We start from the raw sequence: 72,089 nt of genomic DNA, 5'->3' as shown, positions 1-72,089 counted from the left end.
GGTTTCATTTCTTTTGAAACAGAGTGGAAATTGCATGATAAAATCCTGTCTGCCTGCAGTCACCACTAGGGGGAGCAAGCTGCATCTTGTACAGGTCTCACTAGGGGGCGCTCACTGCATGAAGATGTATTATTCTTACCTGTCCTATAGATCAGTGAAAATGGACAAAAATAAGTTCTGTCTGTTTACCTGAAAATGATCTGCCAAAAAACGGTGCACACCCATTCATTCTCAATGTTTTTCACTGTCATGTGAACAAGACCTAAGACCCCATGCACACAGCCAAGTGTACTGTCCGAGGGGCTTCCAATGCTCCATTCTGTGGATTATGGAGCTTGTCCTATGCAGCTTTGTGACAATGGGGCAGAATGGGGTACTTGGCTGTCATCCGAATGCCTTCTGCTACTCAATCCGACCCCCTTCAGCATGCACACTCGGTAAATCCGACCCCCTTCGGCATGCACACTCGGTAAATCCGACCCCCTTCGGCATGCACACTCGGTAAATCCGACCCCCTTCGGCATGCACACTCGGTAAATCCGACCCCCTTCGGCATGCACACTCGGTAAATCCGACCCCCTTCGGCATGCACACTCGGTAAATCCGACCCCCTTCGGCATGCACACTCGGTAAATCCGACCCCCTTCGGCATGCACACTCGGTAAATCCGACCCCCTTCGGCATGCACACTCGGTAAATCCGACCCCCTTCGGCATGCACACTCGGTAAATCCGACCCCCTTCGGCATGCACACTCGGTAAATCCGACCCCCTTCGGCATGCACACTCGGTAAATCCGATCCCATTCGGCATGCACACTCGGTAAATCCGATCCCATTCGGCATGCACACTCGGTAAATCCGACACACTCGGAGCAAAGGGGGCGTGGTGGAGCAAAGGGGGCGGGGCTTAGCACCGTTCGCAGGCAGAGAGCAGGCACTGAGAGGACTTGCTCTCTGCCTGAGCGTGAGGGGAGGCTGCTGGAGCAGCGCTGCTCCAGTGGCCTCCCCAAACCACCGCTCGGTGCTAAGCCAGTCCAGGACAGCTTGTCCTGGACTGGCTTAGGTAATCAAAAATGCCGCCCTCCCTGGGGTCCTGACATAGCGCCGCCTGTAGCGCTCGCTTCAGGTCACCTCATGGGATGTGCGGTGCTGCCTTCGGCATACACACTCGGTAAATCCGACCCCCTTCGGCATGCACACTCGGTAAATCCGACCCCCTTCGGCATGCACACTCAGTAAATCCGACCCCCTTCGGCATGCACACTCGGTAAATCCGACCCCCTTCGGCATGCACACTCGGTAAATCCGACCCCCTTCGGCATGCACACTCGGTAAATCCGACCCCCTTCAGCATGCACACTCAGTAAATCCGACCCCCTTCGGCATGCACACTCGGTAAATCCGACCCCCTTCGGCATGCACACTCGGTAAATCCGATCCCATTCGGCATGCACACTCGGTAAATCCGACACACTCGGAGCAAAGGGGGCGTGGTGGAGCAAAGGGGGCGGGGCTTAGCACCGTTCGCAGGCAGAGAGCAGGCACTGAGAGGACTTGCTCTCTGCCTGAGCGTGAGGGGAGGCTGCTGGAGCAGCGCTGCTCCAGTGGCCTCCCCAAACCACCGCTCGGTGCTAAGCCAGTCCAGGACAGCTTGTCCTGGACTGGCTTAGGTAATCAAAAATGCCGCCCTCCCTGGGGTCCTGACATAGCGCCGCCTGTAGCGCTCGCTTCAGGTCACCTCATGGGATGTGCGGTGCTGCCTTCGGCATACACACTCGGTAAATCCGACCCCCTTCGGCATGCACACTCGGTAAATCCGACCCCCTTCGGCATGCACACTCAGTAAATCCGACCCCCTTCGGCATGCACACTCGGTAAATCCGACCCCCTTCGGCATGCACACTCGGTAAATCCGACCCCCTTCGGCATGCACACTCGGTAAATCCGACCCCCTTCAGCATGCACACTCAGTAAATCCGACCCCCTTCGGCATGCACACTCGGTAAATCCGACCCCCTTCGGCATGCACACTCGGTAAATCCGATCCCATTCGGCATGCACACTCGGTAAATCCGACACACTCGGAGCAAAGGGGGCGTGGTGGAGCAAAGGGGGCGGGGCTTAGCACCGTTCGCAGGCAGAGAGCAGGCACTGAGAGGACTTGCTCTCTGCCTGAGCGTGAGGGGAGGCTGCTGGAGCAGCGCTGCTCCAGTGGCCTCCCCAAACCACCGCTCGGTGCTAAGCCAGTCCAGGACAGCTTGTCCTGGACTGGCTTAGGTAATCAAAAATGCCGCCCTCCCTGGGGTCCTGACATAGCGCCGCCTGTAGCGCTCGCTTCAGGTCACCTCATGGGATGTGCGGTGCTGCCTTCGGCATACACACTCGGTAAATCCGACCCCCTTCGGCATGCACACTCGGTAAATCCGGCCCCCTTCGGCATGCACACTCGGTAAATCCGGCCCCCTTCAGCATGCACACTCGGCCTAAGGCTGCAAGAAAATAAACTTTGAAAAAAAAAATGGACGCAACATCTCTTTGTGTTCTTCCACATGAGAAGTGTAAGGCGCCCCCGAGGGCCGATGCTGCACGGTTGCAGAACACATTGCATCTGTTTATCAGTATTCGTGTATATCAGGCCTTATTCACACATGTGATTCAGCAGCATGACAGTCTATGGGTGTATTCACATGTCCTATCCCTGTGCTCATGGCCATATAAGTGACAGCTGCTAAAAACGAATCAGTGGGTTGGGTAAAAAGACAGACCGATGTAATTCATCCGAAAATGGATGTCATGTGACAGATGCGAAATGGCCCTCAAAACCGACATCAATATCCGTTTTCCAGGCTATTACATCCATCAGACGTGGCAGCATCATGTGAATAAGGCCTTAGTGTCAGTAGTTTCAGTCAGAACGCCATTAGCAGCGCCACACCTTTCTGCAGGATGTGTCCGGTATTACACCTGTCCTGAGCAGAGCTGTAATACCAGATCCACCTCACAGACAGGTGTGGCGCTGTTCATGAATAAGGCAGCCATGTGTGTGACATGCCCTAGGCAGGGTAATAGCGCGCTGCAATGTTGGGGCAGATTCTGGCATTGCTTTTACTGCAGTTACAACAACAGGATTCTGAGATTTAGAATAGGAGATCATTCACACCCAGCAGTCAGTTCTAGGGACATCTCCTTGGATCTCTTTCTGTTCCTGGATGACGGTCATTGTGGCTGCCATTGCAGTAACTACAGAAGCCGTCACCCAGCTTTCCCACACATACCTAGTTGTGTAGTAATGTAATGATGTCTCTGCTTAGGAGAGCTGTTGTATGGCGGAGCTGAAATGGCAGCCATACTGGTTGTCACCCAACTTTCCAAGAAGCAGCTGGACGGCGCTTCTCCCCCTCAGGAGGATTATTAATCACATGTAGCCATTATATAGCAGGTATAGATAGAGCCCTGAAGCGTCTGCGCGTATAGATGGTGGTCCGCCGGTGTTTGCGTCTGCGCTGGGGCTGGCCATGGTTCGTGGCGCGCCCCGTGTAGGCAGATTTACTGGGCTCGGTGTTGGCAAACATCACGCCGGGTTATTTTGTAACTTTCAGTAAGAAATGACACAACGGCCGCTTCTCTGCCGGGTGAAATAAAAGATTGTAAGGCTACAAACAGCCCCCTTACTGCCACCTGCTACTCCCTGCCCTCACCCCCCCTCCCCGGCCCCTCCACCGAGACACAAAACAAAACAAAAAGCAACAACAAAAGACCCCCAAAATCTTAAAGAAGCCATTCATCAGAGCCACAAAAGAGGGGACGTAATACGTTATTATAATTAGTCTTGGGTGGTACAAGTTGCTGTGTTAACCCCTTCGCTGCCTGGACCCCGGCTGCAGCGCTCAGTGACACTATATCCTGTGCACACAGTGCATTGTACAGATTGCCGCTGATTCCTGAGGTGTGCGCACCACTATCGTCACTCCTCAGACCACAGGTCATCGGACATTACAATGGCAGGGCTCTATGGTGACACAGACAGGACAAAAAAGTTGTGCAACACACCTAGATCAAACTGACACGCATGACAGAGGATCACATGACATTGTCTATAGGAAGATGTATTGCAGTGTGACAGTGCACCCCTCCCCCCACAATATACTCTATATGGAGTAAACTATGTGCCCCCCACAATATCTCTTATACACACACAATGAAAGGCTGGACTTCAGCCGGTATATGAAGCGTTTTTTATTAATGAACATGTGACCAGACATGCCCGGTTGTGGTTGTGGCGCTGCAGGTACCAAGATGTCGGCTTCCTATCCCTCGCTGCGCCATGTGAAAGGAGAAACGAAGAAGAGAAAGCCAGCCATATTTCTTCACTGCTGTAGGTCAGCTTTAAAGGGGCAGGGCGCTGTGGATGACACTGTTACACAAGGTCACATACACACAGCTTTACTCCAGGTCTCCATAACAACCAATCATAGGTATTTCACTCATATCCAAACTGAGGTACACATGATCATATGACGCTTATGGACCAATGGAAATTTGCAGGTTCTTCAGTCTTGACATACATCCGACTCTTGGCGTTGCACCTGTTGATGTAAGGCTGGCTTACAGCTGCTCGGCCATGGTAGCCCATGCCATGAAGCTCCCGGCAGGCACAGGTTTTATGCTGATGCTAATTCCAGAGGAGGCTTCGGACTCTGCAGTTATGGGGTCAGCAAAGTGTTATAGTGCAGAAAAACACTGCTCCTCAGTACTCAGTGGCGCCCCCACTCTGTATCCTCATGTTGCCTGTTTGCATTTCTTGGCTGAATTGCTTCCACTTCTCAATAATCCTGCTCACAGGTGAGGGTGAAATATCTGGGATGGCGACATTTCCAGCACTCCTATTACAGGACCAGGCTAGGATTCAGTGAGCACCAGAGAACCCGCCATACTGTCACTAATGTTAGTAAAGGCAACTGCAGGGCGAGGGGCTGGATTATATATACACGGGGGTACTGCAGGGCGAGGGGCTGGATTATATATACACGGGGGTACTGCAGGGTGAGGGGCTTGATTATATATACACCGGGGGTACTGCAGGGCGAGGGGCTTTATTATATACACCAGGGGTACTGCAGGGCGAGGGGCTGGATTATATATACATTAGGGGTACTGCAGGGCGAGGGGCTGGATTATATATACATTAGGGGTACTGCAGGGCGAGGGGCTTTATTATATACACCAGGGGTACTGCAGGGCGAGGGGCTTTATTATATACACCAGGGGTACTGCAGGGCGAGGGGCTGGATTATATATACACGGGGGTACTGCAGGGTGAGGGTCTGGATTATATATACACCAGGGGTACTGCAGGGCGAGGGGCTGGATTATATATACATCAGGGGTACTGCAGGGCGAGGGGCTGGATTATATATACACCAGGGGTACTGCAGGGCGAGGGGCTTTATTATATACACCAGGGGTAGTGCAGGGCGAGGGGCTGGATTATATATACACCAGGGGTAGTGCAGGGCGAGGGGCTGGATTATATATACACGGGGGTACTGCAGGGCGAGGGTCTGGATTATATATACACCAGGGGTACTGCAGGGCGAGGGGCTGGATTATATATACATCAGGGGTACTGCAGGGCGAGGGGCTGGATTATATATACACCAGGGGTAGTGCAGGGCGAGGGGCTGGATTATATATACACGGGGGTACTGCAGGGCGAGGGTCTGGATTATATATACACCAGGGGTACTGCAGGGCGAGGGGCTGGATTATATATACATCAGGGGTACTGCAGGGCGAGGGGCTGGATTATATATACACCAGGGGTACTGCAGGGCGAGGGGCTGGATTATATATACATCAGGGGTACTGCAGGGCGAGGGGCTGGATTATATATACACCAGGGGTAGTGCAGGGCGAGGGGCTTTATTATATACACCAGGGGTAGTGCAGGGCGAGGGGCTGGATTATATATACATCAGGGGTAGTGCAGGGCGAGGGGCTGGATTATATATACACCAGGGTACTGCAGGGCGAGGGGCTGGATTATATATACACCAGGGTACTGCAGGGCGAGGGGCTGGATTATATATACACCAGGGTACTGCAGGGCGAGGGGCTGGATTATATATACACCAGGGGTGCTGCAGGGCGAGGGGCTGGATTATATATACACCAGGGTACTGCAGGGCGAGGGGCTGGATTATATATACACCGGGGTACTGCAGGGCGAGGGGCTGGATTATATATACACCAGGGTACTGCAGGGCGAGGGGCTGGATTATATATACACCAGGGTACTGCAGGGCGAGGGGCTGGATTATATATACACCAGGGGTGCTGCAGGGTGAGGGGCTGGATTATATATACACCAGGGTACTGCAGGGCGAGGGGCTGGATTATATATACACCAGGGGTGCTGCAGGGTGAGGGGCTGGATTATATATACACCGGGGTACTGCAGGGCGAGGGGCTGGATTATATATACACCAGGGGTACTGCAGGGTGAGGGGCTGGATTATATATACACCGGGGTACTGCAGGGTGAGGGGCTGGATTATATATACACCGGGGTACTGCAGGGCGAGGGGCTGGATTATATATACACCAGGGTACTGCAGGGCGAGGGGCTGGATTATATATACACCGGGGGTACTGCAGGGCGAGGGGCTTTATTATATATACACCGGGGTACTGCAGGGTGAGGGGCTGGATTATATATACACCAGGGGTAGTGCAGGGCGAGGGGCTGGATTATATATACACCAGGGGTACTGCAGGGTGAGGGGCTGGATTATATATACACCGGGGTACTGCAGGGCGAGGGGCTTTATTATATATACACCGGGGTACTGCAGGGTGAGGGGCTGGATTATATATACACCAGGGGTAGTGCAGGGCGAGGGGCTGGATTATATATACACCGGGGTACTGCAGGGCGAGGGGCTGGATTATATATACACCAGGGGTAGTGCAGGGCGAGGGGCTGGATTATATATACACCAGGGTACTGCAGGGCGAGGGGCTGGATTATATATACACCAGGGGTGCTGCAGGGTGAGGGGCTGGATTATATATACACCAGGGGTACTGCAGGGTGAGGGGCTTTATTATATATACACCAGGGGTACTACAGGGCGAGGGTCTGGATTATATATACACTGGGGTAGTGCAGGGTGAGGGGCTGGATTATATATACACCAGGGGTACTGCAGGACGAGGGGCTTTATTATATACACCGGGGTACTGCAGGGTGAGGGGCTGGATTATATATACACCGGGGTACTGCAGGGTGAGGGGCTGGATTATATATACACCAGGGGTACTGCAGGGTGAGGGGCTGGATTATATATACACCGGGGTACTGCAGGGTGAGGGGCTGGATTATATATACACCAGGGTACTGCAGGGTGAGGGGCTGGATTATATATACACCAGGGTACTGCAGGGTGAGGGGCTGGATTATATATACACCAGGGTACTGCAGGGTGAGGGGCTGGATTATATATACACCGGGGTACTGCAGGGTGAGGGGCTGGATTATATATACACCAGGGGTGCTGCAGGGTGAGGGGCTGGATTATATATACACCGGGGTACTGCAGGGTGAGGGGCTTTATTATATACACCAGGGTACTGCAGGGTGAGGGGCTGGATTATATATACACCAGGGTACTGCAGGGTGAGGGGCTGGATTATATATACACCGGGGTACTGCAGGGTGAGGGGCTGGATTATATATACACCGGGGTACTGCAGGGCGAGGGGCTGGATTATATATACACCAGGGTACTGCAGGGTGAGGGGCTGGATTATATATACACCAGGGGTGCTGCAGGGTGAGGGGCTGGATTATATATACACCAGGGGTGCTGCAGGGTGAGGGGCTGGATTATATATACACCAGGGGTACTGCAGGGTGAGGGGCTTTATTATATATACACCAGGGGTACTGCAGGGCGAGGGTCTGGATTATATATACACTGGGGTAGTGCAGGGTGAGGGGCTGGATTATATATACACCAGGGGTACTGCAGGACGAGGGGCTTTATTATATACACCGGGGTACTGCAGGGTGAGGGGCTGGATTATATATACACCGGGGTACTGCAGGGTGAGGGGCTGGATTATATATACACCAGGGGTACTGCAGGGTGAGGGGCTGGATTATATATACACCGGGGTACTGCAGGGTGAGGGGCTGGATTATATATACACCAGGGGTACTGCAGGGTGAGGGGCTGGATTATATATACACCAGGGGTACTGCAGGGTGAGGGGCTGGATTATATATACACCAGGGTACTGCAGGGTGAGGGGCTGGATTATATATACACCGGGGTACTGCAGGGCGAGGGGCTGGATTATATATACACCAGGGTACTGCAGGGTGAGGGGCTGGATTATATATACACCAGGGTACTGCAGGGTGAGGGGCTGGATTATATATACACCGGGGTACTGCAGGGTGAGGGGCTGGATTATATATACACCAGGGGTAGTGCAGGGCGAGGGGCTGGATTATATATACACCAGGGGTAGTGCAGGGCGAGGGGCTGGATTATATATACACCAGGGGTACTGCAGGGTGAGGGGCTTGATTATATATACACCGGGGTACTGCAGGGTGAGGGGCTGGATTATATATACACCGGGGTACTGCAGGGCGAGGGGCTGGATTATATATACACCAGGGGTACTGCAGGGCGAGGGGCTGGATTATATATACACCAGGGTACTGCAGGGTGAGGGGCTGGATTATATATACACCAGGGGTAGTGCAGGGCGAGGGGCTGGATTATATATACACCAGGGGTAGTGCAGGGTGAGGGGCTGGATTATATATACACCAGGGGTACTGCAGGGTGAGGGGCTGGATTATATATACACCGGGGTACTGCAGGGCGAGGGGCTGGATTATATATACACCAGGGTACTGCAGGGTGAGGGGCTTGATTATATATACACCGAGGTACTGCAGGGCGAGGGGCTGGATTATATATACACCAGGGGTACTGCAGGGTGAGGGGCTTGATTATATATACACCGAGGTACTGCAGGGCGAGGGGCTGGATTATATATACACCAGGGTACTGCAGGGTGAGGGGCTGGATTATATATACACCGAGGTACTGCAGGGCGAGGGGCTGGATTATATATACACCAGGGGTACTGCAGGGCGAGGGGCTGGATTATATATACACCAGGGGTACTGCAGGGCGAGGGGCTGGATTATATATACACCAGGGGTACTGCAGGGCGAGGGGCTGGATTATATATACACCGAGGTACTGCAGGGCGAGGGGCTGGATTATATATACACCGAGGTACTGCAGGGTGAGGGGCTTGATTATATATACACCGGGGTACTGCAGGGCGAGGGGCTGGATTATATATACACCAGGGTACTGCAGGGCGAGGGGCTGGATTATATATACACCAGGGTACTGCAGGGTGAGGGGCTTTATTATATATACACCAGGGTACTGCAGGGTGAGGGGCTTTATTATATACACCAGGTGCAATGGGGCAAAATGATACCCCTGATTTCAGTGATGAAGATCTGGGCACTAACATGTCTCTCCATATTGAGTTTATGCAACTGCCGTATATTATTAAAGAGGGGCCCCACACCAAACACCTGGTCATGTGATGGTTACAAAGAACACAAACAGAAACCCGTCATCTGACAATAGTCTAAGTAGCAGCCCAGCCTTAAAGGGGTTGTCTAGGAATTACAGCTTTTTGCCAGTATACCAGGGAAGGTGAAAAATAAAAACAAATAACAAGCCCCCATACTCCTCTGTCCCTGGCTCTCCGGTGTCCAGTGCAGCGGCGCCCGGGGATTTGTTCCAGCAGAAGTCCTTGCCGCATGTGACCAGTCAGTGGCCTAAGGAAAGGACCTGTCACTCACTTGCATCACCTGGGTTGGTTCCTTTCCTATGGCTGCTGCGGTGGGAAATCCTACTAGAACAAGCGCCGATGAGCCGCTGGAGCGGATGGCCGGGGACATTTGAGGATATACACAGTATATATATTTTTTTGTTTCTTTTCCTTTTTTTCACCTTCACCAGCCTCCTGGCAAAAAGCTGTCGTTCCTGGACAACCCCTTTAAGGTCTCCAGTCTTCTGTAAATGACAGTTTTGCGCTTTTCAGTGTCTCTGTGACTGTCAGGAGAATCCAGAGGATGAAACCTCCCAATCTATCAGATGTACTAGACTGATACAGTGTAACGTAAAGTATCCGGACAGGACAGACCAGTGATGTGTCTAGACTGGATACGCTGCGCTCTATAAGGACACTCGGCCATTAATAAATCTGCGCAGAAATCCAGAGACGAGTCCATGAGGAGAGTTCACCTGAGGACAAACCCATTATCCCGTCCATACGACTAAACACAACTTATCAGTCACACATGTCGTCGTCCATACGGGGGTTTCGGTGCGTTCCTCACACATCTATTGTACATTGCATCGTTTTCAATCAGTGTTATAGAAATAAATACATTGTCAATTCTTCATGTAGTTTCCATTCATAAACAACATGGCAGACTAGCCGCAAGCCAAGGAGACACAGTATAAAACAGAAACCACATCAATCTGCAAATACTGAATTTTTCTGACATGTATTTCACCTTCTGTGAACGTGCCCTTAAAGGAACAGGAAACCATTAAAATCCCCACAATTATCCTTTGCTGAGTGCTGGTGAGAAAGGCAGAACTTGAAGCTCCTGGGCCCCAATTCATGATCTGTAATGGGGCCCCCACTTAACGTGTGCACTTATACTGTAAAGAAGCTTATGGGCCCCCTGGGGCTCCAGGGCCTGGTAGTGATTGCTACCTCTGCACCCCCTATAGCTAGGGCTCTGGCCATTGGCTGGCATGCACTGAAGTCAATCCTGGGGTAGGGCGCACATACGTTACATGTAACATCAGGTCCTGGCACTACACAAAAACCAGCTATAATGCGCCCCAAGTCAGTGAGGTCCCCCTGGGGTGTAGCTGTAAGGGGTGCAGAGGTAGCAGTCACTACTCTGGCCTCAATGGATGGCCCCAAAGGTCTCTCTGAAAATATACCACTTTTCTAAGGGTAGGGGCCCCATTACAGATCCTACATTGGGGCCCAGGGGCTTCAGGATACCCCTGTGACACCGCCTGATGTTGGATGATACATGTGCTGCATATTTACACACTTCTGTCTAATGTTTCGATTGGTTAAGCCTGTCTCAACAATTTTGCATTATGTTGGCGCCTCTCAAGACACACCTCTTTCTGCCTAGGCCACACCCCCTTGTAAAACGATAACTAAAAAGGGTCAAAAGACGTAATAAATGTAGCGCACATCAGGTATACTCAATCACATTAAGTCTGGTTCAATCTGTAAAACCACGAACCCCACAAACCATTGTGAAAAACCCATGCCGCAGACACACTGTGATATCCAAAACCGTGGTAGAAATCGCAGCATCTTATTTATACCCACGGAAACAGCGGCAGTTCCCTCATACATATAATGGGAGCAGAACGTCTACAGAGGAAACTTCTTTCTGTGAAAAGTGCTGCAGAAAACCAACGATGCGTTGCTGCCAAGGTTTTTCCTGCATCACTTTCATTGCTGCGGCCGGCTACAGGGAGCCTTAGCCTAAAACGTTGGCGCTCTCCCTGTGTCCCCATTCATTAAAGACACAGATCCAAACCCTGCACATCATCTGATATATACATCATGCTTGTTCTGGGCTGCTGATACAAATAAGGCTCTGATTTACTATCCTTGTTCACACTGGATGAGGGGCAACATAACAATGGGAAACTCCATTTTGGAGTTTTTACTAAGGGTTAATGGTCCAAGCAAAGTTAGTAAACTTCATAGCGCCCCTACCTTGTGACGCAGGAGCAGATCTGGAAACATGAACTGGACTCTCACCTATAGGAAGAAATCGAAGATAAGTAAAAGTGTCGTCACGTTGGTTCTGGTGACACAAGCTCTGCCCCCATTACAGCTCCCATTTTTTAGAGACTGATTCCTTTCCACTTTGCATCCTCATATTTGGGTGCACCCCCTTTATGTGCTCTCATTTGCCTGTATTTTTTTTTTACAGAAAATTGGCCCTCTGGCCATCAGAGCCGGTGGTCAGTGGAGAGGCTGAACCTTGTAACCCATAATTATGGCTATTACTGACCTACTGACCGCCACACACTCCTGGCAGACACATGGGTGGGGGGTCTGTGGGTTACACCACTGTCTGCAAACCTGCGGACACTACAGCCAGGGGCCACAGCAGTGACGTCAGTGAGGCGTGGTCAGGGTGAAGCCTCGCTATCCTGCTGGCGACCATTTACTCTGTTAGTTACTGGCAGATTAGCCATTTTAATGCCATATCTCTCTCCAGTCACATCTGATTATTATGCTGGAAGCCATATACAGCATTTCGCTTCATTGTGCACTACATCTTACAGCACAGCCATGCTCAGAACCAACAGGTGGCAGCAGTGAGATGTGTAACCAGATCTAATATGTTACCAGAAGATTGGCAGCTGCAGCTCTGGATGGGACTGGTGTAGAAAGTAAGATCACCAAAACTGTTCAAAGCAATACTGTTAGGGTCTGTTCACACAAAGCTTATTGCAGGTGGATTTTGACGCGGAATTTGCCTGCAAAAAAAGGCTGTCATTCATTTCAATGGCAGCCGCTCGCTTTTTTTCCCTCGCTAGTGACATGTCCTCTCTTCTCGCAAATTCCGTGGCACAAGACTCACTCCCGATAGGCCCATTCATCTGAGCCTGCATCGGCATCCTGTGGCGGCTAGCCACGTGGAGAGTTCACATGGCGGAAAAGGTTACTGCTGTGTGAACATACCCTTACTGAAGATAATATAGAAGGCGTCATTCACTTAGTAGATGCAATGTGATGTAGCAGGCCGCGCTCTTACATAGGGATCAAAAAAAATAAAAATCTCTGGCTGATAAATGTTCTAATGATTTATCAGATGCCGCAGATCTGAGACCTATAAAGACACAGCAACGGATCCATTTGTGATTGTTATTTCCATAGACCCCCCATATGTGAAGTTTTCTTTGCATTGTCATCCATTAAATAGATCCTCTAAATATGAACACAGCCTAATGTACTTTCAACCTAAAAGTCATGTTTAGTAGTGACCCCCCCCCCCAGGCAGTTATAGGGTCTAGAGCAAGACAATTGGGGCAAGTAGTGAAGTCTGCTTGTGATCAGACTAGTAACGATATGATACAGCCGTGTATCTAATCCTATTGTGTGTGGTACCATCTGCAGAGTCTTGTATCTAATCCTATTGTGTGTGGTACCATCTGCGGAGTCTTGTATCTAATCCTATTGTGTGTGGTACCATCTGCGGTGTCTTGTATCTAATCCTATCGTGTGTGGTACATCTGCGGTGTCTTGTATCTAATCCTATCGTGTGTGGTACCATCTGCGGAGTCTTGTATCTAATCCTATCATGCGTGGTACCATCTGCGGAGTCTTGTATCTAATCCTATCATGCGTGGTACCATCTGCGGAGTCCTGTATCTAATCCTATCGTGTGTGGTACCATCTGCGGAGTCCTGTATCTAATCCTATCGTGTGTGGTACCATCTGTGGAGTCCTGTATCTAATCCTATCGTGTGTGGTACCATCTGTGGTGTCTTGTATCTAATCCTATCGTGTGTGGTACCATCTGCGGAGTCCTGTATCTAATCCTATCGTGTGTGGTACATCTGTGGTGTCTTGTATCTAATCCTATCGTGTGTGGTACATCTGTGGTGTCTTGTATCCAATCCTATCGTGTGTGGTACCATCTGTGGTGTCTTGTATCCAATCCTATCATGTGTGGTACCATCTGCGGTGTCTTGTATCTAATCCTATCGTGTGTGGTACCATCTGCGGAGTCTTGTATCTAATCCTATCATGCGTGGTACCATCTGCGGAGTCTTGTATCTAATCCTATCATGCGTGGTACCATCTGCGGAGTCCTGTATCTAATCCTATCGTGTGTGGTACCATCTGCGGAGTCCTGTATCTAATCCTATCGTGTGTGGTACCATCTGTGGAGTCCTGTATCTAATCCTATCGTGTGTGGTACCATCTGTGGTGTCTTGTATCTAATCCTATCGTGTGTGGTACCATCTGCGGAGTCCTGTATCTAATCCTATCGTGTGTGGTACATCTGTGGTGTCTTGTATCTAATCCTATCGTGTGTGGTACATCTGTGGTGTCTTGTATCCAATCCTATCGTGTGTGGTACCATCTGTGGTGTCTTGTATCCAATCCTATCGTGTGTGGTACCATCTGCGGTGTCTTGTATCTAATCCTATCGTGTGTGGTACCATCTGCGGAGTCTTGTATCCAATCCTATCGTGTGTGGTACCATCTGTGGTGTCTTGTATCTAATCCTATCGTGTGTGGTACCATCTGCGGTGTCTTGTATCTAATCCTATCGTGTGTGGTACCATCTGTGGTGTCTTGTATCTAATCCTATCGTGTGTGGTACCATCTGTGGTGTCTTGTATCCAATCCTATCATGTGTGGTACCATCTGTGGTGTCTTGTATCTAATCCTATCGTGTGTGGTACCATCTGCGGAGTCCTGTATCTAATCCTATCGTGTGTGTTACCATCTGTGGTGTCTTGTATCCAATCCTATCATGTGTGGTACCATCTGCGGAGTCTTGTATCCAATCCTATCGTGTGTGGTACCATCTGTGGTGTCTTGTATGTAATCCTATCATGTGTGGTACCATCTGTGGAGTCCTGTATCTAATCCTATCGTGTGTGGTACCATCTGTGGTGTCTTGTATCTAATCCTACCGTGTGTGGTACCATCTGTGGTGTCTTGTATCTAATCCTACCGTGTGTGGTACCATCTGTGGTGTCTTGTATCTAATCCTATCGTGTGTGGTACCATCTGTGGTGTCTTGTATCTAATCCTACCGTGTGTGGTACCATCTGTGGTGTCTTGTATCCAATCATATCGTGTGTGGTACCATCTGCGGAGTCTTGTATCCAATCCTATCGTGTGTGGTACCATCTGCGGAGTCTTGTATCCAATCCTATCGTGTGTGGTACCATCTGCGGTGTCTTGTATACAATCCTACTGCATGTAATACCCTGTGATTTACTGTATATAACATACCAGCACCTTCCCCATCAGGTTAGTGATTTTCATAATAAAATAGTTTGCCTTCTTCACCTCCTTCCTCAATTTGGTATGATCCGGTTTTCCTGCTCAATTCCCCTTTGTTACATTTATTCTAAATTTTCACCCAATTTTTCGGTTCAGTTTGTGTGGGTTACTCTGCTGTGGACATGAGGGGGTTAATGGAGTCTCCCCGGGTTTGCAGCCTTCTGTAAATAAGCTGTTCCCGTCTCCTGGTGTCTTTGGTATATTTGTCTTTCTATCATTTTGGATCTGTGTAAATAAATGCCCCCTCCTCCCCCTGCTCTATGGTTGGGTGCAAACTACCCAGAGTGGCCCCATGTGAGGCCTGCAGCCTTCACGGGCCATGTGGAACAGTTCTGCAGTGGGCTGGTCATCCCCTCTTGTTTATATAGAAGCTGGCAGGCCTCAGATGAAGACCTCCCTCAGTTTGTTAAGGTTCCTGTCTGCCTCTCATCCCTCCACCAGCCCAAGAGCGAGACACACAGACACACACACAGACACACACAGACACACACAGACACACACACACACACACACACACACACACACACACACACACACCTGCAAACTGTGCCAGATGGGGCTAATCTCCAGCTATGAACATATCCTGCCCAGGCCTGAGGTGCCGAGCCCACATGTACCAGCCTGCACACTCAAATAATCCATCATCTCCCTACCCCAGAATAGGACCTCGTCAACAGAATAAGAGTGGACCCTAAAACCTGAGAATGCCCTTCACTCAGGACCCCTGAAATTAGAAACCACAGAAGACACTGGACAGAAAATAGCTGTAATAGGCGACTTCTAATTTCTACTAAGCACAGCGGTGAGCAGCGTTCAGCTAGAGCGCGGGGCCGGGGTAATAACCCGCAGCACCTTCATCATCATCATGTATACCATCTGTGTGATAAATGACAGCACAATCTACAGCAGCAAGAAGCTGCTGCTGACTCTCTACTAGGTGCAAGGATGCAGAGCTGGATTCTCTGCTGGCACCCGGACATACAGATTGGCATACCTCATTATAGTCTATGGGGTCCATGTGGTTTCTTAGCAATCTGCTTTGTAATGCCTATAGGTTTCTGTTCGGGGGTCCCCAAGCGGATTCCCCAAACAAAATGCCAAACTGGACCTTAGATGGGAACGGATGAACCAGCCCACGGATCCAGTGCTATGAAGTCCCCATTCACAAGGGGTAGAGGGGGTGGATTTTGGCACAGAATCCACGTCATAATCCACCCCCTCACTATGGTGGTCTATGTAGACCGTTAGCGTTCATTTTTCCGCTAGCGGCATGTTCCCAATAGTAGAAAAAAGAAATGAGCTGCCCTTTCTTCAGGCGGATTCTGCAGCTGATTCAGCCACAGTGTCCGCCCCGCGACAGCGCCCTCCGGACATTCATTCGGGCCTAATCGGGAGCAGAAAGCCGTGACGGGATCCCCCTCGTAGCGGGCCTCAGCAAAAAAGCGCTGGGGGAAAACCACAGCAATAATTCGTTGCAGTTTTTCCCACAGCGCTTTTCACAGAAAGTTCTCTGCGGACTTTCTGTTTCCATTATATCTATAGGGAAACCGCCCTCGTTTCTGTAAATATAATTGACTTGCTACGATTTCCAAAAGCACAATGGTTTGGAAATTGCAGCTTGTCCGCAGGACACTTTCTTTTTTGCAAGGTGTGGAGGGATTTACTAGACTCCCAACCACCTTGCAATGACTGTAAAGTGCTGCATTTTTCTGCGGTGTTTACATCCCACAGGGCCCCGGCTGCAGATACATCCCACGGGGCCCCGGCTGCGGATACATCCCACGGGGCCCCGGCTGCGGATACATCCCACGGGGCCCCAGCTGCGGATACATCACACGGAGCCCCGGCTGCGGATATGTCATGTCGCTTTTTTTTCCCTCTAGCCGAAACAAAACACCTGAGGAAAAAACTGCTACTGACTCCCATTGAAATGAATGTGAAGCATTATATGAGGTGGATTTGAGGCAGATTCGGCCCCTTACCCCTTCTGTATATAAGACCTATACGTGACACAAGACTAAATACACTGCCCTGCCTCAGTTGGGAGCCTATTATTGTGTGACCTAATAATTTGCCCTTCTCATGGTTGATGCCATCCCCTCTGTGCAGCACCCGAGGCTTGCTCGCAGCTTTCATACTGTACTGGAGGACTGGCCTGGGCCGGTGTGTGGTCCTGTCTGTAGTCACACTGCAGTAGCCGCTGCTGACAAGTCTTTCTTTCAATGACTATCATGATCCCTGAATTGACATTACTTCTACCTGTGCAATCTGCATAGCTCAGTATTTAGGCTCCATGCACACGGCACGCTCTGCAATATGGCAGCTAACCTTAACATATATCGTCCATTGCTGTCATGAACCTCTTCTTCCCATGTGTGTACAAAGCTCAGGCTGAGGTCTTACTAATCATCAGTAATCTCAGTCTGGAGCAGTCAGTGGTCAGCATGTGCTGAACAGGCCCAGCAGGTATTTCGTTATTTGTAGTTCCCCTCCTGACATTGCGGAGTCAGGGCTACTCTAAGGTTGAGTTATTATCGCTGCAAGAAAAATAAATCTACTCTGTCTATAAGGACAGGGAAAGGATGCTACAGTACCAGCGGTGACCAACAGGGGGCGAGACTGATGTAGAGATTAGGTATGTGGCTATTGGTGTTTCTTTTTGACTGGTTTCAGTGGGTCACAGTTGTTACCTGCAGTTCTGGCTCCATCGTCCTTGTGAATTATCACTTATGAATCCCAAGGAGATACAAGTCTCTGCCAGAACATGGGGCAGGGGCACAAGACCTCTCCTCTGGCCCACAGAGCCCCCTTCTTGCCCTCTCTGCAGGGGCATGAGACGTGTACACCCAGCAGTATGGCTGCATTGTGGGTGGCAGGGAATATGCACGAAGTGTAACCACTAGTGGCAGCCCTGGGAATCCCCGGCATGTGCCGCCTCAGCCATGTCACCAGGTCAGGACCATGCAACTTCCAGGTTATTTATATACAGTTGTTTGAAAATATGTTCCCTATGTCTCATAGCTGTGAGGAGGCAGGCGGTATTACACATCATGGGCGGTATTACACATCATAGGTGGTATTACACATCAGACAATACAACGCAAGACAGAATACAATGCACAGCTCATTGGACAGTACCATAATAGGGGTAAAGTCAGTAGGACTGGCTGACTGTCCGTGGTCACAACTCCTGCTTCAAGGAAGAACAGTAACAGAGGCCAGGTAAGTATACAGGATTTGTAGTTACTATTAGGGCTATTTGGGACATTAAACCAATGGTCGATAAGAACCTGTGGTATCACCTGGAGGACGCTGGGCCGTATAGCTAGAGATATCACCAGTAGGACGCTGGGCCGTATAGCTAGAGGTATCACCAGTAGGACGCTAGGCCGTATAGCTAGAGATATCACCAGTAGGACGCTGGGCCATATAGCTAGAGGTATCACCAGTAGGACGCTGGGCCATATAGCTAGAGGTATCACCAGTAGGACGCTGGGCCGTATAGCTAGAGGTATCACCAGTAGGACGCTGGGCCGTATAGCTAGAGGTATCACCAGTAGGACGCTGGGCCGTATAGCTAGAGGTATCACCAGTAGGACGCTGGGCCATATAGCTAGAGGTATCACCAGTAGGATGCTGGGCCATATAGCTAGAGGTATCACCAGTAGGACGCTGGGCCATATAGCTAGAGGTATCACCAGTAGGACGCTGGGCCATACAGCTAGAGGTATCACCAGTAGGACGCTGGGCCGTATAGCTAGAGGTATCACCAGTAGGACGCTGGGCTGTATAGCTAGAGGTGTCACCAGTAGAATGCTGGGTTGTATAGCTAGAGGTGTCACCAGTAGGATGCTGGACTGTATAGCTAGAGGTATCATCAGTATTATGCTGGACTGTATAGCTAGAGGTATCACCAGTAGGATGCTGGACTGTATAGCTAGAGGTGTCACCAGTAGGATGCTGGACTGTATAGCTAGAGTTATCATCAGTAGGATGCTGGACTGTATAGCTAGAGGTGTCACCAGTAGGATGCTGGGCTGTATAGTTAGAGGTATCACCAGTAGGATGCTGGGCTGTATAGTTAGAGGTGTCACCAGTAGGATGCTGGGCTGTATAGCTAGAGGTGTCACCAGTAGGACGCTGGGCTATATAGCTAGAGGTGTGACCAGTAGGACGCTGGGCTGTATATCTATAACATAACCAGTAGGACACTGGGCTGCATAGTTAGAGGTGTCACCAGTAGGACGCTGGGCTGTATAGCTAGAGATATAACCAGTAGGACGCTGGGCCGTATAGCTAGAGGTATCAAATATTGTGAACAGACGGGGTGGACTATATCGGACTACAACCGACTGTGAGCCTATGTAGACATGTGTGCCATATTGTTTAGACCACGCCCCCTACAGAGATCACACCCACTTTTCCAAACTCTATTTCAACTTACAGCAAATGTGGTGTAAAATGTGAAAGTTTTGCACATATGTGATGTTACCTCCAAAAATCAGTGCAAATAATTGGCAACAGAGCACAGAAAATGGCCACCAAGCTCCGTCAGTTCTCAGCCATGTCTTGTGTACATGGATAATGTGGAAAGTGGCAACTACCACGGACACCGGATATATTTGTCTGAGACCCATCACCGACTGAGCTGTCAATCCCGCTAATACAGGGAGGAGGTACGAGGCTTTATTTACCTCATGTCAGGAAACTACAGAATACAATGTGGTAAACTCACCTACCCCAGTGCACGGCGCTCTATCTATTATCCTAAAAGAGACAGAAGAAAGATATGACGAGAGCAACTCGTGACAGCCTCCATATCTGAGGTAAATTACAGAAGACCCCTCACCTGTCCCCCCTCTACTCCATACTGACGCCTCACCTGTCCCCCCCTCTACCTCACACTGACCCCTCACCTGTCCCCCCTCTACCTCACACTGACCCCTCACCTGTCCCCCCTCTACCTCACACTGACACCTCACCTGTCCCCCCTCTACCTCACACTGACCCCTCACCTGTCCCCCCTCTACCTCACACTGACCCCCTCTACCTCACACTGACCCCACCTGCCCCCCCTCTACCTCACACTGACACCTCACCTGTCCATCCTCTACCTCACCTGCCCCCCCTCTACCTCACACTGACCCCTCACCTGTCCCCCTCTACCTCACACTGACGCCTCACCTGTCCCTCCTCTACCTCACACTGACGCCTCACCTGTCCCCCCTCTACCTCACACTAACGCCTCACCTGTCCCTCCTCTACCTCACACTGACGCCTCACCTGTCCCTCCTCTACCTCACACTAACGCCTCACCTGTCGCCCCCTCTACCTCACACTGACGCCTCACCTGTCCCCCTCTACCTCACACTGACACCTCACCTGTCCTTCCTCTACCTCACACTGACACCTCACCTATCCTTCCTCTACCTCACACTGACACCTCACCTGTCCTCCCTCTACCTCACACTGACACCTCACCTGTCCCCCTCTACCTCACACTGACACCTCACCTGTCCCCCCTCTACCTCACACTGACACCTCACCTGTCCCCCCTCTACCTCACACTGACACCTCACCTGTCCCCCCTCTACCTCACACTGACACCACACCTGTCCCCCCTCTACCTCACACTGACACACCTGTCCCCCCTCTACCTCACACTGACGCCTCACCTGTCCCCCCCCTCTACCTCACACTGACCCCTCACCTGTCCTCCCTCTACCTCACACTGACACCTCACCTGTCCTCCCTCTACCTCACACTGACACCTCACCTGTCCTCCCTCTACCTCACACTGACACCACACCTGTCCCCCCTCTACCTCACACTGACACACCTGTCCCCCCTCTACCTCACACTGACGCCTCACCTGTCCCCCCCCTCTACCTCACACTGACCCCTCACCTGTCCTCCCTCTACCTCACACTGACACCTCACCTGTCCTCCCTCTACCTCACACTGACACCTCACCTGTCCTCCCTCTACCTCACACTGACGCCTCACCTGTCCCCCCCTCTACCTCACACTGACGCCTCACCTGTCCCCCTCTACCTCACACTGACGCCTCACCTGTCCCCCCTCCCTCTACCTCACACTGACGCCTCACCTGTCCCCCCTCCCTCTACCTCACCTGTCCCCCCCTCTACCTCACACTGACCCCTCACCTGTCCTCCCTCTACCTCACACTGACCCCTCACCTGTCCCCCTCTACCTCACACTGACACCTCACCTGTCCCCCTCTACCTCACACTGACACCTCACCTGTCCTCCCTCTACCTCACACTGACACCTCACCTGTCCCCCCCCTCTACCTCACACTGACCCCTCACCTGTCCTCCCTCTACCTCACACTGACACCTCACCTGTCCTCCCTCTACCTCACACTGACCCCTCACCTGTCCTCCCTCTACCTCACACTGACACCACATGCCCTCTTCTACCTCACTAACGCCTCAGGGGCCTGTCCTTATATAATAATCATCCTTTTGGCCCCGCCCACCTGTCCGCCATAACACCTTCTCCACAGGTTTTCCTCACAATTTTTCTCACTACACTGATATCCCCGCCAAAAGAGGTCTGATCATCGATTGGATGAGACAACTATCAATCATTCTGTTCCTGTTCCCTATTGGCTACTTTTCCTAGTGAGTGGGCGGGACTCATTTCTATTGGCTGTATACTACGCATGGGGCGTGGTCTGCTCGGCACTTCTGAGGCTGGTCTATGTAGTTCATTGTTCGTTATACAACCAGTCACAGGGCTCACCCTGAACTACAAATCCCAGCATGCCCCTCTACTGCCTGCGCCCCAGGTATGATAGTCATTACTTGTATGTGGAGTAATCCTGTCAGGTGTGATACAGTATACTGAGCTGTGTATCTAATCCTATCCTGTGTGATACTGTATACTGAGCTGTGTATCTAATCCTATCCTGTGTGATACTGTATACTGAGCTGTGTATCTAATCCTATCCTGTGTGATACTGTACACTGAGCTGTGTATCTAATCCTATCCTGTGTGATACTGTACACTGAGCTGTGTATCTTATCCTATCCTGTGTGATACTGTATACTGAGCTGTGTATCTAATCCTATCCTGTGTGATACTGTATACTGAGCTGTGTATCTAATCCTATCCTGTGTGATACTGTATACTGAGCTGTGTATCTAATCCTATCCTGTGTGATACTGTATACTGAGCGGTGTATCTAATCCTATCCTGTGTGATACTGTATACTGAGCTGTGTATCTAATCCTATCCTGTGTGATACTGTATACTGAGCTGTGTATCTAATCCTATCCTGTGTGATACTGTATACTGAGCTGTGTATCTAATCCTATCCTGTGTGATACTGTATACTGAGCCGTGTATCTAATCCTATCCTGTGTGATACTGTATACTGAGCTGTATCTAATCCTATCCTGTGTGATACTGTATACTGAGCTGTATCTAATCCTATCCTGTGTGATACTGTATACTGAGCCGTGTATCTAATCCTATCCTGTGTGATACTGTATACTGAGCCGTGTATCTAATCCTATCCTGTGTGATACTGTATACTGAGTTGTGTATCTAATCCTATCCTGTGTGATACTGTATACTGAGCTGTATCTAATCCTATCCTGTGTGATACTGTATACTGAGCCGTGTATCTAATCCTATCCTGTGTGATACTGTATACTGAGCTGTGTATCTAATCCTATCCTGTGTGATACTGTATACTGAGCTGTATCTAATCCTATCCTGTGTGATACTGCTGAGCTGTGTATCTAATCCTATCCTGTGTGATACTGTATACTGAGCTGTGTATCTAATCCTACCCTGTGTGATACTGTATACTGAGCTGTGTATCTAATCCTCTCCTGTGTGATACTGTATACTGAGCTGTATCTAATCCTCTCCTGTGTGATACTGTATACTGAGCTGTGTATCTAATCCTATCCTGTGTGATACTGTATACTGAGCTGTATCTAATCCTCTCCTGTGTGATACTGCTGAGTGGTGTATCTAATCTTACCATGTCGCATACATACAGCACAGTTTTTCATTGCCTCCCTGTAGAGTTGCCCTTATTGGTAACCATGACGGCTGCGGGGCTCTGCCGGTATTTTGGGGTCACTCCTGGTAATCGTCTCTTTTCCTCTCACTTTTTAGGTATTTTCAGGACGTCAGGAGCCTTGTGCAGATTCTTCTCCCATTTCTGTTGGATATTTCAGGTTTGTCCGTGCTGCGATAGCGCGTCTTATGTGGAAATGTCTCGTAAAATACGTAAATCCAGACAGTGCAGAATGAAGAAGGTGCGGAGGTTTGATACCCCCCCTGTATATAGATATCCCCCCCCCCCCCCCCCGCGCTGTCACCGCCATCATGTGCTGTATACCGTGACCTCATCTACAATGGCTCTGGTGCTGCTGTTCCCATCGTGGCTGCCGTATACATGGTGGTCACATGACCTGACAGTATACGCTACTTGTGGGTTACTGATGAGGTCACAGGTGGACTCTGTGGATCGGTACAGGCGGAGGTCACCGGGCTGTGATAGAGGTCTATGAGCGCTGCTGTGGAGGCATAGATTCGGGTTACCGCTGCTTATCTTACTGTAGGATGGGACGTCAGTCCTTGCGCCACCTCCAGGTACATGCATCCCTATCTCTTTCCTGTTACGCCATAAAGTGACTACTATGGCCGCCACGACCACTTGGGTCACTGATGACCCGTTTTAGTAGCCATGGCCGTGCTCCTGTTCTGTGTTGTGTGCGGGATCTCAGTCCTGCAGGTGTAAAGAACAAGAAACCCTGCGCGTAGCGGCCTTGTCTGTAATATGTGTCCGCGGAGCGGGGGAGGAATGTGCGCAGTGGTGCAGGTGTGAGGCCGGGCCTGAGCAGTGTATATAGCGGGAGGTCGGAGTGCCCCCTATCTGCAGCCCACCAGGGCGATAGTGTCAGATAATGGGCGGGGAGCATTAACCCTTCACTGATACAGACCAACAAAAGGAAATAGACAGCGAGCGGCCCGTAGTGATAGTGATACAGATATAAGAGGGCAGCTCGCCTTCTGAGGTTGTGGTACAAGGTGACATCTCCGTGGTGGCCACACCTTAGTACAATGGAAGGTTTCTTCCTCAGGTAGGTGCGGCCGCAGTCCTCTCTTCACCTCTTGGGTGTGTAAACAATGACAAATAAAAACGGACCCAACACAGATGCGTCAGCCATCCGATAATATGAAAGAAATGCGCTTCTCCTTGATGTATTAAAAAAACGCCTTTATTTACAGACACATACACTACGCATTTCAGGCGCCAAACTCGCCCTTCTTTAGGTGTATTGGTTCTGGGACTTCAAAAGAGAGGAGCAGCATCACCAGCAATGTGACATCACAGCCTTGGCCCCGCCTCCTGCTGGAAGCCATAGTGTATAATATGTATATGTCTGTAAATAAAGGCGTTTTGTAATATATCAAGGAGAAGCGCATTTCTGTCACATTATCGGATGGCTGACGCATCTGTGTTGGGTCCGTTTTTATTTGCCACTGATACAGACCATGGCATCCTTAATACTTACACAGCTTAGATACACAATAGACAGTATCACACAGGATAGGATTAGATACACAGCTCAGTATACAGTATCACACAGGATAGGATTAGATACACCACTCATCAGACTGTATCACACAGGATAGGATTAGATACACAGCTCAGTATACAGTATCACACAGGATAGGATTAGATACACAGCTCAGTATACAGTATCACACAGGATAGGATTAGATACACAGCTCAGTATACAGTATCACACAGGATAGGATTAGATACACAGCTCAGTATACAGTATCACACAGGATAGGATTAGATACACAGCTCAGTATACTGTATCACACAGGATAGGATTAGATACACAGCTCAGTATACAGTATCACACAGGATAGGATTAGATACACAGCTCAGTATACAGTATCACACAGGATAGGATTAGATACACAGCTCAGTATACAGTATCACACAGGATAGGATTAGATACACAGCTCAGTATACAGTATCACACAGGATAGGATTAGATACACAGCTCAGTATACAGTATCACACAGGATAGGATTAGATACACCACTCATCAGACTGTATCACACAGGATAGGATTAGATACACAGCTCAGTATACAGTATCACACAGGATAGGATTAGATACACCGCTCAGTATACAGTATCACACAGGAGAGGATTAGATACACGGCTCAGTATACAGTATCACACAGGATAGGATTAGATACACGGCTCAGTATACAGTATCACACAGGATAGGATTAGATACACGGCTCAGTATACAGTATCACACAGGATAGGATTAGATACACAGCTCAGTATACAGTATCACACAGGATAGGATTAGATACACAGCTCAGTATACAGTATCACACAGGATAGGCTTAGATACACAGCTCAGTATACAGTATCACACAGGATAGGCTTAGATACACGGCTCAGTATACAGTATCACACAGGATAGGATTAGATACACGGCTCAGTATACAGTATCACACAGGATAGGCTTAGATACACGGCTCAGTATACAGTATCACACAGGATAGGCTTAGATACACGGCTCAGTATACAGTATCACACAGGATAGGCTTAGATACATGGGCTGGCTGGGGCTAGTAGTTCCACATGGTCCATTCTGTCTTCTCTGTCATTGCACATGGCCACCATTGAGCTCACGCTCCCTCTGCTGGCCGCCTCCCAGTACTGCACCTGTCACAGCTCTCCATTGATATCCTGAATATTGTATTGCAGGTGTTATCACAGAATTCAGCTTTATCTGGTCTGTATTATTTGGTGCTAGAATGTATGACAGTGATGGAGGATTGCGGGAGTTCTCCCAGGGCAGATGTAGATTTGTGTATTACGGAGGGATGGATATAGAAGGCTTCCCTAACCTATGTGATGATACTCAGTAGAAGGCATACACTTCATCCCCATTATTCCTGTGTAATATTCTTAATTCCTCTTGTTCCCCTCCTGACTATGACGGGGATCGCTCTTGTCACGTAACAGGTTAGTTCCGATCTCCTCACACAATGCAGAGACAGCAGGAGGAACAATTTGTCTCAGTTCTTCTTTAATTGCTGCAATATGGCGGTGGGATTTTTGGGGCTGTATTTTCTGACACAATGTTTGTGCAGTGATGTGATGCGTGTGAAATGGATCATTTAGCGGCCGGGAGGGAGAGAGAGGCCCCGGCTTTTATAGAAATACACACATCCCTTACATAAATAATCCATCTCAGCTCTGCAATCTCGTTCTATAAACATCTGTCTGAAAAAATCAACTGGAATAGGGGCGGCGGGGCTGAGGACGGGCGCAGGGGGGAACGAACCAACAATCCTTCCATTTCTAGCAATAAATACAAAGTATAGATGAAAAAATCGCCTCCAATGGCCGCCTTGTGAAAATGACAAAAATCTGATTATTAATTGGAGTGGAGGATGAAGGCGTCCTGTGCAGAGTTTGGGGGCGCCCCTGTCCCCCAGTAGTCTGGGTGTTCTCTATGGCACAGAGGCTGTGTGTTTTTGTCTCTGCCTTACAATGGCCGGGTTGCAGCTGTCTCTGTGCAGTCTGTCTGTTTGCACCACTAAATAAGAGATGAGGGGCGATGTGGGAAGGGTGGGTTCGGGCTGTTTGGACAGAGCAGGGTGGTAAGAAATTTGTAGCATTTGGAGGTCTGTGGAGCAGAATTCCTGTAAAAGTTGTGCGGCTTCTATGTTGAAGCCCCCTCCCTCCCCTCCTGTCCCCTCATTGATTTGAGAGGGAGCAGCCTGGGTGGTCTCGGCTCTCCCTCCTCACTTTGGGGAGCTGTTGCTTAGCAGCTAATAATAGGAGTTGTTTAGAGAGTAATTTGCCTCTACCCTGGCCAATGAGAACCTCCACACATTTCCATGAGCCCCCCCCCCCCCCCCCTCTCCTTCCCTTCCTCTCTCTCTTTACAGGCACAGTAGAGAGTAGCCTTAAGCACAGATGCTGAGAGGCCGGACACCGGATCACACAGGGCAGAGCGGTGCCATCATCTTCCTCACTTCCAGGGAATTCTCACATTGCAATCTCCAGGACTAGATCCTTCGCTGTCTTCCTGCTGCCTATTGTGTTGGCTCTTTGATTTGCATTGGAAGCATGAAGGAGAAGAGCTCAGGACCTAAGGAATTGCCCACCTAGATGGAAGCCCCCGCACCTCATCCAGCAGCCCCCTTGTCTTCCCCTTCCTCCTGACGGATGCTGCTCACTTGTGCATGGATTATTTTGTGTTGATTTTTCTCTACTCTCGGTGATTTGTGACCTATTTGCCGGACAACCCTTGAACCACGATCACTGCTGCTTGTGGTACCCCCACTGCTCGCTATAGGATACCAATGGCCTCTGTTCCCCCCACCACGGGGGAAAGAGGCTTTACAGATTTACCCCCGGGCTACAAAACTTCTTACCCGGCTCCAGGATCTGATCTGCTGCGGAGACCCAGTTATTGTCATGCTGCCTTTGCACTTAAGCAAATATCCAAGGTAAGTTGTCACGTGGGCTTGTGTCATCTCTGTCATCATGGATTTGTCTCTAGTTTAAGGGCCCTTACCCTCAGAACTGGGGACACCACTGCTTGAGCTGCCTGAGGTTGAGGCTTGTCATGTGGCTAACCCGCAGAGCTTGAACTCAGTTACTGCTCCTCATATACTGTAGCCGGAGTCATTCATTGCTCCGTTCTTACTATGTTCACTTTTTGTAAAGATTTTACGTTTGTTTTCATTTCAGTTGTGGGTGGGACGAGGGGTCCCAGCATTCCAGCACACGTCCTAATGGAAAATTCATTGTTGCGGTGCTTTATACTGTCCTGACCTCGCTGTCCTGGTTATTATAGTCCTGCCACTAAAGGGTTCTTATTCACTTTTCCAGTAAAATGCGTGGAACGTGGAGACCCTCAGGGGTTTTGCAAAGTCATAATATCCTAAATTTCCCCCACGTGCCCACCCTGTGAGTCCTGGAGAAGAGGATAATATGGTTGTTGTTGTTGTGTGGCCCACAGAGCTGACAGTCAGTAGGCACTGAGGTCTCACTACTTAACTTGGACAGAGCTGCCAGTAGGCGCTGGGGCACTGCTGCTTGGCATGGGTAGAGGTGACAGTGCTGGGCATTGCTGCTTGGCATGGGTAGAGGTGACAGTAGGCGCTGGGGCACTGCTGCTTGGCATGGGTAGAGGTGACAGTGCTGGGGCATCGATACTTGGCGTGGGCAGAGGTGACATTACGTCAAGGGGCATTGCTGCTTGGTGTGGGCAGAGGTGACAGTCAGTAGGTGATGGGGCATTGCTGCTTGGCATGGTCTGAGGTGACAGTGTTGGGGCATCGATGCTTGGCATGGCCAGAGTTGACATTACGTGCTAGGGCATTGCTGCTTGGTGTGGGCAGAGGTGACAGTAGGCGCTGTGGCATTGCTGCTTGGTGTGGGCAGAGGTGACAGTAGGTGCTGTGGCATTGCTGCTTGGTGTGGGCAGAGGTGACAGTAGGCGCTGTGGCATTGCTGCTTAGTGTGGGTAGAGGTGACAGTAGGCGCTGTGGCATTGCTGCTTGGTGTGGGCAGAGGTGACAGTAGGCGCTGTGGCATTGCTGCTTGTCATGGGTAGAGGTGACAGTCAGTAGGCGCTGTGGCATTGCTGCTTGGCGTGGGTAGAGGTGACTGTAGGCGCTGTGGCGTTGCTGCTTGGCGTGGGCAGAGGTGACAGTAGGCGCTGTGGCATTGCTGCTTGTCATGGGTAGAGGTGACAGTAGGTGCTGTGGCATTGCTGCTTGTCATGGGTAGAGGTGACAGTAGGTGCTGTGGCATTGCTGCTTGGTGTGGGTAGAGGTGACAGTCAGTAGGCGCTGTGGCGTTGCTGCTTAGTGTGGGTAGAGGTGACAGTAGGCGCTGTGGCATTGCTGCTTGGTGTGGGTAGAGGTGACAATCAGTAGGCGCTGTGGCATTGCTGCTTGGCCTGGGCAGAGGTGACAGTAGGTGCTGTGGCATTGCTGCTTGGTGTGGGTAAAGGTGACAGTAGGCACTGTGGCATTGCTGCTTGGTGTGGGTAGAGGTGACAGTCAGTAGGCGCTGTGGCATTGCTGCTTGGTGTGGGTAGAGGTGACAGTAGGCGCTGTGGCATTGCTGCTTGGTGTGGGTAGAGGTGACAGTCAGTAGGCGCTGTGGCATTGCTGCTTGGTGTGGGCAGAGGTGACAGTAGGCGCTGTGGCATTGCTGCTTGGTGTGGGCAGAGGTGACAGTAGGCGCTGTGGCATTGCTTCTTAGTGTGGGTAGAGGTGACAGTAGGCGCTGTGGCATTGTTGCTTGGCGTGGGCAGAGGTGACAGTAGGCGCTGTGGCATTGCTGCTTGTCATGGGTAGAGGTGACAGTAGGTGCTGTGGCATTGCTGCTTGGTGTGGGTAGAGGTGACAGTCAGTAGGCGCTGTGGCGTTGCTGCTTAGTGTGGGTAGAGGTGACAGTAGGCGCTGTGGCGTTGCTGCTTGGCCTGGGCAGAGGTGACAGTAGGTGCTGTGGCATTGCTGCTTGGTGTGGGTAAAGGTGACAGTAGGCACTGTGGCATTGCTGCTTGGTGTGGGTAGAGGTGACAGTCAGTAGGCGCTGTGGCATTGCTGCTTGGTGTGGGTAGAGGTGACAGTAGGCGCTGTGGCATTGCTGCTTGGTGTGGGTAGAGGTGACAGTCAGTAGGCGCTGTGGCATTGCTGCTTGGTGTGGGTAGAGGTGACAGTAGGCGCTGTGGCATTGCTGCTTGGTGTGGGCAGAGGTGACAGTAGGCGCTGTGGCATTGCTGCTTGGTGTGGGCAGAGGTGACAGTAGGCGCTGTGGCATTGCTTCTTAGTGTGGGTAGAGGTGACAGTAGGCGCTGTGGCATTGCTGCTTGGTGTGGGTAGAGGTGACAATCAGTAGGCGCTGTGGCATTGCTGCTTGGCGTGGGCAGAGGTGACAGTAGGTGCTGTGGCATTGCTGCTTGGTGTGGGTAAAGGTGACAGTAGGCACTGTGGCATTGCTGCTTGGTGTGGGTAGAGGTGACAGTCAGTAGGCGCTGTGGCATTGCTGCTTGGTGTGGGTAGAGGTGACAGTCAGTAGGCGCTGTGGCATTGCTGCTTGGTGTGGGTAGAGGTGACAGTCAGTAGGCGCTGTGGCATTGCTGCTTGGTGTGGGTAGAGGTGACAGTAGGCGCTGTGGCATTGCTGCTTGGTGTGGGTAGAGGTGACAGTCAGTAGGCGCTGTGGCATTGCTGCTTGGTGTGGGTAGAGGTGACAGTAGGCGCTGTGGCATTGCTGCTTGGTGTGGGTAGAGGTGACAGTCAGTAGGCGCTGTGGCGTTGCTGCTTAGTGTGGGTAGAGGTGACAGTAGGCGCTGTGGCATTGCTGCTTGGTGTGGGCAGAGGTGACAGTAGGCGCTGTGGCATTGTTGCTTGGCGTGGGCAGAGGTGACAGTAGGCGCTGTGGCATTGCTGCTTGGTGTGGGTAGAGGTGACAATCAGTAGGCGCTGTGGCATTGCTGCTTGGCGTGGGCAGAGGTGACAGTAGGCGCTGTGGCATTGCTGCTTAGCGTGGGTAGAGGTGACAGTAGGCGCTGTGGCATTGCTGCTTGGTGTGAGCAGAGGTGACAGTCAGTAGGCGCTGTGGCATTGCTGCTTGTCATGGGTAGAGGTGACAGTAGGCGCTGTGGCGTTGCTGCTTAGTGTGGGTAGAGGTGACAGTAGGCGCTGTGGCATTGCTGCTTGGTGTGGGTAGAGGTGACAATCAGTAGGCGCTGTGGCATTGCTGCTTGGCGTGGGCAGAGGTGACAGTAGGCGCTGTGGCATTGCTGCTTAGCGTGGGTAGAGGTGACAGTAGGCGCTGTGGCATTGCTGCTTGGTGTGAGCAGAGGTGACAGTCAGTAGGCGCTGTGGCGTTGCTGCTTAGTGTGGGTAGAGGTGACAGTAGGCGCTGTGGCATTGCTGCTTAGTGTGGGTAGAGGTGACAATCAGTAGGCGCTGTGGCATTGCTGCTTGGTGTGGTTAGAGGTGACAGTAGGCGCTGTGGCATTGCTGCTTGGCGTGGGCAGAGGTGACAGTAGGCGCTGTGGCATTGCTGCTTGGTGTGACAGAGGTGACAGTAGGTGCTGTGGCATTGCTGCTTGGTGTGACAGAGGTGACAGTAGGTGCTGTGGCATTGCTGCTTGGTGTGGGCAGAGGTGACAGTAAGTGCTGTGGCATTGTTGCTTGGTGTGGGTAGAGGTGACAGTAGGCGCTGTGGCATTGCTGCTTGGTGTGGGCAGAGGTGACAGTAGGTGCTGTGGCATTGCTGCTTGGCGTGGGCAGAGGTGACAGTAGGTGCTGTGGCATTGCTGCTTGGCGTGGGCAGAGGTGACAGTAGGTGCTGTGGCATTGCTGCTTGGCGTGGGCAGAGGTGACAGTAGGTGCTGTGACATTGCTGCTTGGTGTGGGCAGAGGTGACAGTAGGTGCTGTGACATTGCTGCTTGGTGTGGGCAGAGGTGACAGTAGGTGCTGTGGCATTGCTGCTTGGCGTGGGCAGAGGTGACAGTAGGTGCTGTGGCATTGCTGCTTGGCGTGGGCAGAGGTGACAGTAGGTGCTGTGACATTGCTGCTTGGTGTGGGCAGAGGTGACAGTAGGTGCTGTGACATTGCTGCTTGGTGTGGGCAGAGGTGACAGTAGGTGCTGTGGCATTGCTGCTTGGCGTGGGCAGAGGTGACAGTAGGTGCTGTGGCATTGCTGCTTGGTGTGGGCAGAGGTGACAGTCAGTAGGCGCTGTGACATTGCTGCTTGGTGTGGGCAGAGGTGACAGTAGGCGCTGTGACATTGCTGCTTGGTGTGGGCAGAGGTGACAGTAGGCGCTGTGGCATTGCTGCTTGGTGTGGGCAGAGGTGACAGTAGGTGCTGTGACATTGCTGCTTGGTGTGGGCAGAGGTGACAGTAGGTGCTGTGACATTGCTGCTTGGCGTGGGCAGAGGTGACTGTAGGAGCTGTGGCATTGCTGCTTGGCGTGGGCAGAGGTGACAGTAGGTGCTGTGGCATTGCTGCTTGGTGTGGGCAGAGGTGACAGTAGGTGCTGTGACATTGCTGCTTGGTGTGGGCAGAGGTGACTGTAGGAGCTGTGGCATTGCTGCTTGGTGTGGGCAGAGGTGACAGTAGGTGCTGTGACATTGCTGCTTGGTGTGGGCAGAGGTGACAGTAGGTGCTGTGGCATTCCTGCTTGGCGTGGGCAGAGGTGACAGTAGGTGCTGTGACATTGCTGCTTGGTGTGGGCAGAGGTGACAGTAGGTGCTGTGGCATTGCTGCTTGGTGTGGGTAGAGGTGACAGTAGGCGCTGTGACATTGCTGCTTGGTGTGGGCAGAGGTGACAGTAGGCGCTGTGACATTGCTGCTTGGTGTGGGCAGAGGTGACAGTAGGCGCTGTGGCATTGCTGCTTGGCGTGGGCAGAGGTGACAGTAGGCGCTGTGGCATTGCTGCTTGGCGTGGGCAGAGGTGACAGTAGGCGCTGTGGCATTGCTGCTTGGTGTGGGCAGAGGTGACAGTAGGCGCTGTGACATTGCTGCTTGGTGTGGGCAGAGGTGACAGTAGGTGCTGTGACATTGCTGCTTGGTGTGGGCAGAGGTGACAGTAGGTGCTGTGACATTGCTGCTTGGTGTGGGCAGAGGTGACAGTAGGCGCTGTGGCATTGCTGCTTGGCGTGGGCAGAGGTGACAGTAGGCGCTGTGGCATTGCTGCTTGGCGTGGGTAGAGGTGACAATAGGTGCTGTGGCATTGCTGCTTGGCGTGGGCAGAGGTGACAGTCAGTAGGTGCTGTGGCATTGCTGCTTGGCGTGGGCAGAGTTGGGGCACCGGTAGTGACAAGAGCGGGATCAGTGACCGCTGCTTCTTGCAATGTCTTAGTTGTGGGTTTTTCTGCGGATTGTGACATTGCTGATTGTTATCCGCTGGTATTGTCAGTGAATGCTCAGGGTAATGAGGACATTGTGAGGCATGGCATGAGAAGGGTTAATATAGCACAGTGCTTGTCACGTTGTGGGGTCCCCTTATCGTTTTTGGACTGTCTCCTCTTCCTTCGCGGCCCTGCGAGTTGACATTTGTCAGAGGGAGGAAATGTTGTGGCCATTGCATAAGCAGGACCACCTGTGTCGACAGAAACCTTCTTCTCCCTGCCACGGATGCCAGCTTGCCCTGCCCGCTCCCCTCTGTGGTTGGCTCAGTTTTCCAGCCACAGGGTACTGGCACTGGTACAAGGCCACAAGAGATGGGGGGGGGGGGGGGGGTGACAGGGTCCTCATTGGCTTTCTATCATTGAGTTACTTTGCTTCCTTTCTCCTGACTCCTCTTCCTGGTTGGTAGTCACCTGTCAGATGCCATGTGCGGGGGCCATGCCAGGCCAGGTGGGCCCTTTTAATAAGTGGTCTGGGTTTTCACATCATCAGAAGAGTCTTTTATGACCTTGAAAGCTCATGAGCAACATCTATAAAGAGTCGTCCCATAAAACTCACAACAACCTGCTAGGAATTAGAGGTCATTGCATGACACATGGTCTGCGCCGCTCCCGTGCTGCAACATCTGCTCTTAATCTTTTCCTCTGGCACAGCACGCAACGCCATTCACAGTGGCATCAAGTCCGGGCCTCACTTATTGCACAGATAGGGCAGTGGTCCATAACCCGCATTGACCCTGTCTGATGTGTGACATGGAGGCTGAGACTTGTAGTGCCATGTTAGACATTGATGCTCCAGTAGGGGTGTCCGCCATCACACTGTGACCTGTCTCCTCTTCTTCTAGGGTAAAGCTGTAGGTCAGAAGGCTCCGCTCTGGCTCCGCGCTCAGTTCCAGTCCTTGCTCTTCTCCTTGGGATGCTCCATTCAGCAACACTGCGGGAAAGTGCTGTTCATTGGTCTGCTGGTGTTCGGAGCGCTGGCCGTGGGCCTACGAGTGGCCTCCATCGAGACTGACATTGAACGTCTGTGGGTGGAAGGTGAGTAGGGCAGCCATTGATGTATGCTTTACTTGTCTGCATGTAACTGCAATGACCTGCTGCAAAACTGCGGAGTCTGTAAAGAATTGTTGGTTCTGTCAATTCAATTCTGTTCAGCTGTTTTCTTGGCTGGGGGGGCACTGTTTTACGTAAAATGCGTCATTGATGGTATGGGGTTTGTGACTTGCCGCTGCGTTTCCTGGCGGAGGTTTCTTGTGGTTTCTGCGCCCTGGTACTCATAAATGGGCAGCACAGGAGCCCCAGTGTTCCCGGCAGCACAGAGCGCAGTGTTTAATATTCACAGCCGGAGGAGAAGCCTCAGTAAACAGGACGCATTCACCGCCCCGGAATGTGCCTCAGCTTTGCCATCCAGCTGCTGCAGAACCTCTTGGTGTAGGTTAATGTGACATATTTGACATTCCCTGGATGTTTTCTGGTTCAGCGGTTGCTGCCATGATGGGTGGAGTAGTCCTTGCTTGTGCCTTTGATCTTCCTGATTGAATTGTGGTTGATGATGAGGGGTCTCCTGGAGGTTACACGGTGTCCCCAGGTTGGTTCATTACACTGTCCTCAGTTTTGGGGTCTACAGGGGGGTACGGAGGAGGGCAGCATAGTATGTGATTTTTTTTTATTTTTTTTTTCACAAGCAGTCTGAGGCACCGCACCATAGACAGACAGAGAAAACAAACTGAGCATTAGGGCTGCGGCTTCCTATAGGCTGCTCTCTGTAAGCAGGAAGAGCAGGGAGGAGGGGAGCTGCGGGGAATGCCTGGGTGGTCACCATAGGTAGTGGGTGGTCTAGGACCTAATAGGGGGACCACAAAAGGCTTGTTGCTGGAGCTGAGTAGATGGTGAGCAGCTGTGTCTTGTAAGGAGAGGGGGAGGGGAAGCCTGTTAAACATATACTGCTCTCTATACGTTAAAAATAACCCACATGATGGACGCTTTATAGGTCTGCGGACACAAGGATCTGTGCATCTGTCCCTGCGGACACCGAATCTCATGTGACCGTGTGATGAGTGTGAGCAAGTATATAACTATGTATAAGGGGTATATATAGGACCGTTCTATAGAGAGTGTCGGATGAGGAGCACATATATATAAGGAGCACATATATAAATGGGGATATATAGAGAAGATATATAGAGTGTGTCGGATGAGGAGCGCATATATAAATATATATAAGGAGCGCCTATATAAATGGGAATATATAGAGCAGATGGATATATTTATATATGCGCTCCTCATCCAACACACTCTATATAACGGTTCTATATATACCCATTTATATATGTGCTCCTTATATATGTGCTCCTTATATATAGTTATATATGCGCTCCTCATCCGACACACTCTATATAACGGTTCTATATATACCCATTTATATATCTACTCCTTATACATAGTTATATATGCGCTCCTCATCCGACACACTCTATATAAATCACCGCAATGTGGGGTCTATGTATATCGCACAGTTTTGGCGGTTTTCTCCTGGTCGTAGTGACGGGTCTGCGCTGTTATTACTTGGACGCTGTCTCTGGTTATTTTACTGTTTACTCTCCATTTGGCGCAGCTTCTTGTCTCTGATAATGGCAGGAAGATGTCAGCGCCGGGTATTACGTGTCATGTTCTGGTCATTCACATAGCGCTGGATTCTCCGGACCGGCGGCACAAACACTTTACACAGGACCCGGGATGTGGAGACCTCAATGTCCAGCAAATTAGTTCCCGAAATAAAGAACAGATTGTAGATCAGGCCCCGACAAAGTGTGAACATGTGTGCGAGGTGACAGGAACCGCCAGGTCTCATCACACACAGACTGGAATGTGTCACCTTGTCAGGACTAATAAAGCTTTATCTGATCCTGCTAAAAAAAAACTCTGTATGAAAAGGAATAAAAAATGTCACCGTCTCATTACTGATAGAGCAAAAGACTCTGCGGGGTACAGGGACCCCCCAATAGTGGGATAGAGGCAGTGATCTGATTGGCTGTTATAGGGACCCCCCAATAGTGGGATAGAGGCAGTGATCTGATTGGCTGTTATAGGGACCCCCCAATAGTGGGATAGAGGCAGTGATCTGATTGGCTGTTATAGGGACCCCCCAATAGTGGGATAGAGGCAGTGATCTGATTGGCTGTTATAGGGACCCCCCAATAGTGGGATAGAGGCAGTGATCTGATTGGCTGTTATAGGGACCCCCCAATAGTGGGATAGAGGCAGTGATCTGATTGGCTGTTATAGGGACCCCCCAATAGTGAGATAGAGGCAGCGATCTGATTGGTTGTTATAGGGACCCCCCAATAGTGGGATAGAGGCAGTGATCTGATTGGCTGTTATAGGGACCCCCCAATAGTGGGATAGAGGCAGTGATCTGATTGGCTGTTATAGGGACCCCCCAATAGTGAGATAGAGGCAGCGATCTGATTGGTTGTTATAGGGACCCCCCAATAGTGAGATAGAGGCAGCAATCTGATTGGCTGTTATAGGGACCCCCCAATAGTGGGATAGAGGCAGTGATCTGATTGGTTGTTATAGGGACCCCCCAATAGTGGGATAGAGGCAGTGATCTGATTGGCTGTTATAGGGACCCCCCAATAGTGAGATAGAGGCAGCAATCTGATTGGTTGTTATAGGGACCCCCCAATAGTGGGATAGAGGCAGTGATCTGATTGGTTGTTATAGGGGACCCCCCAATAGTGGGATAGAGGCAGCGATCTGATTGGTTGTTATAGGGGACCCCCCAATAGTGGGATAGAGGCAGCGATCTGATTGGTTGTTATAGGTGGCCTCCTGTAGTAGAATGAAAGCAGTGATCTGATTGGCTGTTATAGGTGGCCTCCAGTAGTAGAATGCTTGCAGTGATCTGATTGGCTGTTATAGGTAGCCTCCAGTAGTAGAATGCTTGCAGTGATGTGATTGGTTGGTTGCTGTGTATCTGGACATGAGGCGTGTGGTGTCTCCTGTCTCGCCTCTTGCTGCACTGATCGGCTTCATTCATGGTCTTGTACATGAGGAATCTTTTTTTAGTCTCTGGTGTCTGCCAAGGGAGGACGGTTTGATCTGCCCCATGTCTATGTAGGCCGAAGCCTGGCTGGCAGTGACCTGTAATTATAGAATGGCAGTGGCCTCAGTGAATGAGATGTTATTGTCTGTGGTTGATATCAGAGACGGCAATAACTGTAAGTGTGTGTGTGTGTATATATATATATATATATATATATGTATGTAACGTAGCACAGGCCGCGGCGTCTATACACAGACAGGTGATTCCTCCGGGCGCCATTTTCCCCTTTTGTACTATTTAGTCTACACAACATTGTAAGTTTCCCCCCCCCCCCCCATGTTTATTAGAAGTCTTATCATTGACCCCTCAGGTGACTCGTTCGCTCTCCCGGACGTTGCGATCCTCTTTACAGGAGTTTCATCCTCACTTCAGATAAATGAGTGAGTGGTCTTGCAGGGGGTCTCCTCCTCTCCCCCCTTCCTCCTGTCCTTGTGTCTATGGGAGGACAATAGGCCCAGTCTGAGGGGTAGAGACCCTTTGAGGCTCCGGGAGGACGCTGCATCTGGTCTTGGTATTTATGGGTTGCGGCGCTTGGCTCGGCCCTTACTGCTACGGCAGCATTTATATTGGGTGTGGGAAAAAGAAAAAAAGAAGCATTTGAGCCTGTGGTTAAGATGTGAGGCGGAAATTCTGGAAGTCCTGGAACTTCTCTGAACTTTTCCAGTTTTCTTGATTTGCTTTTGCTCCTGAAATATCTTGAAAACGGCGGCGGGATTAATATGTCGGGAGTCGGCCATCCTAGTGACATGGCTGCTGAATTATATAAGATGCTTATGGTGGATTGGCGCCATGGACATAAATATCTACGTATGAACCCTGAGCACTTTGCATTGGGATGACGGACACATCGGGTATATATTCGGCGCTGTGGGTGTGGCTTCTTATCCATTCCCAGAATCAAATTTGCGCAGATTGAGGAAATAAAATCTAATTTAAACACAATTGAGACTAATCTGAGCCCACAGCCCAGTAACCTAGTACAGAGTGTTAGGACAGCGCTCCTCTAGTCTCTGGTTGCGGCTGGTATTGCAGTTCGGCCCCATTGACTGGTTGCTCTCGTGTCACGTGGTACCTGGAGCCCGGTCACAAGGCCGCCAGCATGGGAAAAACATCCCGATCCATCTCCTCATTACAGTAAACAGGATTATGTAGATTGCAGGAAGGCGATTGGCCGGCGGCCCCAGAATGGCTTGGGCTGAGGTTTGGCTTCATTGTGTTGTCTGGAGCAGGTAGCATACCCTCGGTGAGACGCATCCTCTTAAGCAACGTGGGGCCTTTCACACACTCCCTAATCCACATAATCCACCCAAAAACACTTAAACGCTGCTTGTCCCTGCAACACTTATGCAGATATCCTTGTGGGGGTGCTGCCGGCCGTGGCGTCAGGGGGATAAAGCGGGGCCCCCGGGGAAGGAAAGGGGGGCGGGAACGTCTGTGTCAGTCCTGGCTTACTTCTAAAACAGAAATTGCAATGAAATTCTGAACAAATCGATAAAGTTTATCCAAATACAATGGTGAGAGACGCAACGTGACACGGGGTCACCCAATCGGAGCCTGGTAATCTGGCAGATTTGGGGGGGGGGGTAACAGAAGGTTTCCAGTGACTGTCCGCTAATCCGGAATACTTGATAATCCGGATCCATGGATGGCGGCCATTACCGACCAGGAAAGAGTTTGGGATCGTCTTACATTGGAAGGGTTTGTGTGTAATTGGTCAGAATGGCGGTGGCTTACTCCTTCCCAGTTGCGATCGCTCCCCGTGCTGGGAGGCTGCCATTATTTTTTTATTTTACTTACGCGGCCTGTGCCAAGGTGGTGTGTGCGCTGGCAGCGTCTCTGAGCGCCATGGAAAGACTCCGTGTGTGTGGTTGTTCAGCTCTTGTTATCACATCTGTAACTGAAAGGAAAGTTAACCATAGGGTGGGAAGATTTCCTGTTTAAACATGACTGGGTGCAGGAGACGATGGAAAAAGACGCATTAACCCCTTCCTGGCCTCCAGACATAACGCCCAGGAATGCCGCTGTTTGTTTTGCAAGTCGTCCGCGACTGACAGATTTAACGCAGCAGCTCGACCCAGACTAAGCATGAAAATATTGCGAATATTTGGGCATTTTTTAACTTCTTTTTTTTTCTGGGGTTCGGGGGGCCCCACAGACAGAGAGGAGTTAATGACGCAGCAAATTCACAGTGTGAAACCCCCCAGAAATGGCGGCATGTGCTCACATCAGATGCTCACCTGCCCGTTTTAAGACGCGCCGCATGAATTGACGTGCGGCCAGGACCTCTGCTAACATAATATACAGCACGCACGTGTGGCCCCGATTCCTGTGTCAGGAAATTTTGGCCATTCCAGAGCGGCAGTCAACCAGGGGGAAGAAAACGGCCGTTCTGGGCTAAGTCTCGCTGCAGAACTTGTAAAGATCCCATTCATCAGCCCCATAAAAGCTGTAACCTAAATTACAGAGGAGGATTGTGGGTAATAATGGGATAAGTGGGCCCATCTCCTTTACCCGGGCATCGGTCGGGCCTTACCCCAGTAGCCCACACTCATGTACGTGACTGGCCGGGAGCTTGGCTGTCACCTATGGGACCTCTTTTATTATTAGGTCCATTATTTTGGGGGTCGTAGCTGAGTGTTGGTACCCAGGACCGATGAATAACTTTGCCACTTCTAACCCCACTGAGGTGCCATGATGTGACCTCGCGCTCCACCTGGTGCCACTCTATTCCTCAAGGTCCTTCCCGCCATCTTTCTCGGGTCCCGACCTTTCCTTTTCCTGAGATTTGGCCAATTAAAGCTCCTTCTATTTCTCCTCCTCACGGTCCAGTAGGGAAGAGTTTTTCCTTGCGTGGGAGTTTTGTGTCTGCAGCGAGCAGCGATGTGTCTGCATCACATGGTGAACAGATGAGAGATGAACCTCCACTATGGGTGGTCCAGATGGATGAAGGAAGACAGGACAGGAGGAACATAAAACATGGGCCCCCTGTAATTACAACGCTTCCTTCTAATAAACTCTGCTGTATTTATGGAGGCCGGCTGCCCGCCCGCCCGCCCGCTGCGCCACCACAGGCCTCTTGTTACTCGGGTACTTGCTTGTAGCTAGAGATCTATATGGGACATCTCCAAGCCTATCCTTTTGGGGCTGCTTGTAGAGGGTCAGGGGTACGGCTGGTCCTCCAGGCCCCCCCATCCACACTTCTCCCCGTTTGAAGTTTGTCTCCTTGGTCCCATTGCCGCCTCTTTTCATGTCTGTTCCCCGGGTTAATTAGGGAGTTGAAATTCCTGAGCCGCGCTCAATGGGCTTTGAAGCCCAGATGGACCAGCGCTCCTTCAAATTAACACTAATGACAAGAAACTTTCTTTCTTGCTTACAAAGTTCGCAAGCGGCGCAGTGAATACCCCGGCCATACAGTTCCCACAGACTGAGAGCTCGTTACGACATGGGCGCCTTAACCCATACTGTGCCAGCAGATAGTAGGGGCGGCTTGTTATTTTCTGGGGGTCCTGGATTCCGCCTGTTATAATCACACCGGGGTCTTATCACAGGGAATTTCATGTTTTGTATAATGTCCTGTGCGCTATGTCCTCCAGCAGCCAGGAATGCCAAAATATTAACGCTCTTCCTTATTCTACTCCTCCAGCGGGAAGTCGGGTCAGCCAGGAGCTGAGCTACACGAAAGAGAAGATGGGCGAGGAGTCTGTCTACACCTCCCAAATGCTCATCCAGACCCCCAAGAAGGAAGGCGAAAATATCCTCACCCCAGAGGCCCTCCTGCTGCACCTCAATGCTGCGCTGGCTGCTAGCAAAGTGCAGGTCTCAATGTATGGAAAGTAAGTACAGCGCGGCACGATAGATCTGAGCCTGGAGTGCTGCAGAACCTCTTGGAATGCAGAGCTGTCAATCACTATGGGACGGACTGGTCACTTTGCACAGTCTCTAATCATTTTCTTCACTTTCCAGGTCATGGGATCTGAACAAGATTTGCTACAAGTCAGGTGTTCCGATAATCGAGAACGGGATGATAGAGCGGGTGAGAGCGATGGGCGGCGCGCTGTCCTCCGAGGCTGGAGCGCCGTACAGATTTATTAATATCATATTTGGAGCCATCAGACAGATCTCTTACAGCCTGTGGGATCTTTCCTGTCTTTCAGATGATTGAGAAGCTCTTCCCATGCGTCATCATCACCCCCTTGGACTGTTTTTGGGAGGGGTCGCAGCTGCAGGGAGGCTCCGCCTATTTACCGTAAGTAATTCCTCATTGAGCGTCACCTGGTCATGGCGGGTAGTGAGACCTAAACACCCCCTTGTCCCCCACCTCTAATAATCAAAGTGTAATCAGAACTTTGTGGGTAATTTTGGGCTTTGTGAAATGTTCGGGGGGTCTGGCAGTGAGTTCTGTTTTTGCGTCCACTTGGCGGGTGATTTAATAAATTGATGGTGGTCTTCTGAGCCGCCTCTTAAATAAACATGACAGATGGATAATGGAGCATGTCAGCTTTCTGTCACTATCATGGAGGCGCTGGAGAGTGTCATCCCTCCAGAATCCGGCCTGAGATTTACACGTTGTGGCAACCTTGACTGAGCCGGTGTCACCCCCGCAGGACTTCACATATCTGCCCCGCTCACCCGCCCTCAATTTCACTCTGGCAATTATGTGTCTATTAAGGCCGAGGGAGTGGGGAGAGCTGCAAAGGCTTTTGGTGGGTGGGGGGGTGTAAGTGGAAAGGGTGGGGGGGGGAGGAACAGAAGATGGAAGCGGGGACAATAGTGACTATTCTTTGTGTTTACAAGTGTGTTTATCTATATGGGGCCCAAGCTGAGCGCCTGCTTTGTCAGCAAATGGTAACAGAAAGTATTCTCATGCTAATGATGCTGTAAATGGCTTCAGTCGCTAAACAAATTGAAATGCTGCCATTATTCAGGCCGCTGGTGGAATAAAGAACTGTAAAAGAGAGGGGAGAGAGTGAGCGAGACAGAGCGAGAGGAGGAGAGCGAGACCTGGAGAAGACAGAGCGCTAAAGGAGGAGAGTGACAGAAAGCGAGACATGGAGAGAGCGACCGAGAGAGGCGGCAAGGCCTAGAGAGAGGACTAACAGATAGTGAGAGCGCATGAGACATCGAGAGAGGGACCGACAGATAGTGAGAGCGCATGAGACATGGAGAGAGGGACCGAGAGAGGAGGCAAGGCCTAGAGAGAAGGACTAACAGATAGTGAGAGCGCATGAGACATGGAGAGAGGGACCGAGAGAGGAGGCAAGGCCTAGAGAGAGGACTAACAGATAGTGAGAGCGCATGAGACATCGAGAGAGGGACCGACAGATAGTGAGAGCGCATGAGACATGGAGAGAGGGACCGAGAGAGGAGGCAAGGCCTAGAGAGAGGGACCGACAGATAGTGAGAGCGCATGAGACATGGAGAGAGGGACCGAGAGAGGAGGCAAGGCCTAGAGAGAAGGACCGACAGATAGTGAGAGCGCATGAGACATGGAGAGAAGGACCGACAGATAGTGAGAGCGCATGAGACATGGAGAGAAGGACCAACAGATAGTGAGAGCGCATGAGCCATCGAGAGAGGGACCGACAGATAGTGAGAGCGCATGAGACATGGAGAGAGCGACAGAGAGAGGAGGCAAGGCCTAGAGAGAGGGACCGACAGATAGTGAGAGCGCATGAGACATCGAGAGAGGGACCGACAGATAGTGAGAGCGCATGAGACATGGAGAGAGGGACCGAGAGAGGAGGCAAGGCCTAGAGAGAGGACTAACAGATAGTGAGAGCGCATGAGACATGGAGAGAAGGACTAACAGATAGTGAGAGCGCATGAGACATGGAGAGAGGGACCGAGAGAGGAGGCAAGGCCTAGAGAGAAGGACTAACAGATAGTGAGAGCGCATGAGACATCGAGAGAGGGACCGAGAGAGGAGGCAAGGCCTAGAGAGAGGGACCGACAGATAGTGAGAGCGCATGAGACATCGAGAGAGGGACCGACAGATAGTGAGAGCGCATGAGACATGGAGAGAGGGACCGAGAGAGGAGGCAAGGCCTAGAGAGAAGGACTAACAGATAGTGAGAGCACATGAGACATGGAGAGAGCGACCGAGAGAGGAGGCAAGGCCTAGAGAGAGGGACTAACAGATAGCGAGAGCGCATGAGACATCGAGAGAAGGACTAACAGATAGTGAGAGCGCATGAGACATCGAGAGAGGGACCGAGAGAGGAGGCAAGGCCTAGAGAGTGGGACTAACAGATAGTGAGAGCGCATGAGACATGGAGAGAAGGACTAACAGATAGTGAGAGCACATGAGACCTGGAGAGAAGGACTAACAGATAGTGAGAGCGCATGAGACATCGAGAGAGGGACCGAGAGAGGAGGCAAGGCCTAGAGAGAAGGACCGACAGATAGTGAGAGCGCATGAGACATGGAGAGAAGGACTAACAGATAGTGAGAGCGCATGAGACATCGAGAAAGGGACCGACAGATAGTGAGAGCGCATGAGACATGGAGAGAGCGACAGAGAGAGGAGGCAAGGCCTAGAGAGAGGGACCGACAGATAGTGAGAGCACATGAGACCTGGAGAGAAGGACTAACAGATAGTGAGAGCACATGAGACCTGGAGAGAAGGACTAACAGATAGTGAGAGCGCATGAGACATGGAGAGAGGGACCGAGAGAGGAGGCAAGGCCTAGAGAGAGGACTGACAGATAGTGAGAGCGCATGAGACATCGAGAGAGGGACCGAGAGAGGAGGCAAGGCCTAGAGAGTGGGACTAACAGATAGTGAGAGCGCATGAGACATCGAGAGAGGGACCGAGAGAGGAGGCAAGGCCTAGAGAGAGGGACTAACAGATAGCGAGAGCGCATGAGACATCGAGAGAAGGACTAACAGATAGTGAGAGCGCATGAGACATCGAGAAAGGGACCGACAGATAGTGAGAGCGCATGAGACATCAAGAGAACGACCGTGAGAGGAGGCAAGGCCTAGAGAGAGGACTAACAGATAGTGAGAGCGCATGAGACATGGAGAGAGCGACAGAGAGAGGAGGCAAGGCCTAGAGAGAGGACTAACAGATAGTGAGAGCGCATGAGACATCGAGAGAGGGACCGAGAGAGGAGGCAAGGCCTAGAGAGAAGGACCGACAGATAGTGAGAGCGCATGAGACATGGAGAGAAGGACTAACAGATAGTGAGAGCGCATGAAACATCCAGAGAGGGACCGACAGATAGTGAGAGCGCATGAGACATCGAGAAAGGGACCGACAGATAGTGAGAGCGCATGAGACATCGAGAGAACGACCGTGAGAGGAGGCAAGGCCTAGAGAGAGGACTAACAGATAGTGAGAGCGCATGAGACATGGAGAGAGCGACAGAGAGAGGAGGCAAGGCCTAGAGAGAGGGACCGACAGATAGTGAGAGCGCATGAGACCTGGGTAGATGAACCACAAGAGAATGAGAGCAAGACATGAAGAGACAGCGACCGATAGAGGAGAGAGCCATGGAGAGGGGCCTAGAAGCACAAAAGAGCAAGATATGGAGATGTGAAGGCCGGAGAGACATGGAGTGAGAAAGAGAGAGTGTATGAGATATGGAAAGAGAGAATGAATGAGCATGAGACATGGAGAGAGAGCAAAGGAGACTGAGACATGCAAGAGAGGACGAAGAAAGAGAGGGAGCAAGGGACGCTGAGGACAGTGATGGGGACTGACTACTGCAGGGTTATTGCACTCCACAATACAGGTGCACATGCCTAGCACTCCACAAGGGGGTGTGGCTCACTGTGAAATGGGTGTGGTTTAGCAGGAGGGTGTGGCTTAAAATGGGACATCACATCACAAAAAATTGGACCAAAATTTTTGCACTAAGAAAGCCAAATAATACGATGTGTAAATTTAGAGGGGCGCATTTATTAAGACTAGAGTATTGAACGCCAGTGACAGCCGTCTGATGTAGGATGAGGCCGCCATCTGTCCATAAGTGCGGCGGCCCCTGCGCTGGGCCGTGTGTCTGTGATGAGATGTACGCCAGCTTGTGGCCGCCATAGACTTCAGTGATCGCCTCCGCGGATGTTTTGTGACCGTGGCAGGGGCGCAAAGACTCCAACTGTGCTAATTATTGTCATAACTGGTGGCATATACAAAATGGCAACCTGATGTGACGTAATAACTATGCCCCGAGGTGCCCATCACCTATCAAGGTGCCCATCATACGCAGAGGCCTCCAGTGACTCCCCAGACAGGACTCTGACGCGTCTTTATAGACTGTCTGTATTAGGAAACCTACCCCAGTGTACAAGGGTGAGGGCCGGGAACCCCAAATCTGAGGAGGGGCTGCTAAACCTACACAGATGGATCGTCGTCCTACAGTCATACGGCAGTGTCCGGGGAGAGGAGACGCCCGTGTCGCCCCTGGCCCATGTCGGCAGTTTTAGGCTCTGGCCTCTTCCGCTTCAATTCAGCCTTGGGGATCTCTCCCTCTTTTTCTTAAGGCAAAGAGAGTCAGAGGGAGAGGCTGCAGAACAAAGGAGCAGTAATGTGTGCAAAAAACAAAAGCCTGGAGTTGGCTTCAGTGAAGCAAAAAAAGGACGGATAAAGGGACTTCACTGTGGAAGCAACTGCCAGCCGCTTGGTATGTGGGAATCTGGAAGAATCAGCCTCGTTTCTGGCCAGATTTAATGAATTATTGCACTACCCCTCCCTCACCCACCAGAGCAATTCTCTATGTCTTGTGTCCCCTTCTCCGCTAATGTCCCCGGCGCTCGGGGGAGGAGGACTTTGTATCTTTTGCTTGTTGAGATACAATCTAGAGCGCTCTCTTTCTGGAGGGCCTAATGATTGGGGGGCCCCAGGTTTTTTTCTCTTTTTTTCTTCCTGGCCCGGGAGTATTCTGCACTCGGGGATGTTTTGGACCATGGAGAGGCAGTAAAATAAAGCTGCCCCCCTCCACCTACCTCCTCCTCCCTCTCTCTCCTCCCTCCCCCTCATTCACCTCCCTTTATCTGGGGGCTTGAGAAAACACAGAACTTATTACGTGGGGTCATCACATCCTTTGGAGGGGTAAAATGGTGAGTTTCCCAGCATCCAAAGAGGGGATGCAAGGACCCAACGCCTCTATAAGCCAGTTGTTTGGGGGGCCCAAAGATCGAGGTAGATGCCCCCTTTTCATGGGAGAATTTTCTTTGCTCTCTATTAACCCATCGCTTTCTGGAAGGCGAGCTCACTGGAGCTGGGGGGACCCTGAGAGAGGGTCAGGTTGTCAGGGGATGGCGGTGCGTTCCTCCTCAGAAGTGCATGATGTCACTTAAGACGTTCTGTACAAAGGCTTCTTCTCCCGGGGCGTCTCCCATCTATATGGAGGTTCCTTGGTATGGTATGGTATGAAGGCCACCTCTCTAGGTCCACCCCATTAAGTATCCCCTTCCACTTTCTAGTCTGTGCTTGCTGTCAGTGAGTGGACATTATTCGTATTACCGAGCCCTGGACGCAGAGCTGCTGTGCTTGTTATACTGTATATGACACATTGCACCAAGCCCATCAGCAGTGTGAGCAGGACTCGCTCCAGACTGAAGCACAAGGTGTATTAGGAGGCCGGGGAGGTTGTGATATGTAGTATATCCTGCTGTACATGCTCATTCCTGGAGTCCTGTCGCTCCTCTCCTGCTTCGGCCGCCCTCCCCTTCCCAGCATTCCTTGCAGGGATTCCCGATCTATCAAGATGTTAGCGAGTTGCTGATAATTGCCCTGACTTGCGCTACGTGCTGATGAAATGGGAGTACACAGCTTTGTTCCCCTGTGTAACAGGATAATACATGCTCTTTTTCCCCCCTCCTCAGCATCTGGCACGCCTCATTGGGTAAGGGGTGACGTAGCCCCAAGGAGCTACTGAGATCTTAGAAGGAGAAGGCAGCAGAACTATTACAATAACAAAGAGAGATTTAATATCAATTTTATTTCACCTTAAATTCCCTCCAGCGCTTACAATGGAATGTAAACAGTCTGTGAGTGCGGCCGAGGCCGAGGGGCTGCTCGGTAATATAGGCGTCATTCCTACAGGAGCCCCCCGGTCATCTGCCATCCGCCGTGGTCACCTGTATCCTATAACAACCCAGAACTACAACTCCCATCATCCTCCTCAGCTCCCACTCACAGGGTCATCATCATGTCCATCAGTGTGTACCCTATAGTGATTGTATAGCATCCAGTGTGTACCCTATAGTGATTGTATAGCATCCAGTGTGGGCCCTATAGTGATTGTATAGCATCCAGTGTGGGCCCTATAGTGATTGTATAGCATCCAGTGATTGTATAGCATCCAGTGTGTACCCTATAGTGATTGTATAGCATCCAGTGTGTACCCTATAGTGATTGTATAGTATCCAGTGTGTGCCCTATAGTGATTGTATAGTATCCAGTGTGTACCCTATAGTGATTGTATAGTATCCAGTCTGTGCCCTATAGTGATTGTATAGCATCCAGTGTGTGCCCTATAGTGATTGTATAGTATCCAGTGTGTACCCTATAGTGATTGTATAGTATCCAGTGTGTACCCTATAGTGATTGTATAGTATCCAGTCTGTGCCCTATAGTGATTGTATAGCATCCAGTGTGTACCCTATAGTGATTGTATAGCATCCAGTGTGTGCCCTATAGTGATTGTATAGTATCCAGTGTGTGCCCTATAGTGATTGTATAGCATCCAGTGTGTACCCTATAGTGATTGTATAGCATCCAGTGTGTGCCCTATAGTGATTGTATAGTATCCAGTGTGGGCCCTATAGTGATTGTATAGCATCCAGTGATTGTATAGCATCCAGTGTGTACCCTATAGTGATTGTATATTATCCAGTCTGTGCCCTATAGTGATTGTATAGTATCCAGTGTGTGCCCTATAGTGATTGTATAGCATCCAGTGTGGGCCCTATAGTGATTGTATAGCATCCAGTGTGTACCCTATAGTGATTGTATAGCATCCAGTGATTGTATAGTATCCAGTGTGTGCCCTATAGTGATTGTATAGCATCCAGTGTGGGCCCTATAGTGATTGTATAGCATCCAGTGTGTACCCTATAGTGATTGTATAGCATCCAGTGTGTACCCTATAGTGATTGTATAGCATCCAGTGATTGTATAGCATCCAGTGTGTACCCTATAGTGATTGTATAGCATCCAGTGATTGTATAGTATCCAGTGTGTACCCTATAGTGATTGTATAGTATCCAGTGTGTGCCCTATAGTGATTGTATAGCATCCAGTGTGGGCCCTATAGTGATTGTATAGCATCCAGTGTGTACCCTATAGTGATTGTATAGCATCCAGTGTGTACCCTATAGTGATTGTATAGCATCCAGTGTGTACCCTATAGTGATTGTATAGCATCCAGTGATTGTATAGTATCCAGTGTGTACCCTATAGTGATTGTATAGCATCCAGTGTGTACCCTATAGTGATTGTATAGTATCCAGTGTGACCCTATAGTGATTGTATAGCATCCAGTGTGTACCCTATAGTGATTGTATAGCATCCAGTGTGTACCCTATAGTGATTGTATAGCATCCAGTGATTGTATAGTATCCAGTGTGTACCCTATAGTGATTGTATGGCATCCAGTGTGTACCCTATAGTGATTGTATTGCATCCAGTGATTGTATAGTATCCAGTGTGTGCCCTACAGTGATTGTATAGTATCCAGTGTGTGCCCTACAGTGATTGTATAGCATCCAGTGTATACCCTATAGTGATTGTATAGTATCCAGTGTGTGCCCTATAGTGATTGTATAGCATCCAGTGATTGTATAGTATCCAGTGTGTGCCCTACAGTGATTGTATAGCATCCAGTGTGTACCCTATAGTGATTGTATAGCATCCAGTGTGTACCCTATAGTGATTGTATAGCATCCAGTGATTGTATAGCATCCAGTGTGTGCCCTACAGTGATTGTATAGCATCCAGTGTGTGCCCTACAGTGATTGTATAGCATCCAGTGTGTACCCTATAGTGATTGTATTGCATCCAGTGATTGTATAGTATCCAGTGTGTGCCCTACAGTGATTGTATAGTATCCAGTGTGTGCCCTACAGTGATTGTATAGCATCCAGTGTATACCCTATAGTGATTGTATAGTATCCAGTGTGTACCCTATAGTGATTGTATAGCATCCAGTGTGTACCCTATAGTGATTGTATTGCATCCAGTGATTGTATAGTATCCAGTGTGTGCCCTACAGTGATTGTATAGTATCCAGTGTGTGCCCTACAGTGATTGTATAGCATCCAGTGTGTACCCTATAGTGATTGTATAGCATCCAGTGTGTACCCTATAGTGATTGTATTGCATCCAGTGATTGTATAGTATCCAGTGTGTGCCCTACAGTGATTGTATAGTATCCAGTGTGTGCCCTACAGTGATTGTATAGCATCCAGTGTGTACCCTATAGTGATTGTATTGCATCCAGTGATTGTATAGTATCCAGTGTGTGCCCTACAGTGATTGTATAGCATCCAGTGTATACCCTATAGTGATTGTATAGCATCGCACAATCTGATCTGTATTCATTTATGGGTCTCCTTCTTATTGCAGAGGGAGAAGAGACATTCAGTGGACGAACCTGGACCCCATCCAGCTGATGGAGGAGCTCAGCCAATTCACCAGCCTCGACGGCTTCAAAGAGATGCTGGACAAGGCGGAGGTGGGGCAGGCATATATGGAGAGGCCTTGCTTGGACCCCGCAGACTCCGAGTGCCCAGACAGTTCCCCCAACAAGAAGTCACAAGAAGTTAGTAGCATTATGTGGCATCAGGAGTCTGGATATCTAATCTATATATATGTATTGTAATCCCTTCTCATATGTTCCATCGTAGACACCAGACATCGTTGCCACACTTCAGAACGGCTGCCATGGCTTCTCTAAGAAGTTCATGTACTGGCAGAAGGAGCTGATTCTGGGCGGGATGTCAAAAGGGACCAATGGAGAGTTAAAGAGGTAAAGAGCACAACTCCCTGCGCCCGCTCGCTCGCTGCCGCTCTCTGTCCCCAGTCTTAACATTGTCCTTCCTTTCTCAGCGCTGAAGCTCTGCAGACCATGTACCTCCTCATGAGCCCTGGGCAACTGTACGAACACTTCAAAGACGACTATGAAATCCACGACATCAACTGGAACGAGGAGAAAGCAGCCGCCATCTTGGAGTCGTGGCAGAGAAAGTTTGTGGAGGTTTGTGACATTTATCATTTCTCCAAGTGATTCTTAATTGATAAGGAAAGATTTGATGGAGATAAGATGTGTCCCTGGGGGGTAGCAGAGGTCACTATGAATGGGGGTGGGCTTACCTAGAGGAGCTAGAGCTTCTCCAGAGACCAGGTGACCTCAGCCAACCTCTGCCCTCTGTGCCCCCAGCATCTGTAGTCATCAGTCTTGTGTCTGGGGGGGGGAAGGAGTTGTTTGCTGGGAGGGATAAGATAACAAGGCGGCTCCAGTAATGTGTATAATATACCCGTCCACTGGTATCAGGCGGGGTCCTATGGGCACAGGAGTCTGTAGACAGCGGCTGATGATAATGTGTTCTATGTGTTCACAGCAAGCGCAGCAGTCCATCCCGCAGAACGCATCGCAGGACATCCACGCCTTCTCTACCACCACCCTGAATGACATCATGAAGTCTTTCTCTGATGTCAGTGCCATCCGTGTAGCCGGCGGATACCTGCTAATGGTAGGCACTGAGACTTGTGTGCGAGCCTGTTATTACTAGCAATGATACTGACTTCTAGGGAACAAGGTGCAATAAATCTCCTCTGCCCACAGCTGGCCTATGCCTGTGTCACCATGCTGCGTTGGGATTGTTCCAAGTCTCAAGGAGCAGTGGGTCTGGCTGGCGTCCTCCTCGTCGCTCTCTCTGTGGCATCTGGGCTGGGTCTTTGCTCCCTTCTTGGCATCTCCTTCAATGCTGCAACAACCCAGGTAACAACTCCAGACTAAAGCGCTTTTCCTGCGAGCTATAGAGGAGGTTGTAGTGAGCGCTGTCACGGCCTGATACTATTCCTGTCTCTCCCTTTATAGGTGCTGCCATTTCTTGCACTGGGCATCGGTGTGGACGATATGTTCCTGCTGGCACATGCTTTCACTGAGACCAGCTTGAGTACTCCATTAAAGGTGAGTGACCACATGTACATGATGGCAACAACCCCAGTATAAAAGTTACCCCGGCGCCGCCTCCACTGGCATCGGAACGTCTCATTTATATGGTTTTTATTTTATTGTGGCAGGAGAGGACTGGCGAATGCCTGAGACGCACGGGTACGAGTGTGGCGCTGACATCTATCAATAATATGATTGCTTTTTTCATGGCAGCTTTGGTTCCAATTCCGGCATTGCGGGCATTCTCCCTGCAGGTAACGCTTTATACCATCAAATACTGGCAGTGTAGATAGGGGGCGAGGGTCCGTCCGTCTCCAGTGACCCTGCAGGGTAGTGAAAGGTGAGACTGCATCAGAGGTCTCTAATGAGAATTGTCCGGGCTGCTCAGGTGAAAGGTGACATCAGTACAAAGGCCTTGGATACATTAAGATGTCACTTCCCTGGGGGGTGTCGGGGGAGGGCTAGATCATCCTCACGTTCTGGGTGGTCTGTGAGATAAGGGTGGGCCGAGAGCACAGGATGTTTCCATCTAATTATATACAACGTCAAGTCTGGAATGTGAGCTGAGGAGACATGACATAAGTGATCAGAAGCGGCTCCTTCACTCATCTACTTCCATCTTCTTTTCTTTCAGGCTGCTATTGTGGTCGTATTCAATTTTGCAATGGTTTTGTTAATATTCCCGGCCATCTTAAGTTTGGATCTGCAGCGCAGAGAGGATCAGAGACTGGACATCCTCTGCTGCTTCTACAGGTAGATAATACTAAGGCTGCATCATGTCATTAGGGTCGGGATACTTCAGATCTGGGGTCGTGTAGATCTCGGGGGAGGGGGGGGAATGCAGGGAAGTCTGCAGGTTTTTTAATGTTCCCCATTTTTTTGTTTATAGCCCCTGCTCCTCTAGAGTTATCCAGATTCAACCACAAGAAATGCCTGACGCCAATGACAATCACACCTATCATCCATCGTCTTATGGGAACCCCACCATCACTACCAGCACCCATATAACCACCACTGTCCAGGCCTTCACCCAGTGTGACTCCTCTGGGCACCATGTGGTCACCATCCTCCCACCGACCTCCCAGATCTCCACCTCCCCCTCAGTCATTGTCCCCACTGTGGACCCCTTGGGATCTCAGGTCTTCGGCCCCTCCAGCTCCACCAGGGATTTGCTGTCTCAGGTGAATGAAACTAAAGGAAGGCGCGAGTGCGTCCCTCTTCCGTTCCTGAAATGGAGCCTGTCTGACTTTGTCCGTGAGAAGTACGCCCCCTTACTGCTGAAGCCAGAAATGAAGGTGAGTCCTGTGGCTGAGACAATGAGATCTGTCAGAACTCCATGTTCTTCCTGTGCTGAGACGTCTGCGGCTTTTCTTTCAGGGTATTGTGGTTGCCCTCTTTATGGCGCTCCTAGGCCTCGGCTTGTATGGGACCACCATGGTGCATGACGGGCTCTACCTGACAGACATTGTCCCCCGAGAGACCAAGGAATATAACTTCATCTCCGCTCAGTTCAAGTATTTCTCCTTCTACAACATGTTCATCGTCACCAAGGGAGGATTTGACTACCCCAAGGCCCAGGGGTCCTTGTACCAACTCCACGAGTCCTTTGGCTCAGTCAAGTATATCGTCCGAGAGGAGGGAAGAGACTTACCCAAAATGTGGCTGCATTATTTCCAGGACTGGCTGAGAGGTGAGGACTAGAATGTATGATGAATGTATGATGTACACGGGGGAAGGGCAATGTGTGGTGTACACGGGGGAAGGGCAATGTGTAGTGTACACGGGAGGAGCGCGATGTGTAGTGTACACGGGAGGAGCGCGATGTATGGTGTACACGGGAGGAGCGCGATGTGTGATGTACACGGGAGGAGCGTAATGTATGGTGTACACGGGAGGAGCGCGATGTGTGGTGTACACGGGAGGAGCGCAATGTATGATGTACACGGGAGGAGCGTAATGTATGGTGTACACGGGAGGAGCGTAATGTATGGTGTACACGGGAGGAGCGCGATGTATGGTGTACACGGGAGGAGCGCGATGTGTGATGTACACGGGAGGAGCGCGATGTGTGATGTACACGGGAGGAGCGCGATGTATGGTGTACACGGGAGGAGCGCGATGTGTGATGTACACGGGAGGAGCGCGATGTGTGGTGTACACGAGAGGAGCGCAATGTATGATGTACACGGGAGGAGCGTAATGTATGGTGTACACGGGAGGAGCGTAATGTATGGTGTACACGGGAGGAGTGCTATGTATGATGTACACGGGAGGAGCGTAATGTGTGATGGATGTACACGGGAGGAGCGTAATGTGTGATGTACACGGGAGGAGCGCTATGTATGATGTACACGGGAGGAGCGCAATGTATGATGTACACGGGAGGAGCGCTATGTATTATGTACACGGGAGGAGCGCTATGTATTATGTACACGGGAGGAGCGCTATGTATGATGTACACGGGAGGAGCGCAATGTATGATGTACACGGGAGGAGTGCTATGTATGATGTACACGGGAGGAGCGTAATGTGTGATGGATGTACACGGGAGGAGCGCAATGTATGATGTACACGGGAGCAGCGCGATGTGTGATGGATGTACACGGGAGGAGCGTAATGTGTGATGTACACGGGAGGAGCGCAATGTATGATGTACAGGGGAGGAGCGTAATGTATGGTGTACACGGGAGGAGCGCTATGTATTATGTACACGGGAGGAGCGTAATGTATGGTGTACACGGGAGGAGCGCAATGTATGATGTACACGGGAGGAGCGTAATGTATGGTGTACACGGGAGGAGCGTAATGTATGGTGTACACGGGAGGAGTGCTATGTATGATGTACACGGGAGGAGCGTAATGTGTGATGGATGTACACGGGAGGAGCGTAATGTGTGATGTACACGGGAGGAGCGCTATGTATGATGTACACGGGAGGAGCGCAATGTATGATGTACACGGGAGGAGCGCTATGTATTATGTACACGGGAGGAGCGCTATGTATTATGTACACGGGAGGAGCGCAATGTATGATGTACACGGGAGGAGCGCTATGTATTATGTACACGGGAGGAGCGCTATGTATTATGTACACGGGAGGAGCGTAATGTATGGTGTACACGGGAGGAGCGCTATGTATTATGTACACGGGAGGAGTGCTATGTATTATGTACACGGGAGGAGCGTAATGTGTGATGTACACGGGAGGAGCGCTATGTATGATGTACACGGGAGGAGCGCAATGTATGATGTACACGGGAGGAGCGCTATGTATTATGTACACGGGAGGAGCGTAATGTATGATGTACACGGGAGGAGCGCAATGTATGATGTACACGGGAGGAGCGCTATGTATGATGTACACGGGAGGAGCGCAATGTATGATGTACACGGGAGGAGCGCTATGTATTATGTACACGGGAGGAGCGCTATGTATGATGTACACGGGAGGAGCGCAATGTATGATGTACACGGGAGGAGCGCTATGTATTATGTACACGGGAGGAGCGTAATGTATGGTGTACATGGGAGGAACACAATGTATGATGTACACGGGAGGAGCGTAATGTATGGTGCACACGGGGAGGTTGCAGGGTAATGAGGTCTCCAGGACTGTGGGCCTTTAGTATAGACAGTTTGACCAAGAGTTGCCCGGCGTGACCATGAAGTGAAGGCGACTTTCAGGAATTCCCTTGACCTTTTTATTAGGTAGTTTTGGCTTTTATTATAACCCCTCCCCTCCCCCACAGGCCTCCAGGACTCTTTTGACAAGGACTGGCAGTCTGGCCGCATCACACAGGACAATTACCGCAATGGCACGGAGGACGGCATCCTGGCATATAAACTGCTCATACAAACAGGGAACAAGAAGGAGCCCTTTAATCTGGAGCAGGTAGAGCCGTACTCTGCGGAGGGTTGTGGACGCCACAGACTTGCACATAAATTCGTGTAACCTTAACCCCTTGTATATTCTTCTCTCTGGCACAGCTGACTAGTCGGCGGCTGGTGGACGATGGCGGTCTCATTCCTCAGGATGCCTTTTATATCTATCTGACCGTGTGGGTCAGCAACGACCCCTTGGGCTATGCCGCCTCTCAGGCCAATTTCTACCCTCAGCCTCCAGAATGGATCCACGATCGCTATGACACCACAGGGGAGAATCTGAGAAGTGAGTTTATATTTTGGTAGGAGCGTGCGGGGTCCGGCCTCCCGCGCCTCATTCCCTTCGGTCTCAGCTGGACGTAGGTTTCATTTGTCGCCCTTTTCCCTCCCAGTTCCTGCTGCAGAATCGGTTGAATTTGCTCAGTTTCCCTTCTACCTGAATGGTCTGCGCCAGACGTCCGATTTTATTGAAGCCATTGAGAGCGTGCGCTCGGTCTGCAAGGAGTTTGCTGAGCAGGGGGTGTACAGCTACCCCAGTGGTTACCCCTTCCTCTTCTGGGAACAATACATCGGTCTGCGTCACTGGTTCCTCCTTGCGATCAGCATTGTCTTGGCATGTACGTTTTTGGTGTGCGCCCTCCTGCTCCTGAACCCATGGACAGCCGGAATCATTGTAAGAACCCACAAAATGCTGAATCATGAGTGAGAATAAGGTGCGAGGTATCGGGGCCGCTGATCTGACCTCCCCCCTTCTGTGCACTAGGTCTTCATCTTGGCTATGATGACGGTGGAGTTGTTTGGCATAATGGGACTGATTGGTATCAAGCTCAGCGCCATCCCTGTGGTCATCCTCATCGCCTCCGTTGGCATTGGAGTAGAGTTCACGGTTCACGTGGCTTTGGTAAGTCGTCAGTTTAACCATTTGTGGTAACTTGTGTGTAAAATATCGTATTGCAGGATGTCATGCTATTGTTCTTGTGCCCGCAGGGATTCCTCACTGCCATTGGAGACCGGAACCAGCGCTCTGTACTGGCCCTGGAACACATGTTCGCCCCAGTCCTAGATGGCGCCATCTCCACCCTTCTTGGTGTGCTGATGCTGGCAGGATCTGAGTTTGACTTCATTTTAAGGTACGCTGTAGTGTCGGGGCCTCGTGTCCTCCTGTGGCGCCTTGTGCAGTCCTCATAGGACTCGTGTCTTGTCTGAACTCTTCAGCCTTAGTTCACATTGCACTGCCATCACCGCTGCGTCTGGTATTACAGCTCAGACCTATTCAAGTGAGTGGGACTGAGCTGCAGTATCAGACTCCGCCATAGACAGACTAGCGGGAGGTGTGGCCCTTCCCTGGGCCCTGTCTCCTCTGTGGCCCTTCCCTGGGCCCTGTCTCCTCTGTGGCCCTTCCCTGGGCCCGGTCTCCTCTGTGGCCCTTCCCTGGGCCCGGTCTCCTCTGCGGCCCTTCCCTGGGCCCGGTCTCCTCTGTGGCCCTTCCCTGGGCCCGGTCTCCTTTGTGGCCCTTCCCTGGGCCCGGTCTCCTCTGCGGCCCTTCCCTGGGCCCGGTCTCCTTTGTGGCCCTTCCCTGGGCCCGGTCTCCTCTGTGGCCCTTCCCTGGGCCCGGTCTCCTCTGTGGCCCTTCCCTGGGCCCGGTGTCCTCTGTGGCCCTTCCCTGGGCCCGGTCTCCTCTGTGGCCCTTCCCTGGGCCCGGTCTCCTGTGGCCCTTCCCTGGGCCCGGTCTCCTCTGTGGCCCTTCCCTGGGCCCGGTCTCCTGTGGCCCTTCCCTGGGCCCTGTCTCCTCTGTGGCCCTTCCCTGGGCCCTGTCTCCTCTGTGGCCCTTCCCTGGGCCCTGTCTCCTCTGTGGCCCTTCCCTGGGCCCGGTCTCCTCTGTGGCCCTTTCAGCACTTGTGCAGCTCATCCAGATATTTAATGTTGCGGAGCGTTCTGCCCTGTGCAGTCATGAAGTGGTTAAGTTACATATGTAAAACCTTGAATATCTCTCCGCAGAGGTTTGACGTAGTTTGGCAGTTTCTGGGGTGGGGGGGCAGAGCTGGCGGGAGATTACAGCCCTTGTGTTAAAAAGACACAGTGTCTGAATCTCATCCAAAGGCCTTGTACAACCTGGGAGGTCTTGTTTAGAGGAGGAGGCCGAGCAAGTCCTGACTGATCAGGAAATAGCAGAGCGCTCCCTCATGTAAACAGACGGCCTGTGCACACCGCCGCCCGCCCGCCCGCCACCACCGCTGCTGCTGCTGCGGTATAAACAGCTGAAGTCGTTCAGACCCCCCCAGCCCCCGGCCCCCCCACCACCTAAACTAAACACTCATTGAGAGAGATTACTGCACCCAACATAAACATCACATCCACTTCTAAGAACTCTGCTGATTCACATCTTGGAAGAGAGGCCCCTTAACCCTTCCTCTGCCACACATCTAGAAGGGGGTAATGTGGCGCTGGTGTCTCGCTCCGCCGTCAGCTCCTCTGTGGAGTTAAAGCCTCCATTAAGGTCCGGACAGTCCTTGTTCTTGGCACGGGGACAGGTGACCCAGTTCTGCTCACGTCAAGCCTTCAGTTTCATTCTGTGCCAAGGACGCTCTTCTGTCCATGTCTCCTGCGCTCTCACGCTGTGTGACACTTTCCCATCCCCCTCCCTGTGGGTTAGAATGCAGGTTATAATGGATGGAGGGGGGAGGGCGCGTTCAGGAAGCAGGGGCACCCCCACTGACAGGGAAGGAATCCCCAGGGAAGAAGCTGCAGGCCTTAAAATCCTGACCCTTTAAGTCTCCTGTGTAACCCCTTCAAAGCCAGGACTCTGCAACTTGCTGGGAGTTGTAGTTTAGAAATATCCGGAGGGTTTTCTAGTTAAGTGCATTTGTTTCCTGTGACTTGTTCGGACCCTCCATGACGCCCCCCCCCCCCCCACTTCTACGCAGGTATTTCTTTGCGGTGCTGACAATCCTCACCATCCTGGGGTTACTGAACGGGCTGGTGCTGCTCCCGGTGCTGCTGTCCCTGATCGGACCCCCGGCTGAGGTGAGTCACGTGATCCAATCACTAAGGTTCTGATATCAACCTTTCATTGTATTGTCAGTATAACAATATCTCCGCATCCATAGGTGACCCCTGCAGACAATAGTAACCGCCTCCCAACGCCCACGCCGGAGCCGCCACATCTCAGCCATCACGCCTTCTACATGCAGCACAAAGCCACCGGCCGAGGGGGCTTCAGTGACCCCGAGGACTCCTCCGAATATTACTCTGAGACCACTGCCACTTCAGGGGTAGAGGAAGATGATCCGCAGCTCTATGAACGCAGCCCATATATCATCCCCCCAAAGCCATCACATATCCTACTGGAAGCCAGCAAGAGCCCCTCATACCCCAAGATCATGGTGAGTTATCAGTGGCACAGCGCCGCCTAGTGGCCAGACCTAGACCTGCCTTTACATACATGACCAGAATGTTAAACCCATCTTATTTTCATGTTGCAGTTGGTAAAACCGTGCAAGGCGAGTCAAGGAGACGTCCTGCAGGATAATGGCGACAAAACTCATCAGGATATAAAGGACTCCCAGGAGCCTAAAGACTGGAAAAAATGTCATCAGGGGTCGGCCTGGGCTAAGCAGCCCCCCAATTCCAGGACTCAGTACAGTACTCGGCCTCAGGGCCACAGAACTTCCCCTCCAGCCTACTGTACAAAGGTGACGGGCCTCAGCGGCTCCATCACCACCGTGACCGCTACAGCCTCAGTGACTGTCGCAGTGCATCCGAGCTTGCCTGGAGCGGTGCGGGCTTACAGCCATGAGGGCTACGAGGACAGTGATATGGACTGTACAGAACACCGGCCCACATGGGCAAGGAGTACGAACCGGCACCCGGAGGTGTTTGAGCTGGAGGATCTGGAGCCGAAGCGAAGCTCAGAGCACTCGTCTGTTGTACGCTAGGTCAGTATAGGGCGCCATCCAGTGGTGGTCAGTGGTACTGGGGGAAATGAGATTAAATGGCCGACCACTGCAGAGCATTACTCCCCTATACAAGGCCCCCCATACAGATGAGCACGGTTTTAACCTTTTCTTTCCATTCTTTCACAGTGCAGACCCCGAGTATCCGCTCCGAGCTCTGAGACGCTGCATCGTTGTACAGAAGCCCCAACCCCGGAGCCGACTAATAAGTATTAGAGACTGTGAGCGCACCGTCTATTTAATAAGCTGATCATGTACTGTAGAGGGAGGAGGTGACACCCCAAACCTCTCCCCCTCCTCCCGTCCACCCCTCTATCTGTGTCTCACCAGTTTTGCTGCTATCTGTTAACTCCTTTATTGCTGGAGTGTTCCTTCATTTTGGGAGAAAACACAAAAAGGAAAAAAAAAAAATCAATCAAAGGCACTTTCCTTCCCCGAAAAAAATCTGATGTCTCTGCCCTCAAGCTGTGACCGCTACTAAAGCTGGCGGTGGTTCCTGTGTGTCAGGATCTGTGGTTTCATCGTGGTCTTCCCGGATATGTCGTACCTTCCTGCATCTATGCAATGATTCCATCCTCCTGCCTTGCGCCCCTTGTCATTGGCTCAATATTTAGGACCAGCACGGAGCTGCCCGGGGCAGGAGGTACACAACGCCTCGTGCCTCGCTGATGTCACAAGCTCCAGATGGATGCCCAGCATGGTGAATAGGAATCCCGACCTCCAGCAATGCCCAGATCTAGAGCTCTCGTCTGCCCCTGTTCACACATCCTGAACTGGTAGCACTGCAGATCCTCACTGACTACATGACTAATTAACCTCTATTAATGCCTTCACTGCCAGGATCTTGTCCAGCACTGAAGTGGTTACTGGCCACTTTGCTGTGACTGATGGAAGCGTTATAAATGTCTCTATATAAATATATAGGATTATACGTATATATATAGATATATATATATATATGGCCTGTCCTTTATAGGACATTCTTCTATTGGTCCCGCTTCAGGGGCCGCCATAGTATTCTGGTGTTAATTAATATAATAATAATTATTATTATTAGCGTGGTGTATATAAGATGTGAACGGCAGCTTCTCTAACAAATCTATATATATATAAATATTAACCCTGGCCTGGCCGCCGGCAACCGCAGGGCCAGGCACCGTCACCACGCCTCTCCCTGCCGCTGCCGGCCGCCATGGCGTGAAGGGTCGGTCTAAGTGTCTGTGGACTGAAGCTCGGTACAAGGTGTCACTGCGCCAAATCTAAATTATTTATATTAAATGGAAAAAAAAGGTTTATTTTTGTAGATTGTACAGAAGTCGTAGTCGCCAACCGAAGTCTATTTTTAAAGAGTAAAATATATATTATATATGATTATAATCACCGGCTCCGAGTCTTTATTACAGTCAGTGTCTGCTATTACCAGTAGGGGGCAGTATTATATATATGTATTACAGTCAGTGTCTGCTATTACCAGTAGGGGGCAGTATTATATATATGTATTACAGTCAGTGTCTGCTATTACCAGTAGGGGGCAGTATTATATATATATATATATTATAGTCCGTGTCTGCTATTACCAGTAGGGGGCAAGGTTAAGGGGATATCGTCACTCCTTGGGGAGGGACCCCATTTAGGTGTGTGGAGTCTTATTAAGCCATTTTGCGCTCCACTGTGCAAAGGAGCATGGGAAGAATATGCAAATCTGTCTTCCCTGATGTAATTAGGAAGTCAGTGCCTCAGTCATGCAGCCCAATAGAGGGTGCTCCCTATAACATCATGCCTGACCTTCCCAGAGGCCTTTGCTGCAATGATGTGGGATTTTACCAACTACAGTCTCTCAGCCGAGGACAGCTGTTTCGATCTGATTGGATCTCTTCAGCCCGGCGCAGAGAAGACTGACTTGGCAGAGGTAAGAAGCTTCTAGACAGGGTGACGCTGGGTTCACACTAGCGCCCGGAGTCCATTTTCAGGTTTCCGTCTTCTGCATGCTGAATCCGGCCGTGAGCGCCGGTGAGCGTTTTATGCTTTCCGCAGCTAAACCATTTTTTAAAAAACCGGACACAGAGTACTGCATGTCCGACTCTGTGTCCAGTTTTAAAAAAACGGTTTCACCGCGGAGAGCATAAAACGCTGACTGGCGCTCACGGACGGAGACTTTTCAATCCCATTCAAATAAATCACATGAAGATGCGGCAGGTTTCCGACTCCTGCCCGTTTTGTGCAGGTTCCAGGGCCAACCCCATCTTCATGGCTGCCCTACATCTAGTTACATCATGGTCTGTGGCGCCACCTGGTGAGAGATAGAGGAATCATGTCCTCTCCTGACATGGCTGATAACAGATAGTAATAGATTGTATTCTCCTGTCCTACAGTCTGCCTCTCCTCTCCTGACATGGCTGATAACAGATAGTAATAGATTGTATTCCCCTGTCCTACAGTCGGCCTCTCCTCTCCTGACATGGCTGATAACAGATAGTAATAGATTGTATTCTCCTGTCCTACAGTCGGCCTCTCCTCTCCTGACATGGCTGATAACAGATAGTAATAGATTGTATTCCCCTCTCCTACAGTTGGCCTCTCCTCTCCTGACATGGCTGATAACAGATAGTAATAGATTGTATTCCCCTCTCCTACAGTTGGCCTCTCCTCTCCTGACATGGCTGATAACAGATAGTAATAGATTGTATTCTCCTGTCCTACAGTCGGCCTCTCCTCTCCTGACATGGCTGATAACAGATAGTAATAGATTGTATTCTCCTGTCCTACAGTCGGCCTCTCCTCTCCTGACATGGCTGATAACAGATAGTAATAGATTGTATTCTCCTGTCCTACAGTCGGCCTCTCCTCTCCTGACATGGCTGATAACAGATAGTAATAGATTGTATTCTCCTGTCCTACAGTCGGCCTCTCCTCTCCTGACATGGCTGATATCAGATAGTAATAGGTTGTATTCTCCTGTCCTACAGTCGGTCTCTCCTGACATGGCTGATAACAGATAGTAATAGATTGTATTCTCCTGTCCTACAGTCGGCCTCTCCTCTCCTGACATGGCTGATAACAGATAGTAATAGATTGTATTCTCCTGTCCTACAGTCGGCCTCTCCTCTCCTGACATGGCTGATAACAGAGAGTAATAGATTGTATTCCGCTGTCCTACAGTCGGCCTCTCCTCTCCTGACATGGCTGATAACAGAGAGTAATAGATTGTATTCCCCTGTCCTACAGTCGGCCTCTCCCCTCCTGACATGGCTGATAACAGATAGTAATAGATTGTATTCTCCTGTCCTACAGTCGGCCTCTCCCCTCCTGACATGGCTGATAACAGATAGTAATAGATTGTATTCCCCTGTCCTACAGTCGGCCTCTCCTCTCCTGACATGGCTGATAACAGATAGTAATAGATTGTATTCCCCTGTCCTACAGTCGGCCTCTCCTCTCCTGACGTGGCTGATAACAGATAGTAATAGATTGTATTCTCCTGTCCTACAGTCGGCCTCTCCTCTCCTGACACGGCTGATAACAGATAGTAATAGATTGTATTCTCCTGTCCTACAGTCGGCCTCTCCTCTCCTGACACGGCTGATAACAGATAGTAATAGATTGTATTCTCCTGTCCTACAGTCGGCCTCTCCTCTCCTGACATGGCTGATAACAGATAGTAATAGATTGTATTCTCCTGTCCTACAGTCGGCCTCTCCTGACATGGCTGATAACAGATAGTAATAGATTGTATTCCCCTGTCCTACAGTCGGCCTCTCCTCTCCTGACATGGCTGATAACAGATAGTAATAGATTGTATTCCCCTGTCCTACAGTCGGCCTCTCCTGACATGGCTGATAACAGATAGTAATAGATTGTATTCCCCTGTCCTACAGTCGGCCTCTCCTGACATGGCTGATAACAGATAGTAATAGATTGTATTCTCCTGTCCTACAGTCGGCCTCTCCTCTCCTGACATGGCTGATAACAGATAGTAATAGATTGTATTCTTCTGTCCTACAGTCGGCCTCTCCTCTCCTGACATGGCTGATAACAGATAGTAATAGATTGTATTCCCCTGTCCTACAGTCGGCCTCTCCTCTCCTGACATGGCTGATAACAGATAGTAATAGATTGTATTCCCCTGTCCTACAGTCGGCCTCTCCTGACATGGCTGATAACAGATAGTAATAGATTGTATTCCCCTGTCCTACAGTCGGCCTCTCCTGACATGGCTGATAACAGATAGTAATAGATTGTATTCTCCTGTCCTACAGTCGGCCTCTCCTCTCCTGACATGGCTGATAACAGATAGTAATAGATTGTATTCTTCTGTCCTACAGTCGGCCTCTCCTCTCCTGACATGGCTGATAACAGATAGTAATAGATTGTATTCCCCTGTCCTACAGTCGGCCTCTCCTCTCCTGACATGGCTGATAACAGATAGTAATAGATTGTATTCTCCTGTCCTACAGTCGGCCTCTCCTCTCCTGACATGGCTGATAACAGATAGTAATAGATTGTATTCTCCTGTCCTACAGTCGGCCTCTCCTCTCCTGACATGGCTGATAACAGATAGTAATAGATTGTATTCCCTGTCCTACAGTCGGCCTCTCCCCTCGTGACATGGCTGATAACAGATAGTAATAGATTGTATTCCCCTGTCCTACAGTCGGCCTCTCCTCTCCTGACATGGCTGATAACAGATAGTAATAGATTGTATTCCCCTATCCTTACAGTCGGCCTCTCCTCTCCTGACATGGCTGATAACAGATAGTAATAGATTGTATTCCCTGTCCTACAGTCGGCCTCTCCTCTCCTGACATGGCTGATAACAGATAGTAATGGATTGTATTCCCCTGTCCTACAGTCGGCCTCTCCTGACATGGCTGATAACAGATAGTAATAGATTGTATTCCCCTGTCCTACAGTCGGCCTCTCCTCTCCTGACATGGCTGATAACAGATAGTAATAGATTGTATTCCCCTGTCCTACAGTCGGCCTCTCTTCTCCTGACATGGCTGATAACAGATAGTAATAGATTGTATTCCCCTGTCCTACAGTCGGCCTCTCCCCTCCTGACATGGCTGATAACAGATAGTAATAGATTGTATTCCCTGTCCTACAGTCGGCCTCTCCTCTCCTGACATGGCTGATAACAGATAGTAATAGATTGTATTCCCCTGTCCTACAGTCGGCCTCTCCCCTCCTGACATGGCTGATAACAGATAGTAATAGATTGTATTCTCCTGTCCTACAGTCGGCCTCTCCTCTCCTGACATGGCTGATAACAGATAGTAATAGATTGTATTCTCCTGTCCTACAGTCGGCCTCTCCTGATATGGCTGATAACAGATAGTAATAGATTGTATTCTCCTGTCCTACAGTCGGCCTCTCCTCCCCTGACATGGCTGATAACAGATAGTAATAGATTGTATTCTCCTGTCCTACAGTCGGCCTCTCCTCCCCTGACATGGCTGATAACAGATAGTAATAGATTGTATTCCCCTGTCCTACAGTCGGCCTCTCCTGACATGGCTGATAACAGATAGTAATAGATTGTATTCCCCTGTCCTACAGTCGGCCTCTCCTCCCCTGACATGGCTGATAACAGATAGTAATAGATTGTATTCTCCTGTCCTACAGTCGGCCTCTCCTCTCCTGACATGGCTGATAACAGATAGTAATAGATTGTATTCCCCTGTCCTACAATCGGCCTCTCCTCTCCTGACATGGCAGATAACAGATAGTAATAGATTGTATTCCCCTGTCCTACAGTCGGCCTCTCCTCTCCTGACATGGCTGATAACAGATAGTAATAGATTGTATTCTCCTGTCCTACAGTCAGCCTCTCCTCTCCTGACATGGCAGATAACAGATAGTAATAGATTGTATGTTTAGCCTGTTACGTATTTGGGGTTCACTTACTTTACCCCCGGCTCGGGGGTGTCTCTGTGTGTGGCCGGCTGTGTATGTGGTGGTCCGGGCTGTGATTCCTCCCGGGTGGTCTCTTCTCCTCTCTCTTACCCCCTCCTCCCTGCAGGGTTTTATCTATCATTTCCTCCTATATATTACACTGTATATAGTTCAGGCTGCTGTGGTGGCAGCTCAGGGGTTAATGGCTCTTCTGGTTCCCCTGACCCTGGTATTGTCTGTTGTGGAGGGGGGGTCTATTTGGGTGGTCTGCTCTGCCTCATTAATTGTCTTGTCACTGCTCCTCCTGCCTGGGGGGACAGGTTGCTGATGTTACCCCCTCCCTCCGCCTGTAATTAATACCCTCGTCCCACCTAGAGCTTTGTCACTTTGTGACTCTTCACTGTTTCCTTTCAAAACCTGCAACAAACACGAGGTGGGGGGGGGGGGGGTGACTCCGTATCCGACCCTTCTAGGGCTATTGGGGTATTTATTAATTGTAAAAACACTAATGACTTCAAAAGACTTTATGAAATAGACGACGTCAGGACTGGTGGTCACATGACCGCGGCGACTAATAATATCCCTATAATGTATAGTGGGAGGTTTATTATATCTAACTAGAAACGGAGGAAAAAGTGATTCCCCCCCCCCCCCCTCATATAAAGAACCAGCAGCAGATCTATGGTGAGGGAGGGTTATCCTGTATTATACTCCAGTGCTACGCTCACTATTCTGCTGGTACAGTCACTGTGTACATACATTACATTACTTATCCTGTATTATACTCCAGAGCTACGCTCACTATTCTGCTGGTACAGTCACTGTGTACATACATTACATTACTTATCCTGTATTATACTCCAGAGCTACGCTCACTATTCTGCTGGTACAGTCACTGTGTACATACATTACATTACTTATCCTGTATTATACTCCAGAGCTGCGCTCACTATTCTGCTGGTGCAGTCACTGTGTACATACATTACATCACTTATCCCGTATTATACTCCAGAGCTGCGCTCACTATTCTGCTGGTACAGTCACTGTGTACATACATTACATTACTTATCCTGTATTATACCCCAGAGCTGCTCTCACTATTCTGCTGGTACAGTCACTGTGTACATACATTACATTACTTATCCCGTATTATACTCCAGAGCTGCGCTCACTATTCTGCTGGTACAGTCACTGTGTACATACATTACATTACTTATCCTGTATTATACTCCAGAGCTGCGCTCACTATTCTGCTGGTACAGTCACTGTGTACATACATTACTTATCCTGTATTATACTCCAGAGCTGCGCTCACTATTCTGCTGGTGCAGTCACTGTGTACATACATTACATTACTTATCCTGTATTATACTCCAGAGCTGCGCTCACTATTCTGCTGATACAGTCACTGTGTACATACATTACATTACTTATCCTGTATTATACTCCAGAGCTGCGCTCACTATTCTGCTGGTGCAGTCACTTTGTACATACATTACGTCACTTATCCCGTATTATACTCCAGAGCTGCGCTCACTATTCTGCTGGTGCAGTCACTGTGTACATACATTACATTACTTATCCTGTATTATACCCCAGAGCTGCGCTCACTATTCTGCTGGTGCAGTCACTGTGTACATACATTACATTACTTATCCTGTATTATACTCCAGAGCTGCGCTCACTATTCTGCTGGTGCAGTCACTGTGTACATACATTACATTACTTATCCTGTATTATACTCCAGAGCTGCGCTCACTATTCTGCTGGTACAGTCACTGTGTACATACATTACATTACATATCCTGCATTATACTCCAGAGCTGCGCTCACTATTCTGCTAGTCACTGTGTACATACATTACATTACTTATCCTGTATTATACTCCAGAGCTGCGCTCACTATTCTGCTGGTGCAGTCACTGTGTACATACATTACATTACTTATCCTGTATTATACTCCAGAGCTGCGCTCACTATTCTGCTGCTGCAGTCACTGTGTACATACATTACATTACTTATCCTGTATTATACCCCAGAGCTGCGCTCACTATTCTGCTGGTGCAGTCACTGTGTACATACATTACATTACTTATCCTGTATTATACCTCAGAGCTGCGCTCACTATTCTGCTGGTACAGTCACTGTGTACATACATTACATTACTTATCCTATATTATACTCCAGAGCTGCGCTCACTATTCTGCTGATACAGTCACTGTGTACATACATTACATTACTTATCCTGTATTATACCCCAGAGCTGCGCTCACTATTCTGCTGGTGCAGTCACTGTGTACATACATTACATTACTTATCCTGTATTATACTCCAGAGCTGCGCTCACTATTCTGCTGGTACAGTCACTGTGTACATACATTACATTACTTATCCTATATTATACTCCAGAGCTGCGCTCACTATTCTGCTGATACAGTCACTGTGTACATACATTACATTACTTATCCTGTATTATACTCCAGAGCTGCGCTCACTATTCTGCTGGTGCAGTCACTGTGTACATACATTACATTACTTATCCTGTATTATACTCCAGAGCTGCGCTCATTATTCTGCTGGTACAGTCACTGTGTACATACATTACATTACTTATCCTATAGTATACTCCAGAGCTGCGCTCACTATTCTGCTGGTGCAGTCACTGTGTACATACATTACATTACTTATCCTGTATTATACTCCAGAGCTGCGCTCACTATTCTGCTGGTCACTGTGTACATACATTACATTACTTATCCTGTATTATACTCCAGAGCTGCGCTCACTATTCTGTTGGTGCAGTCACTGTGTACATACATTACATTACTTATCCTGTATTATACTCCAGAGCTGCGCTCACTATTCTGCTGGTACAGTCACTGTATACATACATTACATTACTTATCCTGTATTATACTCCAGAGCTGCGCTCACTATTCTGCTGGTACAGTCACTGTGTACATACATTACATTACTTATCCTGTATTATACCCCAGAGCTGCGCTCACTATTCTGCTGGTGCAGTCACTGTATACATACATTACATTACTTATCCTGTATTATACCCCAGAGCTGCACTCACTATTCTGCTGGTACAGTCACTGTGTACATACATTACATTACTTATCCTTAGATATCGCACACATATACCATCACTGCAGCTTCCTTGTATACTGTAATATTCTTGAATACCAGGTCGTTGTCTGACACCTTGTGGTTGCCTCTGGTACTGCAGATATTCAGGATTTCCAGCTCATTATCAGAATATGTTGATTATAAAATCTCTATAATAATACATTTTATTTCTATAGCGCCAACATATTCCGCAGCGCTGTACAATTTGTAGGGTTCATGTACAGACAGATACATAACAAAGAACTTCATTTCACACAATGGGACTGAGGGCCCTGCTCACAAGAGCTTACATTCTATGAGGTAGAGGGGGTGACACAGGAGGTAGCAGGGGCGGCATTGCTTATACAGGGGTCAGACAATTCTGTAATAGAGGTGACTGTCATTACACAAACATAAGACTTTATGAGCCGTCACCAGCCGTGTCCTGTAACATGTGGATGGAGCTCGGACCTATAAAGTTATCCTGAGATGACATCATATCATGTGGGGTAATGTGGGGGCGGGGACAGAGGAGGGGGAAGGGTTTACGTTAGACATTGTGATCGGCCGCTCTGATAAGATGCGTGTTTAGTTTGCGTTTGAAACTGTAGAAATTGGGAATTACTCTGATTGTCCGGGGTAGAGCATTCCAGAGAAGTGGTGCAGCTCGGGAGAAGTCTTGTATACGAGCGGGGGAGGTTCTGATAATAGAGGACGGAAGTAGACGATTATCTTAATCCCATGGTGCTCTGTACATTATTATATTATTCCCATGGTGCTGTACATTATTATATTAATCCCATGGTGCTCTGTACATTATTATATTAATCCCATGGTGCTCTGTACATTATTATATTAATCCCATGGTGCTGTACATTATTATATTAATCCCATGGTGCTCTGTACATTATTATATTAATCCCATGTTGCTCTGTACATTATTATATTAATCCCATGGTGCTGTACATTATTATATTAATCCCATGGTGCTGTACATTATTATATTATTCCCATGGTGCTCTGTACATTATTATATTAATCCCATGGTGCTGTACATTATTATATTAATCCCATGGTGCTCTGTACATTATTATATTAATCCCATAGTGCTCTGTACATTATTATATTAATCCCATGGTGCTCTGTACATTATTATATTAATCCCATGGTGCTCTGTACATTATTATATTAATCCCATGGTGCTGTACATTATTATATTAATCCCATGGTGCTCTGTACATTATTATATTAATCCCACGGTGCTGTACATTATTATATTAATGCCATGGTGCTCTGTACATTATTATATTAATCCCATGGTGCGCTGTACATTATCATATTAATCCCATGGTGCTCTGTACATTATTATATTAATCCCATGGTGCTCTGTACATTATTATATTAATCCCATGGTGCTGTACATTATTATATTAATCCCATGGTGCTCTGTACATTATTATATTAGTCCCATGGTGCTGTACATTATTATATTAATCCCATGGTGCTCTGTACATTATTATATTAATCCCATGGTGCTCTGTACATTATTATATTAATCCCATGGTGCTGTACATTATTATATTAATCCCATGGTGCTCTGTACATTATTATATTAATCCCACGGTGCTGTACATTATTATATTAATGCCATGGTGCTCTGTACATTATTATATTAATCCCATGGTGCGCTGTACATTATCATATTAATCCCATGGTGCTCTGTACATTATTATATTAATCCCATGGTGCTCTGTACATTATTACATTAATCCCATGGTGCTCTGTACATTATTATATTAATCCCATGGTGCTCTGTACATTATTATATTATTCCCATGGTACTCTGTACATTATTATATTAATCCCATGGTGCTCTGTACATTATTATATTAATCCCATGGTGCTCTGTACATTATTATATTATTCCCATGGTGCTCTGTACATTATTATATTAATCCCATGGTGCTGTACATTATTATATTATTCCCATGGTGCTCTGTACATTATTATATTAATCCCATGGTGCTCTGTACATTATTATATTAATCCCATGGTGCTCTGTACATTATTATATTAATCCCATGGTGCTCTGTACATTATTATATTAATCCCATGGTGCTCTGTACATTATTATATTAATCCCATTATGCTCTGTACATTATTATATTAATCCCATGGTGCTCTGTACATTATTATATTAACACCCATGGTGCTCTGTACATTATTATATTAATCCCATGGTGCTCTGTACATTATTATATTAATCCCATGGTGCTCTGTACATTATTATATTAATCCCATGGTGCTCTGTACATTATTATATTAATCCCATGGTGCTCTGTACATTATTATATTAATCCCATGGTGCTCTGTACATTATTATATTAATCCCCTGGTGCTGTACATTATTATATTAATCCCATGGTGCTCTGTACATTATTATATTAATCTCATGGTGCTTAGAACATTATTATATTAATCCCATGTGCTCTGTACATTATTATATTAATCCCCTGGTGCTCTGTATATTATTATATTAGTCCAATGGTGCTCTGTACATTATTATATTAATCCCATGGTGCTCTGTACATTATTATATTAGTCCCACGGTGCTGTACATTATTATATTAATGCCATGGTGCTCTGTACATTATTATATTAATCCCATGGTGCTCTGTACATTATTATATTAATCCCATGGTGCTCTGTACATTATTATATTAATCCCATGGTGTTCTGTACATTATTATATTAATCCCATGGTGCTGTACATTATTATATTAATGCCATGGTGCTCTGTACATTATTATATTAATCCCATGGTGCTGTACATTATTATATTAATCCCATGGTGCTCTGTACATTATTATATTAATCCCATGGTGCTCTTTACATTATTATATTATTCCCATGGTGCTCTGTACATTATTATATTAATTCCATGGTGCTCTGTACAGTATTATGTTAATCCCATGGTGCTGTACATTATTATATTAATTCCATGGTGCTGTACATTATTATATTAATCCCATGGTGCTGTACATTATTATATTATTCCCATGGTGCTCTGTACATTATTATATTAATCCCATGGTGCTGTACATTATTATATTAATGCCATGGTGCTCTGTACATTATTATATTAATCCCATGGTGCTCTGTACATTATTATATTAATCCCATGGTGCTCTGTACATTATTATATTAATCCCATAGTGCTCTGTACATTATTATATTATTCCCATGGTGCTCTGTACATTATTATATTAATTCCATGGTGCTGTACATTATTATATTAATCCCATGGTGCTGTACATTATTATATTAATCCCATGGTGCTGTACATTATTATATTAATCCCATGGTGCTCTGTACATTATTATATTAATCCCATGGTGCTCTGTACATTATTATATTAATCCCATGGTGCTCTGTACATTATTATATTAATCCCATGGTGCTGTACATTATTATATTATTCCCATGGTGCTCTGTACATTATTATATTAATTCCATGGTGCTGTACATTATTATATTAATTCCATGGTGCTGTACATTATTATATTAATCCCATGGTGCTCTGTACATTATTATATTAATCCCATGGTGCTCTGTACATTATTATATTAATCTCATGGTGCTCTGTACATTATTATATTAATCCCATGGTGCTCTGTACATTATTATATTAATCCCATGGTGCTCTGTACATTATTATATTATTCCCATGGTGCTCTGTACATTATTATATTAATCCCATGGTGCTCTGTACATTATTATATTAATCCCATGGTGCTGTACATTATTATATTAATCCCATGGTGCTCTGTACATTATTATA

The 72,089-nt window shown here is 49.3% G+C and overlaps 1 protein-coding gene across 1 annotated transcript; it reads left to right on the top strand.

Moving 5' to 3' along the window:
• Positions 1–26,219: 26,219 nt before the first annotated feature.
• Positions 26,220–59,734, top strand: PTCH2 (patched 2). Its single transcript, XM_075287432.1, has 25 exons — positions 26,220–26,248; positions 27,181–27,744; positions 34,020–34,212; positions 40,926–41,115; positions 41,246–41,315; positions 41,437–41,528; positions 49,854–50,049; positions 50,135–50,256; positions 50,337–50,484; positions 50,849–50,980; positions 51,073–51,228; positions 51,328–51,420; positions 51,534–51,659; positions 52,040–52,158; positions 52,295–52,700; positions 52,783–53,095; positions 55,155–55,297; positions 55,393–55,573; positions 55,680–55,960; positions 56,051–56,188; positions 56,275–56,417; positions 58,212–58,311; positions 58,395–58,670; positions 58,770–59,222; positions 59,370–59,734. Exons 2-24 carry the CDS (start codon positions 27,598–27,600, stop codon positions 59,220–59,222), a joined length of 4,218 nt encoding a protein of 1,405 aa, XP_075143533.1. The 5' UTR covers positions 26,220–26,248; positions 27,181–27,597; the 3' UTR covers positions 59,370–59,734.
• The last annotated feature ends 12,355 nt before the right edge of the window (positions 59,735–72,089 follow it).

The sequence above is a fragment of the Leptodactylus fuscus genome, chromosome 9 (assembly GCF_031893055.1).
Source record: "Leptodactylus fuscus isolate aLepFus1 chromosome 9, aLepFus1.hap2, whole genome shotgun sequence".
NCBI lineage: Eukaryota > Metazoa > Chordata > Amphibia > Anura > Leptodactylidae > Leptodactylus > Leptodactylus fuscus.
This window is presented reverse-complemented; position numbering and strand designations above follow the sequence as displayed.

What these genes read in the sequence shown, in the direction of transcription:
- PTCH2 (XM_075287432.1), top strand. Translation starts at nt 27,598, where the DNA reads ATGGCCTCTGTTCCCCCCACCACGGGGGAAAGAGGCTTTACAGATTTA. An exon ending in TGATCGGACCCCCGGCTGAG is followed by an intron (nt 58,312 to 58,394) that starts GTGAGTCACGTG and finishes CCGCATCCATAG; the next exon opens with GTGACCCCTGCAGACAATAG. An exon ending in CCTCATACCCCAAGATCATG is followed by an intron (nt 58,671 to 58,769) that starts GTGAGTTATCAG and finishes TTCATGTTGCAG; the next exon opens with TTGGTAAAACCGTGCAAGGC.